The sequence below is a fragment of the Clytia hemisphaerica genome, unplaced genomic scaffold (genome assembly GCF_902728285.1).
Source record: "Clytia hemisphaerica strain Z4C2 unplaced genomic scaffold, Clytia hemisphaerica genome assembly, whole genome shotgun sequence".
Classification (NCBI taxonomy): Eukaryota; Metazoa; Cnidaria; class Hydrozoa; order Leptothecata; family Clytiidae; genus Clytia; species Clytia hemisphaerica.
The window spans coordinates 2,661,521-2,722,267 of record NW_027104297.1 but is presented as its reverse complement, the minus strand read 5'-3'; the positions used below and the strand labels follow the sequence as shown (position 1 = coordinate 2,722,267).

General features: G+C 35.7%; 6 protein-coding genes across 7 annotated transcripts; 4 read left to right on the top strand and 2 right to left on the bottom strand.

Annotated features, from left to right (window-relative positions):
• Positions 1–8,477: 8,477 nt before the first annotated feature.
• Positions 8,478–10,193, top strand: LOC136817207 (uncharacterized). The gene is made up of 4 exons (XM_067073548.1): positions 8,478–8,751; positions 9,105–9,167; positions 9,382–9,555; positions 9,861–10,193. Exons 1-4 carry the CDS (start codon positions 8,494–8,496, stop codon positions 10,101–10,103), a joined length of 738 nt encoding a protein of 245 aa, XP_066929649.1. The 5' UTR covers positions 8,478–8,493; the 3' UTR covers positions 10,104–10,193.
• Positions 10,194–14,060: 3,867 nt separating this feature from the next.
• On the top strand, positions 14,061–25,092 carry LOC136817206 (fibulin-1-like). The gene is made up of 12 exons (XM_067073547.1): positions 14,061–14,291; positions 17,663–17,858; positions 18,235–18,371; positions 19,415–19,471; positions 20,148–20,204; positions 20,580–20,630; positions 21,112–21,261; positions 21,856–21,951; positions 22,201–22,335; positions 23,040–23,166; positions 23,806–24,035; positions 24,415–25,092. The coding sequence occupies exons 1-12, from the start codon at positions 14,252–14,254 to the stop codon at positions 24,606–24,608; spliced, it is 1,470 nt and encodes a 489-aa protein (XP_066929648.1). The 5' UTR covers positions 14,061–14,251; the 3' UTR covers positions 24,609–25,092.
• Positions 25,093–28,529: 3,437 nt separating this feature from the next.
• Positions 28,530–34,783, top strand: LOC136817205 (uncharacterized). Of its 2 annotated transcripts, XM_067073545.1 has the most exons (7): positions 28,530–28,962; positions 29,285–29,983; positions 30,832–31,003; positions 31,324–31,427; positions 31,985–32,066; positions 32,438–32,583; positions 34,226–34,783. In XM_067073545.1, the coding sequence occupies exons 1-7, from the start codon at positions 28,747–28,749 to the stop codon at positions 34,514–34,516; spliced, it is 1,710 nt and encodes a 569-aa protein (XP_066929646.1). In that variant the 5' UTR covers positions 28,530–28,746; the 3' UTR covers positions 34,517–34,783. The 2 variants fall into 2 exon arrangements, with proteins under 2 accessions (XP_066929646.1, XP_066929647.1); XM_067073546.1 differs by lacking the exon at positions 29,285–29,983 and having other exon boundaries at positions 28,727–28,962.
• Positions 34,784–43,514: 8,731 nt separating this feature from the next.
• On the bottom strand, positions 43,515–46,022 carry LOC136817240 (uncharacterized). The gene is made up of 7 exons (XM_067073575.1): positions 46,003–46,022; positions 45,642–45,718; positions 45,221–45,417; positions 44,771–45,097; positions 44,416–44,580; positions 44,010–44,202; positions 43,515–43,837 (listed from the first exon to the last, which is right to left on the bottom strand). The coding sequence occupies exons 1-7, from the start codon at positions 46,020–46,022 to the stop codon at positions 43,515–43,517; spliced, it is 1,302 nt and encodes a 433-aa protein (XP_066929676.1).
• A 340-nt stretch (positions 46,023–46,362) lies between these two features.
• On the bottom strand, positions 46,363–48,069 carry LOC136817238 (V(D)J recombination-activating protein 1-like). The gene is made up of 3 exons (XM_067073574.1): positions 47,026–48,069; positions 46,617–46,900; positions 46,363–46,435 (listed from the first exon to the last, which is right to left on the bottom strand). The coding sequence occupies exons 1-3, from the start codon at positions 47,938–47,940 to the stop codon at positions 46,363–46,365; spliced, it is 1,272 nt and encodes a 423-aa protein (XP_066929675.1). The 5' UTR covers positions 47,941–48,069.
• Positions 48,070–49,583: 1,514 nt separating this feature from the next.
• Positions 49,584–54,356, top strand: LOC136817199 (uncharacterized). The gene is made up of 5 exons (XM_067073538.1): positions 49,584–50,263; positions 51,089–51,552; positions 52,419–52,520; positions 53,157–53,330; positions 53,801–54,356. The coding sequence occupies exons 1-5, from the start codon at positions 50,140–50,142 to the stop codon at positions 54,020–54,022; spliced, it is 1,086 nt and encodes a 361-aa protein (XP_066929639.1). The 5' UTR covers positions 49,584–50,139; the 3' UTR covers positions 54,023–54,356.
• Positions 54,357–60,747: the final 6,391 nt, after the last annotated feature.

Sequence of the window (60,747 nt, the reverse complement as noted above, 5' to 3'; positions counted from 1 at the left end):
AGGCTACAAATCGTAACGGTGAACACCTTTTAGATCTTCTACAAGAATTTGACCTTTTTTCCTCAAATAACTCCTTCATGAAATGTGCTAATCATCTCTGGACCTTCAAATATCCAAACGGCGATAAAGCACAGATCGACTATATCATTTTCCGGAAAAAATGGCGTAATAGCATACAGGACTCAAGAGCATATTCTTCCTTTGCTACTGTGAGTACTGATCATCGCATCGTATCTTCTAAGGTCAAACTTAGTCTTCGCTCTTCCAAACCTTCGAAACCTAATCCTTTAAAACAAATAGATTGGAAAAGAGCCTCTACAAATCCTGAAGTCTGTAGCATGTTTGGAATTGAGGTCTTTAACCGTTTCTCTACTCTTTTCAACGAAGAATTGACCAAAGATAATGTTGAGCTAGCGTATTCTTGTCTTAAAGATTCCACAGAAAAAGTTGCCCTAGAGCAACTTCCAAGAAAACAAAAAAGAGCTAAATCAGACCCAAAAGAATGTCCCTTAGTCAAGAAAGCAAGAGAAAATCTAACAAAAGCTTCCTCTTTGTATAATGCAGCACCAACGCGGAGACGCAAGGAGCAACTTACCTCTGCCAAGATTAAACTTGACGAGGCCTACCTAGAGGCTCAAGTTTCTTTTATTGATACTCAGCTGAAGGACATGTCTGAGCAATTTTCCAAAAATTCCCATCGCGATGCTTGGAAAGTAGTACAAAAACTAAGTGGCAAGAACTCAAAACCGTCCATCCAGCTGAAAGGTGGCTCGGATAAAAAACGCTTAGATAATTGGTTACAGCATTTTAAAAATCTTTTAGGTAAAAAACCGGTGTTAGCAACAAATAACTTTCTTCCACGAGAGCAAATTTCTCCCCCTCTAGATATATCTACTTTTCTTTTTCCATGGAAGAGTTGACAAAGGTCCTTTCCACAACAAAATCATGCAAGGCCCTCGGTCCAGATAACATACCACCTATTATCTGGAAGGACAGAAATTTTCATGATATCCTTTTAAAGCTTTGCAACCTCGCGTTTGAAGACAAAGTTTGTACACACACTGGTTAAAATCGACCATCGTTCCAGTACCAAAAAAGGGAGACCTTAGTCTTGCCACAAACTATCGTGGTATCTCTCTTCTCCCAATCGCAGCAAAAATCTATAATAAGCTTCTTCTTAATAGAATACGGCTTCATGTTGAACCCATTCTTCGTAAAAATCAAAACGGTTTTCGAAGTGGTCGTTCTACTTTAAGCCAAGTTCTTGCTCTTCGACGAATCTTAGAGGAAGCTAGAAACTTCAATCTTGAAGCAATTTTGATTTTTGTTGATTTCAAGAAAGCCTTTGATTCGGTTGATCGCGACTTAATGTTTGATATTCTCTCTCTTTACGGCATCCCTCAAAAGATCATTGATGCCATAAAACTTCTGTACACTAATACAAAATCTTCAGTACAAACACCTGATGGTGAGACTTCAACTTTTTCTATTTTAGCTGGTATTCTCCAGGGTGATACCCTTGCACCATTTCTCTTTATTCTAGTTGTCGATTACCTTATGCGCGTTTCTGTTGATAAAATATCTAGCTGCGGTTTTCTTCTTCAACGTAGGCTTGGTCCACGTAATCCTGCCGTTCATTTAACAGATACAGACTTTGCTGACGACATAGCACTTATCAGCTCTACCCTAGAGGATGCACAAAATCTTCTAATTGCTCTTGAATCTGCTGCAAACTGTACAGGCCTATACCTCAATGAGTCCAAAACCGAATATTTGACTCTTAATGTTAACGAATCATCAGACAATATTAAAACAATATCTTGTACAAACCTACGAAAGGTAGAACACTACAAATATCTTGGTTCTTACATCTCTTCTTCTGAAAAAGACTTTAAAATTCGCAAAGGTTTAGCTTGGAGTGCATGCAATAAGCTGCATAGTATTTGGTCATCTTCCTTCATCGACCCTAGTCTCAAAGTTAAAATTTTCAAGTCAACTATTGAGCCAATTCTTATGTATGGTTCAGAAACCTGGTCCCTTACCAAAAAGTTTGAAAAGCAACTAGACGGTACCTATACCAGACTTCTGAGAAGGGTTAAAAATCTCTCTTGGCGTGACCATCCAACAAAACGTACCATATACGGTTCCTTGAAACCAATCTCTCTCCTCCTTAAAGCCAAGCGCGTTCAATTTGCTGGTCATTGTTTCCGTGCCTCATCTGAGGTTATTTCCTCCCTATTGCTTTGGAAACCTAAACGTGTGGCTCAGAGATCGAGAAAACTTACCTTTCCGGATGTGGTGAGCAGGGATACAGGCCTTGATCTTAGCGACCTGGGCACTGCTATGCGCAACCGCGACTCCTGGCGCCAGCGAGTGGAATCCATTGTCTCGACTGCGGTCGAGCAATGATGATGATGATGATGATGGGTCGACTTAAATTCGGGCAAACTGCCTGGGAAAAATTGTGGGAAATTTTCTCTCTTTTTGGCCGAAAACTGACATATCTAAGGTGCAAAAGAGTAAAGGGGGCCGAAATTAATAATCAGAGACGTCTTTTTGCGCCTTTTGTATTTCGACGCCCCTCAAAAAAATCGTCCACTGGGGGGGAGGGGCTGCCATCATGCTACTGCAGCAGATATCATTTTGAAATCAAAAACGATGATGATGATAAATGAGGTCGAGAAGGGAACATTCTTAAAATTATTACATTTATTCCCTGTTCTATCTTTCGATTAAAATCGTCACAAAGGACTTAAACTTCGTTGTTGTAAAGGCTTGTGTCACTCTCAGCTACAATGCTGGACAAAAGGTTGTAGACAAATGAAATTTCAGTGAAAAATGATGAGAAATAGAGCAAAATGACTCTTCAATGTGTCTGAAAGGTAAGGGAAGTTAAGAAAAACACTTTTGAAGTCGTTGCCCACATTGCTTTTGAATTGCTTTTGGAACCACAAGCAAAAAGTCAGCGTTTTGATACAGGTGTAAGCCAGTTAAGCGTAGTACAGTGGTAGAGCATCCAGCTACGGTTCGCAAGGTTGTGGGTTCAACCCCCAGCCGGGTCATACCAAAGATTCCCAAAATGGTACTTGATGCCTCTCTGCTTGATGCTCGGCAACTAAGAGAAGGATCAAGGGTAAGTGGAGAAATCCAGGGAGAAAGAGTGGCGCCCTCCCCTACCTTCGGGTAGATAGCTATCGAAAGAGGAGCCTTCGGGTCGCCTCCGACTGCGGTCGCAAACTTACTAAGCCAGTTAATCAAGCCCTTGTAGTTTGCCCTTGTGGTTAGACTGCAGTGAGTGTCTTTGACAGGCTTTGGATGGGTTTGGAAAGCATCCAGAACCTCTTTGGAACTTGTTTTTGATCAATATTGAAGTTTTTGGCAATTGTATGATTGTATATTATACTCCAAATGCCCCTCCTTTGATATCAGCGCTTCATATACCATGTTAAATTCAACAACAAGATGATACACCACACTGTATTTATGGGATAATATCAAGAAGCATTTCATTTATTTATGTTGAACTTTTTTTTACCCAGCAGACATTCGAAACCTAACAAAGAAAAAATTGGTGGTCTTTTTATTTCACTGCTAAAACTTCCATAAAGTGCAATATGATGTAATGAGGTTTACGTATCTGACGTCAACGGAGTCTCCTTAACCTCAGACTGTAGACTTCCAATTAGAGACTTTAGTAGACCGCAAATTAAAATGAATGGAGCTACAGGTTGTTGAGTCTCGTTAATTATAAAAGGCACGGACAACACAGATTATTCGAGTTAAGGAAATTTCGAGATGGAATAAGGTTTAAAAGGCATTGTTAACTGCTACTAAACTCGTTCGGGTTACGGACACATTTGATTTATAGAGGTTCGGGTTAAAGAGACCCTACAATTCTATACGGATTGATCCGAAGAAAATTATCTTTAAAAAAACTATTACAGATGTAAGGGTACTTAGTCGAGAATGGGTGCTCAGCATGATCGGACGATAAGAATCTAAACAAATTTGGTCTCTCTGATAAGGGTCGGTCCACACATATCCAACATCTGCCAACCCTTGCCCTCTCGGAGATAAAACTAGGGATATTAAAATTGGTAATCGGTATCGAAGGGTAGAAAGAACTTAAGGAGCTATGAGTGTCTAGCTGGAAGGGAACCAATACTAAAACATTCAAATCAGTATCGAAGGGGACAAAGAACTTAAGGAGCTATGAGTGTCTAGCTGGAAGGGAACCAATTCTAAAACATTCAAATTACAGTTTCGAATTAGAGAAAGAAGCGACTGCATTTATAATCATTATCATAGAAATACTTGAGAATAATTTTTATGTAATATCCAAACTGCTGATTCAGAAAATTTATCCTCGCAAATCGAAGAAAAAAGGGAAATCACTTAGTCGTGATTGCGGAAACCGTTAACCTTTGAAGCTATGACCTCGGATAACTGTGGAAGGGTTAATGAATATAATTAACATATATAATGGCCGTTTTAAAGCAGTCATAAACACAATTAATGCCCACGTATTCCGCAAAAATGAATTATCATGTTTCGTGAAAAAAGTTCGCGGATGATATAACAAATTGACAATTGAGGTTCAACATAACAATGCATGGAGGTTGTTGAAGTCATAACTCTGCTTGAGTTTAGGGCACCGGGTACTAAGATAAAAAAAATGTGAAGATGTACCGCCAAACAACCCACTTTTCAACTCCAGCAGCTCAAGGGCTTTAGTTCCGCTCAGGATGTCTTTTTTCGCAAATTTTGAAAGTGCAAAACATTTAAAATGAGCTCGAGTCCATTTTTTTAAGCTCAGCCGCCCGACACTCTCTCAAGCAAAAATCGTAATCCTTTTCAAGACTTTTTACGACGGTTTTGACAACACCTACTCAATGAACCATTGGAAAGATTGGCCAAAATATCATCCCCGGTCGAAAATAACACTCCAATTTCTGTTACCAGTGAAAATAATCAAATAAACCAATCCTCACTGCAAAATATTATGCTTTTCTCCCATCCCCACTTAGTTTTCTGACTTGAAAAAAAAAATAAAAAAAATACGGGAATATCAATCCCCATCGAGTTTCAGTCTGTTATTTTTACCCCCTCCCCACCTGGTTGAAAAAATCCTGCCAGGTCTGTGAGAAGGGGGTGTGTTTTGTTTCGTCTCGTAGTCACCAAAAGGAGACAGCGCTGTTAGATCGATCGTCTCACATTCATCTCGTATTATTGCAGATGAGACAGACTTTGAAAAGAGTACCAATTTTAATTACCACGTATAGAAAATGCAATGAAAAAATAACGAGGCTTTTGATGAGAGTATCAGCCTACTTGTGGGGGGCTTGTGTGCTTTCGTTATGTAACGTCTTGGCATGAAGAACAATATTAACATTGATTGCCATATAGAAAAACTGCACGGTAAACAAAGTTTCTCGTTTCTCTAAACGATAAAAAGAATCAGTTAAAAAGTATTAAAGCTTGAATTGGCGCACCAGGGACTCCCAAAGTGATTTAAAGTACCTGAAGAAGGGACCGGTCTTTAGACAGTCTCTTAAGGGCCGGTAAATTACCGGTAAAAATTACCAAAAGGCCGCTACGAATTTAGTTAATGTAGCTGCCGCTGCGAAGCGTCCGGACCCAGACCGGCCTCCATCACCCGGTTGACATCCTTTTACAACAATTTTTTGATTCAATTGTTACTAAGAATCACTAACTAGCGGCCTGGACCGGTCTAACAAACGGCCTGGACCAGTCTAACGAGCGGCCACGAGCGCCTAGAAGCGGCCAGGACCGTTATAGGTCACATTTCTTGAAGGTCTGGAGGCCGATCTAAAACAAAAATTTGACCGCTACTAGACCACTCGTAATACCGGACCAAGACCGGTCTGATTTTCAGGTACTTTAAATCGCTTGGGAAGTCACGATACGTACGAATGCGTGTAATATATTAAGCGATTGATCCAAGAGGTGACAATGTGTGGGTATTTTGGTCAAACAATATGCAGCTTGTTCTCAAGTTTACAAGATCGGTTTTTATACCTCAAGAATAAGGTCTAGGACCAGCTTTCGCTAGCATAACGGCTCCTTTGTCGAAATCCTCATAACCCGAACCCAGCCGACTCTTCCTTGGTGTTTGGAATATGCAGATTCGACATCATTTTTCACTTCTTCTCGTTGAATCGAATGATCTCTCATCACACTGTTAGTTATTTCATATTTTTAACTACACCAGGTTAGCTTCCTCTTTCAACGGCTTCTTCAATTACATCTCTCTCTTTCTTTATAGTAATGGTAAACCTTTAACAGCTGAAAGAAAGCAATACTTGTCTCAGTTGCTTACCTCTTCAGATGTCTTAAATAGCCCGTCATATATATTCATATTTCTTTCTATTTTTACTCCTGAAGTCATCGGGAACGCAGTCAATTCCAGGAAAAAGGAAAAATATTTTACTTTTAAAAAGTGGTGAAATGATGACACAAAAAAAGAAAATATGTAATACAACCTTATGTAATGATTCCTCTATTGCAATAGTTTTTTTATATCAAAACGATGAAAAGGTTGTAATTTTATCAGATCAGAATACATCGAATATCCAAATGGCTATCACTAAATATCTGCTGAATATCTGACCCGTCCTGCTCAGCATCGTAGTTGATACGCTGCAACGCAAGTGTGTCGCGAGCAATAAGTTAACGATGTCTGAAAACCCCAAGATTGCCTTTGCCTTGCCTAGTGAGAGACCATTTCTCTTCTTACTCTACCGCCATTTATGGGCGGTAATTGGGAGAAGTAAATCGATCACACGCAAAACGCCTCTAAAAACGTCTTATTCCAACCCAGTTACCCTACCGTTTACAGTTTTACTTTCAAGCAAAAAGGTTAACATTTTTGAAATTGATTAGCTGAACAAGCAGGCAGATCATTTCCTTCAACACATGTCTTTAGCGCATGGTAGAGGTGTATAGAACTCAGACCCCTCACTTGTCCGCACTCATCTCTCCCAAGACATTACATTGTTCTCGCCTATTGCTTAAAAAACTTCTCATTAAACCTCCCATTAAAAAACTTGAGAAAGGTAAGTATAAAACGGAGAAAGTGTGTCGACAAGGATGACGAGTGTTTATGTTTGTTATGATAAAAGATCACTATACTCTAACATCACAACAATATCTGCTTGAAGCCTGAGAACGCACTGTTTTAAGTGTCAAGTAGAATTTTATAAACATGTCCTTTAGTTCCCTTTAAAAAATTGAGTCCATATATTTCAGACGATTCTTTGATAAATAATGCAATCTGAGTTAAACTAATTCTGAGTTAAGAATGATTTTTCAGCAAAGCTTGGCCCCTTTAAGTTGCACAAGCACGTTTGTTTCATTTCTAAAACTAACGTGAAATTATGAGGCTTAATGTGGGTCGACCAGAATTAGGGTAAACTTGCAAATTTGCAAAATAGCTAGGTATTTTGGCGCCCGTTACAAAGGGAAACATTTGTAAGTTGGGCGAGCACGAAAACCTTTGTATAGGTTTTTCTCCATTTGGGTAAGATCTGCTAATTTTAAGCTCCCCTATCCCCGCCGACTAAAAACATCCTACCGGGTTTGTGAGAAGGGGGTGTATTATCATAAGTATTAAAAAAGTCGATGTCAAAACTTAACAGAATCTTTTGATGAAAGTTGTTTCTATCTCGTAGCGAGCTGAAAGGTTATAAGAGAGTTATCATATAGCAAGGAGAGAATTTCCCAGTTGACTAAATAGTAGAAATAAAAAACTACTGCCAACAAAAGCGGACTGTACTTTACGTGTGGGTGAAGTTAAACACAATTTTGATTGGCTGACACACAGAAGGGCTAACAGCGCAAAAATTGACTATTTTATGATGTAATGAACTAAACGCGTAGAAAATAGGTTGCAACACATGTTAACAAAAAGGGGGTGTAAGAATCCGGAATTTTTGGTAATGTATCCTACAAAGTAGGAAAAGAAATTACATCATAGTTGCATTAATTAAACAATACAAACACCTTATCCAACCCAATACCCTTAAAAAATAAACATCAAAATTTGGGGACTTTTGATATCTTCCTATTTGTGTGTTCGGTAAATTCTTAAAGTCAATTATGACACATCTTTGTGCCTGTTATATTTATTCGGAAAGAAGAAAAAAATGCTTTTGATTACAATGCTTAATGCTAATAAACAAACAATCAATAATTTGGGTCAAGTTACACGAGCTCGTTCCTAGAATTTAGAAGCTCAAAGAAACTACAAGTTCGAAATAATATAGTTCCAGCTTGGAAAATACCCAGTGTTCTTTCGCGATGCTCGGCAATTTTTATGACTGTTCACTATCAAAAATTCCCCAAGATTTCACTGCCATATATAATGCACCCGGCTAAAAAGAGTCTCAAAATTAAACATATCATACACTGTGAAAGACCAAAGAGTGTCAGCAAATTCGAAATTTAAAAAGAATTTAACAAATTAAAGGCACGATGTTGAATATTTTAAAACTTTTGACTTTTTCAAGCTTACTGCTATTAACTTGTACAAATGCAGCACCTGTTAATCAACAGAGGACTAAACCGAGTTCTCGATTCAGGAAAGCAGTGATCAAAAAGAACAGTCAGGCATTGATGGCTACAGTTGGCAATGATTGTGAGCAAGGTAGAGTGCTGTATAAAAAATATGCTTCACAAACTCTAGCAACCGTTCAAGTCGAAGATAAAACATTTTTGAGTCAGCTATCTAAGGTATGTGTATTAATGTTTTTCAAAGTAGTTGCAATAAAGTTGTAAAGTTGAACATATTCCCTTATCTTTAGCAAAGGATTGGTGAATAATGATCTTAGAATATGTCATTAGGTTCATTCATTTACAATAACCTTGCATCCCTGTCTCAGAGCCATGATATTGGTCTTTCTGAAAGTGAGAAAGAGTTGAAAAATCGGGACTAAATTTATAAAGAATTTGAGGAAGTGTTTTTTTAGTCTTTCATTAGGAAAACAAACTTTCTTTTTCTCGTGTAGCATGATTTGTTCCAGATTTCAAAAGAAATATCTTTCATTTATCAAAATCAAGCTTTGTTTTGTTTTGTTTTCACACAGACCGACATTCAACAAACGAGGAAAGATTTGGCATTGATTTTCCCTACGAGAGTTTCAATGAAGGTGAATATATAACTTACCAATCACAAAATCGAATGTAGTTCATCTCTCTTTCGGGTAAATCGTAAAAAGAAGTCTTACATATATCTAAGCTTACCACAAGATAACAGAGGTCGTACCCTACGAACACAAGATAACAGAGGTCGTACCCTACGAACACAAGAAACAGAAGTTTGTGCTTTAAAGGAATAAACTTACATGTTTTGTATCTTTTCAGAAAGTGGAATCCATCAGTCTTTATCAGGCAATGATTGAGGAGCTGAAAGAAACGATGGGGAAATTATCAAACTACACACGCTTACATAATGATACTGCAACATCCGATCACTTGCAGCATTTATTCAGGACTAAATTAGATCATCTGGGTCAACTGGAAACCACGATTAAACAGGTACTAAAATATCCTTTTATTAACCTTGTCAATTACGAGGATCTCGAGCCACTTTGAGTCTGAAAAACATAAAATCCTAAGATTTCACCCCTTTCTACCCCTTCTACTGAAAGCTGTTTATAAAAGAAATTGTGAGCCAAGTTTACAATCGAATATTTTCAAATGTCATTTTATTTAACGCACTTAAAGCTAGTGATACCAACTTTTTGAATTCATTATTTAGCAAATTTCGTGAAAGAAAACTGAAGGGTAGGTTCATCTTCAAAGCTTATCATTTATGTAAATATCTTATTTTCTTCCCATAGAAATTATTAACATGCCCAGAATACCACAATATCACCACAAACAACCTTAGAATGATGGAAGAAACGTATAAATTGATGGCAAAAGAATATATTTACAATTACCAAGACCTTGATATGATGCTCCAGCCCACTACAGATATGATGTCACATTTACAGAAAATAACGTATGTAACATTATCAGCTTTATACAAAGTTCACGAATGGAAGAGGGTGGACTTTCATGCAAGAGCAAGTTGCATCTAGCATTTCGTATGAACATAGCATTTTTCTTTAATTATTAAGGTTAGGGAAACTTATGTCCTGCTTCTCTTGGTCATAATTTGACAAGAAAAAGCTAAAGGGTAGCACGTGAAATCTAAACCTTAACTAAACAATTTTTTCATCTTTAAAGTTTAAATTATCAAATTCACAGAAACATACTTTTGCACTTGTGTAAGGCCACGAGCTTCGTTTTCATTGAAATACACCCCCTTCTCACAGACCCATTGGGACCCCTTCCAACTGGGAAAATTAACCAAAATATCGTCCCTAATGGAAAATTAAACTCTAATTTTTGTCCCCACTGGCTGAAAATCCCACCGGGTCTGTGAGAAGGGGCTTCTTGGGGCACAGACCATAAAGGTTTCTAGAAAATATTCCTAGGGGTCTATGGGGGTTTTTAACACATTTATTGATAATTTGTCAACCTGCTGGTCGGGATTGACATTCTTATTGGGTATTTTTATAATGTACATAATATTTAAAGATTATTTTTTGTCAACATACAATAATTTATTATTTTTTACACTCTGTAAACAAAAAAAAATATTTTAGAAGATTTTAACACAAGTATGTTACATTTTGTAAGTTTATAAAACGCCAAACAGATTTGATGGCTTAGTACGCATGCGTCATTTGATATTTGAATTTAATTTATACGAGAGATAATATATTTTTATTTGTTATTATTGCGAAGGAGAAAATTTCAAGTTTTTAAACATGAATTTCATTTTAATTGTCATATTATAAAAACCCTCGCCTTGTATCCCCCGGACAATGACAAAATTAAGGAGATTTGGTTTTTCTTCTAGCAAGTTAGTCGATTTTCAAGATACCCTTTATTCTGCTGTTTTTCAAATGTTTAAGGGAGAACAAGGTCATAGTAACAATACAACCGATAGTAATCAGGCTTGGGTTACGGTGCATTGCAGTCTGTAAAATATACATGCGAATCTGTCTGATAAAATGCTATGATAATCAAATATAAACGAAAGTAAAATCCATAAAACCCCCTTAGGCACATTAAGCTGTGAAACAGAAACAATCCTCAAGCGAAAGTAAATTATTATAACTTGAAGGTGTAAATTCCATGGAGTTTTTTTCACCTATTTATCCTATTTCAGCTCATATTTCACGGGATGTTTTTCTACGTCATTTTTTCTACCCAAATGTAAGAAATAGTTAACATTGTTGACTGAAACCCTATAGGTCATTGTTTGACACCAATTCGCGTCATGTCTGGTATTACTGAGTGTCTAAAAAAATACATTTTCTTAAAAGAACAATCGTGTAAGAACCGTACGATAATAAGCAAAAAAAAATTACGTTCAATCTTAAGCATTGAAAGATCTGGAAAGATAGCTTTTCAAAAAATGTAGCTTAGTTATTTCCTCGATTATAGAAATTTGAAGTTCGGGCGAGAAAGTCACTTTTAAGCTATTTATCAAATGTAATCGAATATTTCAATTTGGGAGGCGTTTATATGTTTTATAGACTTCCAAGTTATATTCTGAGCCTTATTGGACCATTCTTGAACTTTTGGATCCTCATATCCAAAGGTCCTAGATCCTCAGATCCTAAGATTGTCTTAAGTCTAGTGTTAAAACTCTACCCTTTCAACCTAAATTACAGCGGTTCCAAATCGTTTGTGGCTATGAGATTTCGTGGGTAATCTTTTTCAAATATTATGACCTTGATTGTAAAATGAATTGACATAATGGCGCTTGAATGATTTTCATCATCTTGATGGACACAATCTCGTAACAAATTATTTTCTAATTCGTAAACTCAAACGAAAATAACTTTATTTATCATTTCACAATCTCGTAGCAAACTAATGTTCCTTTAATAAGTGAATAAAAATAACTTCAGTGTTATTTTAATACAGTGATGGAGATGTTTCTCCAACTTAAACACTTTTTTTTCTGAATTTGATTCTTATTGTATGAGGGAAAAAAACTTCGTCGGAATGAACATTTCATTATTTAGTGCGTACTTTGAAGATGGAACGCGTAGAAAATACTTTAACGTCGTACATGAGTGTCGTAAGGGTTTCATGTCTTTTTATATAAGAACAAACTATATAAGAACAAGGCTTTGATGGCCAAGATCAAGTTTAGAACATTTTAAGGCTTTGCAGACTCTAAAACACCCCTACTTGAGCCCCCCCCCCCCCCCAGCGGACCTCAATTCACGCAATCACGCAATTTTTTTTCGAAATTCACGCATTCATGCAAATTTTCCTCGAGTCTCACGCAATAATCCGATTTTTCAGAAAATCGGGAAATTTTCGGGAAAAATCGGGGAAACATTGGAAAATCGGGAAAACCCATAATTGGAAATTGGTGGAAAAAAGGGAAAATTCACGTAGTCACGCACAAAATGGCCCAGATTCACGCATTCACGCAATCAAAAAGTGGATTTTCACATTTACGCAAGTTTTTTCGATTCACGCATTCACGCATTTTTTTTTCAATTTTCACGCATTCACGCAACCGAAAATGCCCATTCACGCATTCATGCAAACCGCTGGGGGGGGGGCCCCTACTTCTTAGGAAAATTGACAAAAATAATTACAAAGTGTTTAAAATAAGAACATGTTAAGAACATTTTTAGGCTGAAAACTCAAAAAGTTAAGAATATCCGAAATTGGATTTTTTTCACAATACAATTTCATAAGACAAAGGGAAATAGCATTAACAAAACTGGTTGTCAAAGCCCTTTTAAATTTAAAAGAAAAAAAATTGAAACTTTTTTGAAAACTTTCAGCAATGTCAAAGATTATGCTGATCTTATCACATTGCGAAATTTGATTGATGGGAATATTTCAAATTTCCTTTCGCATAATTTCCTTTCTATACTGGAAAAAAAAACTAAAAAATAGTACGCGTGTACTTTAAAACGTCATAATTTTTCAATTCCATATAATTTTCGTCATGGGGACGTCACAGTCTGATTTCACAAGACAATTTCACAAAAAAAGGGGAATGGCATAAAAGAGAACTGTTTGTCAAAGCACTTTTAAATCTTAGAAAACTTTCAGCAATGTCATCGAGTTTTGCTGATCTTATCATATCGGAAAGTTTGACCCTTCTCAATTCAAATATGCTGCAAGAAATAAACCACAATAAATATTACGCGTGTTTTGTATGGTTCTCAGTTGATATTTCACCAGGCTATTTTCAAGAATTTGGGAAAGACACACGATGACCTAGCCCAGATTTCTAGCTTGACTCTGCTCTTACTAAGTGTATAAAGTTATAAGGAGACAAAAACATCCTTTGTTGTCAACGAGATTGCGAAAAAGTCCAACAACTTTGTTTCTTTTCTAAATAAGGGGATTTTGATATCAAAATTCGGTACTAAATCGTTTAGTACATAAGCTTCCGTGCTTTCCTTTGTAGACAAATTAGGGATGATTAGTGGCTTAGAAGGACTTCTGAATGAACGTAACGTTTAGAGAAGTTAAACTTTCTTCTTGTTTACTTTGCTACTGTTCTAATGTTTAACACAAACAATTTGGGATGCGTTTTATTTGTAAGAACTCCACACGGGTGAATAACTCAAATATCAATCACAAACCTAAAAAAACAGTTTTGAGATCGTCCGTTCCTTCAGCTAGTGTAATAACAGGTGACAGGGAGACCATTGGTTGCAACATTGGCGACTATCATATAGGATGCACTTTATTTGGTATCTACTTCCCGTTCATCTGGCGAAAGAAAGAGAATTTGCTACTGAAGAAATTTATGAAATGTTTAGGGATAATCTGGAAAAGAGGAATTTCCAAAAAGAACGATAAGGAAGCATGTTTTTATTCGCGCAAAGTTATGTAACATAGTCACTCAGTATTTTATCTTGTATCTTCCTAAAATAAATTCTTACAATTCGAGCACACAGAAAAATATTTACGCATGTTCATTTGTAGTCTTCTGTTCTTAAAAAAAGATGGAAAATAAATATTTAGTCACAACACAGAATGTTTTGATACGCTGATCCTTTGACAAATTGTGTCAAAAGATTGCTTTATCCAGTCATGTCCATGTGAAAATATTGTCACTTCCAACGGAGCTTCTTGGCTGGTAGGAGTTCAGAAATTTATGTTTTGATTGTTGGTTCATTTAGAGTACATAATGAGGATGTTAACAAGAATAGCATTTCTTTTAGCCTTTGGTAAGTCACTCATTATTTTTTTTAATTAATTAACTTAACGGCCCTTTTTACGCCGCCCCTTATTCAATTTCGATCATTTACGCCGGTGTCACAGTAAAATATTACTCCCCAAAATTTATACTCTCCAGTCATTATTTACTGGGAAAAAAATACTCCCCAGTAATCTTTTCCCAGGAAATTATTACTTCCGGGAGTATAAATTTACGCGAAAATAATGACTCCCTTCGGGAAATTTTTACTCCCCTGATAGTATACCAAAAAACTCGCATAGATTACGATCAACATTCGGTTTCCTAATCTTTTTTTCCTGTTTATCATGAATAAATAACGAAAACAATATGGAAACTTTTACTGTTATTTTGACATTTAAATTGAATTTAAACTTTTTTCTTGAGTGCGATTTGCTTGGGTTAGAAAATTGAGAGATATTTAAAAAACCTGGCTACATCTTGACGCTGCAACACTTTTTCTTTATTTTGAAATAATTCTTGAAATTTAATTCAAAAAATTCTTGTTCGTAGAGCTTTTCCTTGGCCCAATAAAAATTCTAATAAAAAGGCATCTTTCTTGACTATACTGATTTCGAACCCCCCCCGTTTATTCAAACCCCCCCCCCCGCCCGTCTATTATATTTTACAGAAATTTCGGACCCCCTCCCCCTTTTATATTTGGACCCCTCCGTTATTCGGGTCCATTAAAGTGGAATATTTCAACAGGAAAATGAAGATAAAAATCGCTACAGTAGGAATAGCATTCTTTGATTTTTCCCCGAACGGATGAAAATGTTCTTGGCGTCACCAGGTACCCTGAGTATCAGAGGTTAAGTTTTCAAAGAATATAGTAACCTCTGAAGACAAATAATAAAAATTTTATCGTGCATGTGTCAATCTAATCACTGTAGAAAAAATCAAAGATGAAGAGCAAATATTACCATATTAATGTCTAGCAGACTGTATCAGTATGCAGTTTACTATTTACGAATTCCCCAGAAACCTTCAAGTGTAATCGAAATTAGTTTATTCAAAGAAATCTTTTATATGATCCCCAAATGTATAACAGTAATTACTAACTTTTAATTATGGAAATGTCACTTTAATTGAATCGAAATAATAGACAGACTTCTATATTATAATACGCTTAAATCGGAACTCTCCCATTCTCGCATGAGGCTTTTTCGCTAGCGATTTTTAAATACACGGCAATTTTTTTCGCGCCTTTTTGATTGTATATTCAATTCTATTCGCCAAGTGCACTTCCATTCAAGAGAGCACATTTCTCCTTGATGGAGAAACACAACTGACTGTGCAATAGCACTATCAGCATAATTTATAGTTTTTTAAAAAAAAGTTTATGTCGGTTATGAAATAATTTTGATTCACATGGGAATACGTCGAAGATAAAATTTGAGTTTTCAAAAAGACATCATATTTATGATTATCCTTGAGATTAATAAAGCTCCGATGACATTTCCCTTCTATTTGATACTCTGATAAAAACATTTCAATTTAATGGACTTGACAATATGAGAAAAGTTGATGACTTATTCCCAATTCAATTATGAAATTTTTTAATCAATGTTTGCTATTTTTTGTTCTATTGAGATAGCAAAATGAAAACGCTTTTACTTACGCATTGAGTTTAATTGTTAAATAATTGTTGACTCTGTTAAGAGGTATTGAAAAAAGGCACTCTTTATATTCCACCGTAAAGCACTGTGGTCTTTGGAGTGATCGGTGTTGCCAAGTACCTCTAATACTGAATTTGAATTTCTATTTGTTTTTTATCTTCATCCTTGCGTGAGGAAAATAATAGTCTTTCCTCTCCCAAAAACCCAAAAAAAAGCACGTTTAAAGTATGACCGATTTCTCGCGAGAAATTTTTAACTCAATTTTCACCAATATTTGCATAAGCATTATTTTTAGCGAGTCAAGAACATTATTGTTTGAAGGTTTTCAACAAAAGAAATTATGACAAATTTATACAATTTAATAAGGAGAAGAAAAATCAAAATTCAACTAAAAATACTTTCACCATATTTTTTAATGTGCATTAATTTTAGTGTCCCCTTAAAAATTTTAAACATCAATTTTTACGAAAAAGGCCTAAATTTAAGAACATTTCTTCTCGCAAAATAAGTACATTTGTATACAAATCCCTAAAAGTTTCTGAAAAATAGAAAAGCGAGCGAAGCGAGCGAATTAAAAGGAGTAAGAAGTCGTCTCGGACGACGCCGGGACGGCTAGTTATGTTATGATTCTCTATCACTGACTCTTTTTACAAAGCATTGATGACTTTTTGTAAGTTGTGTTTTCAACGACGGGAATAAAAATATCGACTATGACGCTCATCCAAGATCTTGGATGGTCGCCATGGTTACTTTTGTCTTCGCTGATTGCGCGATGAATAGAATCTCGATTCGTCGGCACAGCGTAAATATATGATTTTGAGCTGTGCTTTTCACGGTAGTCACCAGGGGTACAGCTCAACGGGATGGGTGGGGGTAACAACGGGTCACTTTAACTTGTAGATGATTTTATGGCTAGGTTTTCTTTTACAGCAACCACAACAATAAAGTTTATGGATTACATTATGCATACATTTTTAAAACGTCTCTACTTAGCAAGTGACTTCATTGATTGGAATGTCCAAATCGAATGTTTAATTCGAATATGCAATAGTCGGAATTCACCAGGGAGTCATAATTTACTGGGAAAATAACACTCCCCCTAAATTAGAGCAAATAAATTTGCAACTTGAAGGGGAGTAATTTTTTCCACGGGGGAGTAATAATTTCTCAGGTAATTATTACTCCGGGAGTCATTTTTTCCCGGGAAATTATAACTGAGGGAGTGATTTTTTCCGGGGAGTAAAGATTTACGGTTACACCGGGTCTTTTTACGCAAGCGACAAAGAATAATTTCAATAATGGCCGGCGTAAAAAGAGTCAATAAAGGTGAAAGATCTTTGCAGTTCGCTAAGTACACCTTTTCGACCGTAATCGGGCGGTCAGGCGCGTGCCATTTTACTATTCAATTTACTACCCTAAACTCGATCCAATCCTTTTTTTACACTTATTTCTTTTGTCGTTAAGTGTGAAAAAAAGACTAGGACGGTTTTAGGGTGGGGAAACAGACAAAAAATGCCCGCACGACAATTGGCGGCTACGGTCGAAAAAGTGTATTGAGTTCTTACCGAAACTAGTAGTATGATGGATAGAGTAATAACAACAATAATAATAACAACATATATTTTAAGTGGCATGCTCCGAAAAATTCCAAAGCTTTTAGGCTGCTGAAGAATTGTTTACAAATAAATCGATATTTACATAGCCCAGAATTCTACAAATGAACCTTTGTTTTTTTTACATTTAGTTGGCTTTTCGATGTCTCAGCAAGAGTCATGCTGTCAATTAGGCATCAAATCCGCTAAGAGTTCTGGCAAATGTTCGGACATCCCAACAACGTGCACCACAGATATTCAGCAGGTGGCGATGTTCACATCTTGCTGTAGTTCTATTCGTCTGTATGTCGATGAAAATGAATGCAACACTGGAGTGACTTTTGCAAAGTAAGTAGGACAATCCAAAAATTTTCAAAGAAGGAAGATTTATCTTTTAACAATTTTCAGCCCATTTCGTACCCATAGTGGGTAGCACCATAATTTTCCATACTTTTTGATTCAAAATCTTGTTTGTAAACTTTGTACTGTTTTTTATTGAGTTGAGTGAAAACATTGCGAGATGGGTCACGGTGCCCTAGCCGATACATGAACAAAAAATATTTCAAGAGTCCAAGCTTTATTAGAAGGGCGGCAAATGCACATTTGAATTTAAGTAGCCTGTATTTCTTGATATGTTTGAGTACAAGACTTGTTGTAGTATACTTTTACGCGAATTATAAATTAGTGCACTTTTAAGATTTTCTTCATCCTTTTCTCATTGCAGATCAGGAATCCGATGCAGTACTGGATCGTCATTGATGTCGAAAAGATGTTGTGCTTTATGTAACACTGGATTACAACAACGAAAGCGGAGCCAGAAATGCGATGGAGATAAAGTGGCAAAAGCATGCTGCGGTGCTAGTACGATATTTTTTGATTGCGTTTTTCAGCTAGACTGTTTTCTAAGTCGTAACACCTACAAAAATTTAGAACTAAGGGAAATGCTGTTAGGTTTAGGGTTAGCTGATAGCTGATGATTGTCGTCTATACGGGCTGCATGAAACTTTAAGTTCTAAATAATAAGTCAAAGTTTCTTTCTTTTAATTTGAATAAGCTCTGACATCATCGAGTACTCTCGGCAGATAGAGGAAAATAGACTTGAACTAAGGGAAATAGAGATTCTAAAGGAAACGGAATTCCAAGCTTAAGCGTCACGACCGAATGATTATAAAAACATTTTAAATGAGTTCCCTTTCACAAGGATGGGTGAACCCTTTCAAAATGTTTGTATAATACTGAAACAGGGAAAAAGGGAAAAATTAGATTTTGTTTGTAAGATAGATAGGATTTGCATTGTTAAAAAGGTCTCAAAATAATACAATGTAATTGTGATAATATTGATGATAAGATAACATTTTTGCTAAACTAAAAATATTGGCAGGGGTAAGACCGGGGGGGGCAAAAAGGGTTACAGGGATGAGCCGCTGGTCAGGGTACCCTTTTTAACCTTCACGAGTCCCAGGTAGGGTCGCAAAAACACAAAAATAGAAAAATCTGTCCCTTGTAGGGACTTTTTTGGAAAATTTTGGGAAAAAGTAAAAAATTTGAGAAAATTTTGGAATTTCAGTCCCATTCAGGTTCACCAGGGTCACTTTTTTTGCAAATTTCGGCAAAATAATTGTAAAAAAGGAGTCCCACGTAGGGTCCATTTTTTTTAACCTCAGAGTGGAGCACCCCCGTCGGTCGGCAAGGGTAATACCCCCCCCCCCCCGGGGTAAGACAAAGATATTATTGCCTGTTGACCATTGTTAATTATAGCCGCATTTTTTTTCACCCTCCAACACACATAGCACAGAAAGTAAACATTTATTTTGAACTAAAAGCTTCACGACCAGCCATCTCTAGTGGACCAGTTTTCTTCTTGATCAGTTTCCACTTGCTACCATTTTCTTTCTTTTCCACAGAGATAGAAGTGAAATGTGCAGATGGTTATGAAATGGATTCCAACGGGAAGTGTGTCGGTACGTATATAATCGAAAAGATAATCGGCAATAATCGATAATACTCATTTCATGACAATGGGCTTTTGCAGAAATAGTCCGTACCTCGTATATCGGATACCCAGGGGGTTAATGATTTTTGTTCAATAGTGGATATCCAGGGGATTAAATATCTACAAGGGAGCGGATATCCAGGGGGTAAAGTGTCTTTTCAAGTAAAGAATACGATATCCAGGGGTAAGCATTTTTATAAGAGAGGATATCCAGTGGGTTGAGCATATTTTTAAGAGTGGATATCCAGGGGGTCTTTACTAATAAAGTAGGATATCCAGGGGGTTCGATACTTCGAAAATCAATATCCTTAACAGTGGGGGGCAAAATCTTTTTCTGGAAAAGCCCAATACCAATGACTTAGCTTTGGCAAGACCCTACTCTTTTTGGGTAAAACACCACAAAAATCATTCCCTCAGAGGAAATAGCGGAAATTGGGAACCCGTTTCCGTTAGAATGCAGATTAAATTTTCATTGCGAAAGTGGAATTCAATCCACTCGTACTATGGCTGGGTTTAATTCTCCTGGGTTTAATTCTCCCTTTCTCTCAAAAAGTATATGCAAGACCCAACGCAAAATGCTTAAGTAATCATTAAATAAACATGTTCAATATTTTTAATGATGCAATTATTTTCTTTTTCCATAGAAAAAGAGTTGAAATGTCAAGCAGGTTTCAAGAAGAATGCCAACGGACAATGTGTTGGTATGTTTTCAAAAATGTACTTCTAAGCCCCCTGAAAAGTCTCTGGTACTAACCCCAACTGTCTCGTGGGTGCCAGAGCCTTTTGAGCAATTATAATCCAACAAACAGCCACTGTTGCTAAAATGTATGGAACTTTTTTCTAATTTTTCACATTACTGGATTTAATCCAGATTAATTTGTTAAAATTGATTTGTCAAGTCAGTTTCAGAAAATTTGAATAGATAAAAAGTTATAGGGCGAACTGAATAACAGTGGCCACATTGTGCACCCCCGTAACAGAAAGGGTTAAGGTTTTGTAAATTTGGGCCAAAGTTCATACAACGAATTTGGTTCTTACGAAAAAATTAAGCTATTTACGTTCAACTTTCATTCAAGAAATTCGATGTCAAGCTGGATACAAAAAGAATGCTGAAGGAAACTGTGAAGGTACGTCCCTTATCCTCAGTATTTAACGGTTAACGGTTGCCAAGGTTACCTCCCCTTGCAAAATATACTCTATAAACGAGCGATCCTTTTCCATTTAAAGAATTTGAATTGAATTTTTCAAATTGAATTTTTTAATGGAAAGAAGTTTATTCGCCATCATTATTGCACGATCTCAGTCGAGACTAAAAGTGAATCGAATGTAAGTAATAGGGTTCTCCTCTCCAACGAAAAATAACATATCTACTCTTAGGTTCCAAATAAACGGGGGATGGGGTTGGAAATTGTACTTCTGAAAACCCAAAAATAAAGTAAATATAGGCTAAAATCAGACTATTTAGAGCAAAATAAGGGACCTTCTCCTTGACAGTTGAAAATATTCTTAAAAATTAATAAACGGAAGGGCAAGTTTATTTGGAACCTGAGAGTAGAGGTCTGCCATACAGACTAGAATGTAAACCAAGAGATTTCTTATTCCAATCAGACGTGAATGAATGTCGAACACCAGGATTAAATCGTTGTAACATTGGTCAGTTCTGTTGGAATAAGAAAGGCAACTACATTTGCGCATGGTCGTGTCCGACAACCAAGTATGATCAAGTTAAAAATGTCTTCGGAAAGACCATCTGTGAACGTAAGTTAAAGCACGATCTAAAGTAACCTGACATCCGATGTTTCTTCCCGACACGCTGAAGCTCTCTGAAGGACAGGAAAGCTTTCAAAATCTGCAAGGTTTGGATTACGGAGTTTCACCTGACTGCGTCAAAAGTTTTGCAGCGGGAGGTCTGAGCCTTAGTCTCGTTTAGGGGGATTATCGAGTCTAACTACAATTTCTCCATGGATTATCGAGTCTAGCTACATTTTCTCCATGGATTATCGAGTCTAGCTACTATTTTCTCCATGTTTTCTAATAAACTAATGACATTTGAGCCCGACTGAGATGAGGCACATTAGAGGCCGACTACCATTCCTCTCCGATTGAAAATAAGCCTGCTTCTGCAGAACTTGCAATCGCAATAGCAGATATGTTCTTTACTCACATAGTTTTATTTAATATTTTTCGCTTGAAAAAGAGATAACTAATATGGTTTAACAACGCGACTTCTTTTTACACCTGCTGGCAGAGTGCTGACCAGCACCAGTTATTTTCTCAAATTATTAGACAAGTTGTCAAAAGTCCAAAGCCCCTTGTTGTCGAAATGAGACTTCAATAATTCTTCCTTAACAGATAAAAAGAAGGACAAGGACGATAAAAAAGAAGATAAAAAGAAAGACGAAGTCAAATGCACAAAAGGCTTCCGAAAATCGAATGACGAATGCGTAGGTAGGTTGGTTTAGAGGTTTGAAGATTGTTGAGAGGCTTTAACTTCCCTCTACAAAAACAAAAGTAATAACTCTATAATAGTAATGACTCGTAGTAGAATTTTATTTCATTCCCTAAAAAAAATTCACCCCCTCCAACTTTCAATGCGAATTCACCGGTTTCACATGCAACATTGCACATCTCAGCACAAAAATTCCTCACCACAAATTATTATAATGGTAAATTATAAATCCCTGGTTACACTTTCAGATATCGATGAATGTTTGGAAGGTTCAGACAATTGTGATCGAAAAACACAAGATTGTGTCAACAACAAAGGTGGATTCACATGCAAATTGGTATGGTGTAAAGAGGGCTTTAAATTGGTCGGTGATAAATGCGTAGGTAAGCATTGTGTGACCCCCCCTCCCCCAATTTTCAATGTTTTTGGTTTTGAATGACTGGTGGACTGCTGCTGAAAATAGCGCAGATTCGAAAATTGTTTTAAATAAAAAAAGGATTGGATCGAGTTTAGGGGGTTGACTAAATATTAAAGTAACACGCGCCTGGCCGCGCAGCTACGTTCAAAAAGGTGTATTTATGCAGCACTCTAGCAGGGGTTTCGCATTGATATTCCTAAGCCAATGACTGAAAAATTGACACCGGTGAATCTCTGGATTCTAGTCTATAAATCACGAGGGTGTCCTTAGTTCGACGATTATTACCGAGTTTATGTATCGGATGATATCAAGGGCGATGGTAAGTGACATCGATACAAAACAAAGTCGATAGTTGATGTACGGCTCTATATCGCCTTTGCTCACTTAAACAGACGACGGTATTTTGGTGTTTTTACCGTCGTCAAGTAAAGTGAACGGTGATTTTGGAGACATGTCAGCTTTGCTTTATACCGTCCCCCTCGATTTATCTCGAATACATAAACTCGGTATTAGATCATAATTTTTTCATTTTCGGCCGGGTCAAAATAAAACCCCAAAGCTGAATTTTTAAAATGATCTGTTGCGCATTTGAACGATAATGAAGAAAGTTCTTTTTCATTATCATTCTTTTTGAAATATCTAATCACTAAACATTTTATCTCGGTATAGAGGACGATCCATGCTCAAGTGAAAACAGCCCATGCACCAAAGATCAATACTGTTACAACGTTTTCGGGAAAGCTCAATGTATTGATGAATCATGCCCAGACGATCGTTACTACGAACAACGTTTAGGGTGAGTAGACGAACACAGATCTGTAAAGCCCGAAGGGCTAGATCCGCGGCCTTTATCGGAAAGTGAAGCAAGTTTTGGTCCGCCTACTTTTTTTGATCTCGCGCTCCGAAAACAATTATTAAAATGCTAGATCCTATCCATCGGCACGAAATTTAAAAAGTCAAATTTTTGCTTCACTTTTTTTGCTGGAGAAAGCTTAAAGTTTCCTATCTAGCCCTTCGGGCTTTACAGATATCTGCGTGAACGAACTCTTTTCCTTGTCTCTTTCGATATCAATATAGGATGATTTTGCTCCTGGCGTCGAGGGGTGGGTGTTTTAACAGTATCAAGCTTCGCACTTATCAAAGTCGCAGAGCCCTCATAATTTTCAGAAATTGTGATAACTCTCTCTCTTAAGGCGCTCAGTGCTTTGTATGAATGCAAACATGAAGTTTTTTTCATTTTTTGTAAATGGGTGATATGCGTGAACATGATGGTGTGAAAACATGATTCTCATATATTTTTGCATGTTTGTTTGGATACCGCAATTCTCGGCAAGCCGCGAATTTTTAACTGTCAAAGAGTCCATATACTGAGAAATTTTATAAAAGATGTTGATAAAATCTTCCGATGTAAAGAAACTTCTACCAAAATTTATAGGCAAAACGATAAGGTCAAAGAATGTGCTAAAACCAAATGTAACCGCTTCCGTGGACGAGAAAACCAACGATGTTGGACTACCAAACAATTCCCTTCATCCATCAAAAGATATCTCTACAAATATGATTATAATTTGGACCACGATGCATTCCAATTCACCTATTGGTGGAATTTCGATCAACGAAAATACAATGTGGATATCAGACTTGTCGATGCTACTCATGATACAGGTTAGTCACCTATTAGCTATTTTTTAAACGGTCACATTTCATCCTTCTTGCTATAGAAAAGATAGGTTGAAATACCTTAAAGTAACTTATTTCCTCTATTCATAAAAAAAATTCTCGCAAATATTATTTCCAGGCCAAGCCCTTTTGCCGAAGTCCAAAACTGTCTCCTTCGAAATTTGAAACGCTATAACCCTGAGAAGGTATCAAAACCACGTTAGATAGCTTAGAAGCTTCTCTTTCTATTGGGCACCTTCAGTGCCGCCAGATTCAAAAAGTTGTCAGTTGTTGGGTAGCTGCTGAGAGGAGGGGACACAGGTAAAGGTGCAAGGACCAGATTAATTTGAAAGAACAACAGTCATTTTCGATCTTGTTTTTGCAGGAAACACAATTGATGCACGAAGCAAATTCACCATCGAATTCAAGTCAAATAACAGAGAATTGAAATTATACAATTATTACAAAATGAAAGGCCCTAGCAACAATCACGTTGTCATGCAGATGGACGTTACTAGTCGACGCGATGGTCGTTTAGTGTGGCGTTATTTGTATTATTTCTACATTTTTATTCAGTAAAGGATGCACATACGACCATAGTCCGTATAAAAAACCCCGGTCTGGAAGCCTTTTGTTTCTTTCCATTGTTGCTTACTTGAACTTGCGTTGAGAAATGAGTTTGTTTTGCTCGCTGTTTGATCATGTGATTAAATCTTAAACCAATCCTAAGAGGAATACTAGGTAACGTGATCAAAAACTGAGCAAATCTTTTTTTGACTTTTGATATTAGGTTCCAGACCAGGGTTTTTTACACGAACTATGATACGACACTATCCAGAAATGCCGGCGAGGATCACGTTAGAAAAAGAACTTTCTAAGTGGACGAGAATTTTCATGGCACCACCATATTTATCCTTTGTTTTTTATAATTTAAAGAATCATAAAATATCTTTTGCACTATATCATATCTCGATTGTAACTACGCGCTTTTTTTAAATAAGAATACACTTTATAAGAATGTCCATGATGAAAATGGCCAAAAAATTAAGAATAGTGCTAAGAATATCACCATCATGGAATTTTGCTACTCATGCTAAGAAAACCATTTTTAGAGCATTTTCAATTATAAATTGTCAATTACCCCCAAGTAAGACTCACTCCTTTTACAAAAATGCTATTTTATGCTTGAGACGTATGTACTAAATGTTAAATCTAGTCTGAATTAGGATCCTAACCTAAGAATGCTGTAAGAATATTTTAGGATGATTTTCCCAAGAAAGTTAAGAATATCCATGATGAAATGGACTTACACCATTCTTATAAAAAAAGCGTGTAGTATTCTTCGAAAATTCTGCACGTTCTAAAACTTTTTTTTTTCAAAATCGAATGAACAAAGTGAATAATCTAATACAAAATCCAAAATTCTCTTCTATTTTGAAAAGGGTAGAACATTCGCAATTCTTTTCTCTGGCCGGCAGGTCCTGTCAGTGGCTTAAAGAGTGATCCTTTATACTTCTGTAACAATTATTGAACAATTAATGAGGTGATAAAGATCAAGGGCTAAATGAAGATCAAAGGCTAAAGAGTGGCGCCCTTCCCTGGCTTTTGGTAAACATCAGTAGGGAGTAAAGACATTGAGCCCCCTCCAAATTTTTACCCCCCCCCCTCACGCGACAAACTTCCCGCCCGACTTTTTATTTCCCGAGCGGCTACTTTTTCTTTCTTTTGTACGAATTCGTCTTAGACTATAGGATCGTCTAGGTCATAATTAGGTCATTAACCGTGGTCATAAAACATACTACATATAAGTGCTTTCGGCTTCAAAAAATTTTCGGGCTTTACATTGAACAAGCCGGAACGCTGATTGGACCTACCTGATGATTAACGTTAGAGCAAGTAGGGAAGTGTAATATAACCGAGTGATGGAACGCCAAGGGGAAAATCAGTAATCATTCGAGTTATGGAAATTCGAGTTATAGAGGCAGAATAGCCTAAGAATCTTCTCAAGAGACCAGAAAAATCGTTTGAGTTTATGGAGATTAGGTTGAGGAGGTTCGAGCTATGGAAAGTCGTCTGTAGTTTAAAGCGATAATGGAAAAGATCATGAAAACAGAATGGGCGGACGACCACAGACCGGAAAAACATTATGAGATTGCAAAGTTACACGAATACATGAAAAACTAATGATGGAATCTTGAGAAAATTGTAAAAACTGGTTGTTCCAGCATATTTCTAACATTTTCGGTCGAACGGCCGGGAAGATACTTTTTCGAAAATCGGATTCCCTCAGATGTAAGAAATTGCCATTTCTGTACAAAATTTCATGAAAATATATAAATTACAGCTCGCGGAATTCAAGAGGAACCATTTTTCCGGCGATTCTCAGCCTTTCCGGTGATTTTTAGAAACTTACGGCTTCAAAAATCAGTTTTATTGACAATTTAATCATGTCTGATGATGGGTATTGTTATCAATAATGTTTTAGTGGGAGGGGCGTACGATCTGGCGGTACTCGGGATAAGGTCTAATTTAGGGCCGGGAAGCGGTAAAAACAATAAAAAGTGTTCGGGAAACGGTATTATGCAAGAGCCACGGTGACGGTAAAACACTTGATTTTTCGTCCGGGATGAAGTAATTCTTATAAAAAACAACGATATTTCGGTAAAAGTCATACGTAGACGGTACATAAAATTTTCGATCAGCTCGTCTTATACACCCCCGTCTCTCGATTTTTTAGTTTCGAGAGAGGTTTTTAATTCAATTTTAAATTAATCAAACTTTTCAATTTTTCTTGCTATTTGGTAGCAAGATAAAAATCTCTCGTCTTTTCAACTTTAAGAAAAGAACATGCACTAAGATTAAGGTCAGATTAAGGTTTTTGTATAAAAAACATTAAGAAATGAGGTATTTTTTGTATTTCTTTGTATTTCTGAAAAAAAGTTTGAAAACTTTTACTTGGAAGACGTGACTCGAAATTCCAGTCAATATTCCAAAATAGTATGTTATTGGGATATGTCTCTGAACCAAGATCGCCAAGAATCTTGGTGAACTCATCAGAAGACAAAATAGTTTTTTAAATAGGTAATTTGCCAAGAAAGATGGATCTGCAAAATGCCTGTCTAAGACTATTTTAATACTTTGAGTCTTTGTGACATCGCCAGAGGAATCCAGTAGCGAGTCTGAGTGGTTTCCAAATTCTTTATTAGAAAATCATCACTCTTCGTCAAAATTTTTGAACTCCTCTCATATCTGCCACTTGAACCTTTTGTCTTAAGGTTTTTAAGTAACGCACTTGATTTTGACTATGATCACTCCTCAATGATACGCTTATGCAAATCTCACCTTATCACTCCATCCATCAATAAAAGTATGGACACTGAAAATTAATTTTTCTATTACTTAATAAGATCCTGAAGATAAAATTTGATAATATTCTTATAGACCCAAAATTTTTGATTTTTATTTCTGATAACGGACAAAGGGTGTTGAGTCAGAGGTATTCTTAGCGACCGTTTCTGAAGAAATCAAATTGTATAAGAAGACATTTTAATCTTACAGTACCACCAAGGTATTTTCAATTTAATTTAAACTAACAGTACTCTGCTTCACATTGGAGCTTTTTACCAGTACTAAATATATTCTTAGCAAACTAGGCTAAGCTGATGACCTTTAAATTTGGTTCAGTAGTTCTCAAGTTAAGCTTTGGAAGTCAAAATTCACTTTTAAAAAGTCCAAAAACAAGTCAAATAATAAATTTAAAATTTACCGGTATTTTCGAAAATTTTGGACGAGATAACGGTAATTTTCAAAAAAATGGCCGGGATGGCGGTAATTCAAAACCTCGTACGCCCCCCCCCCCTTTAGTGTGATAAGCAAGGAAATATTAGGAAAAAGTCCAATGAGAATCTGCAAAAACAACGATTTCCGGCATATTTCCGTACAGATTTTCTGTCAACGTCATGATAATAATGCGGTGTAATTCGATATCAAAGGGGGATTTACACGAATGTTTAGTTATCTTGAAATAAAAAAATAAAGTACATCAACGTTTTGTTTATTCAAAGCCATACTTGCTTTAAAATGGGTTTTACATGGAAGATATTGCAGTGTTTGGGTTATGTTAGGGAAGAGATTTACCGTACACTTTTGAACTATGGGATTAAAGTAATTTGGACAAATAAATACGATATCTTTTAGTAGGTTTCTAATCGCCACCAACCTCAAATGTTCAGCTCCTTTATTAGGGGCTGTTTATATCGAGGCGGGCTGGACAGGCTAAGTGAGGTGGGGTGGATTTTCGAGCGTCATAGTTTTGACGAAACAAATGACTAAAAATAGATCACGTGACGTTCGAAAGTCTACCCCACCTCACCTAGCCGGGCCAGCCCGCCTCCATATGAACAGCCCCTTAGTCTTTTGTAAGTTTATCGACCACCGGAGGCGGGTTTCCCACATTGATTTTTTAATCTCGTTTTGGTTGGGCTCACTTCTTTGACGGCCATTATTCTTTGATTTCGCTTGACTCGATCAATTTAGTACTCACCGTATACATTTTTTCGTTTCAAAATGAATAATCGAGTCTTGTGTTATTTGAAATAATATTCGATTTTCTGCCGGCGGTCGTTTTAGTGTAATTTCAACACTGTGACCTAGTTTTACTAATTAAGGCAGAAGTTTTGAATTTACATTTTAGAATTTGGGAAATTTTGAATAAAGGATGTTGCATTTGCAAAGGCGATTTGTCACCTCAAGAACGACATGTATACCGAGCCTTAAAAAGACATTCACTAAGACCCTGTCTACACGTACAGAGTTTACGCATCGAACTGAAGAGAATGTGATTCGTGGAAATAAATCCTTGGAATATCCAGTCGAAGATTGCTTCACTTTTTTCAGCAAACGTTTTGAACAATTCGGCGAGCGCGTTGCTATGGTAAGAGACGTTTTTTTTTTATTTATTTGCAGACTCGGAATTTTTTCAGTGTATGTTTAGGGTAATTTGATGACCGTGTTGCGATGGTAAGAAACTTTTTCATTGATTAGTTTTTGGCAGACTCGAAAAAGTTATTGATTATACTGTATTAAGTATTGGTTAATTCGATAAAGCAAATTTTGTCATCGGTGCAAATCAAAAGTTTTCTTCGGGAGGAATGATATCACAGATGAACAACAAGTACACCCCTTTAAAAAGAGTTCCAAACAGCATGGTTGAGCCTCGTCTTGATGAAGAAAATTATATTTTTTGTCATTTTCAGGTTGATGGTGTAACAGGTACTGAATTAACATTTTCTCAACTAGTTCAGAATTCTCGAAAACTGGGTTCGTATTTTCATGAAAAGAATTTCAAATTGAGAGATCGGGTTTCAATTTTTCTTCCAACGTGTACCAAATACTCTTACTCTATGCTTGGGGCGTTTGCAAACGGCATGGCGGTTACAACTATACACCCCGCCTTCACAGCCCATGAGATGCATAATCAAATCAAAACATCAACGCCCAAAGTTGTGATCACAAATGCACATTTATTAGATACCGCCCGTCAAGCTTCAGAAAACAGTTCCATAGAAACAATGATATGTTTAGACGATACGTCAATCTCCGACAGCGGCGTCGTCAACATGTCGGATATCTTACAAAACGGCGACGAAAATTTCTCAACTGATCTCTCAGCCATCAATCCTGAAAAAGACATTGCTTTTATCTTATACTCAAGCGGCACAACAGGGCTCCCGAAGGGCGTCATAATCAGTCATTTTAGTATGATAAATTGTTTACTCCAGGTCCGGGAGTTTTTTGGAGAAAACATGCCGGATAACGTATTAGCGGCCATCCCGGTATATCACATGTACGGAATGGTACTTTTTCTCTTTGTTAACCCTTACCATGGCAACAGGGTATACACATTACCGAAGTTCGACCCAGTTCAGTTCTTGTCAAGCATACAGAATTATAAGGTATTGTTTTTGTCATAAAGTGTGCCTACAATCCTGTTGTTTTCTTCTGACGTTGATAAAGACTATTTTCAGACGTTACAGTTTTGTATCGTTCCGAAACGAAACGGTTTCGAAACTAGTGTGAACGTCAAAATTCGAAACATCAAAAAAGAAGACGTTACAAAGTAAAACAGATCGAAACGGCTTCGCTCCACTATTTTTATCGGAACGGAACTGCTCCGTTTTCTTGCTCCGAAACGTTCCGGAACTAATATGAACACTCTCGATCCGTAACAGAAACCATACCAGGAACGATACAAAACAGTAACGTGTGAACATGGATAAAATCTAATTCTGGTAATGTTCCAATCAGATCCAAAGATTTGCATTATCGATCACAAGATGATAGGGCGTACAAGGCGTCCATCTCCTCATTCTAAACTTACACAAATTGACATACTGGAATCATATAGGTCAGCACCGATCACCACTATTTTAAAGGGGACCTTTGAATCGAACATCACCTTTAAACTAACCCCAGACCGCCATAGACGACTTGTCACCAATATCATCTGCGTCTAGGCTAAAAATGTTTATAAAATCTAAAACATATCCCAGGTAAAAGATTTACGTAAATCTAAAATCGCTAGCGAAAATCAAAGCGCTGCATAGAAAGGCTTCGGACACATACGGCTATTAAGCAGTTATTGGACAAAGTCGAATCCAATATGCAAAAAATTTGGGCGTGCGAGAAAAGATATTGGACGAGGCTCGTAATATAGAAGTACATGTTTAAAAATATCAAGTGACCCCATATCACTGAATTCATAGTGAATTCATAACTTACCCACATTATCGATTTCCATTAGATCGGTCGTATATGTATCGCACCACCTATCCTGCTGTTTCTCACTAAAAGCCCGTTGGTTGATCAGTATGACATGTCCAGTCTCAAGTCTATTATCGTTGGAGCAGCGCCTGTTGATGAACAGCTTTCACATGCTTTTAATGAAAGGTTCCCTTGGATAACCTTGCAGCAATGTAAGTTTATGCTTCCTCCAATGGAAAATAAAAGCACACTGAAGTATTTGAATTCAACTCGAAAGGAAGCGTTCACTTTTTCTGAATTTTCCTGAGGGAAATTTCAAGCCAGATTATCATACCGATGGCCTAGCACAAAAAATTTAAAAATTTCCTTCTGACAGGCTAAAGCTCTGAAAGTTGCCAAAACTTCAGATTTATAAAGTTTTGCTACGGAAGAATTGTCCGCTAATTCAGAGCTTTGATGTGGACGGCCGCTACTCCGCTATCCAAATATTAGATCGGATACAAGTAGTTGATGAATTGTAATTCTCTTTCAGGTTATGGGATGACAGAAGCTGGTTTCGCCACGCTCCAGGCTAATGATGCTTCATTTAACAGTGCAGGATCAGTAGGTCAAATCTTGGCTGACGGTGAATGCAAGGTACGGGAAGAAACAAAGAAATTATAGTTTACTTTCTTCTTACTTAAAATCGCGCTACCTTACAATCGTGTCGAAATATATTGAGATTGTTTTGACATTTGAAAGTCTTCAAAATTCAAAGTTCTTTATTTCATCGGAATTTTCTTACGAGTCGTTTAATGGATTCCAGGAAATACTTTCAGCCTTTTTGGAACATTTTTGAGCTTCTCGATCCTGAAATCCTAAGGTCATCGTAGGTGGTGGTAAGTATTAATTCTAATGTTAAAACTTTCACTAGTGTACATTGAAATTTCATCCACCTTAGAAACTACATATTTTAAATTCTATCTCCCCTAGGAGAGAAACGATAGAATCTCTGCCGTAAATAGAAAAAAAACTTAATTCCAATCGATTGAAATCAAATGCATGGAAATGGGGTTTCCCAGTATCAACAGTCTCAAAACTACATCTATTTCAGGAGCATTGAAAACACCTCTTGCCCTATAGACATCTTTGTGATCTTCTTTCTAGATAATATCTCTAGGAACAGTCGATATATTCTTTAATTTTCCTTTTAGATAGTATCTCTAACGACAGGCGAATTTTTGGGTCCATATGAACAAGGTGAAGTCTACCTGAGAGGAGCACAGCAGATGTTAGGTGAGCAATCCGTAAAAATTCATTCAGAAGATCATCTTTTTCAGTGGGGAGTATATTTCTAGTTTGAATGTATTTTTAAAGAAGAATCAAACTTTGAATAATTTTACAGACGTGTAAGGTCCTTGGCCAAACTATGACCTTGGTGAGTGCTAAAAGCCAGTTGCTGTAAGTTTACAATAGGAATTAGAATTTTAGACAGGGTACCTGAAAGGAAAAAATTCTGACAAATTTAGCTGAAATCCGCCAAATTAAGTCCGCCGAATTAAAATTCTTTTTGTCCCATCACGTCAGTGACACAAAGAGTGTAAAAAATATTTCAACCAATTAACTGATTTCTCTCCCTTTCAAATTATTTTCTTTAAACTTATCAGGTTATTTAAACAACGAGAAGGCAACAACAGAAACCATTTTGGAAGACGGTTGGCTACGCTCTGGTGATTTAGGTTACTATGACGACGAGAATAATTTATTTGTCATCGACCGTTTGAAAGAGTTGATCAAATATAAAGGTTTCCAGGTATGAGACTGACGGACGAATAGGTCATTATTATTTCACCGGTCAATCATTAGAATCGATATTTTACGTTTACTCAAGAGAATATCATGGTCTGGCATAACAGACTTGACTATCTATCTATATGTACAAAAAGTTTAATTTTCGAGATGAGATGATTTTTGAGATAAGGGTATTTTTAGTTTTAGACCATTTAAAGTGGTAATTTTTCATTCTTTGGGCTTAAACCAGTCTATATTATCCCATTTACTATCCAAAGGGCTCTACTCGGCTACCGTGAAAAGCACAGGTCGAAATCATATATCGACGCTGTGCCGACCAATCCAGATTCTATTCAGCACGTAATCAACGCAGAGAAAAGTAACCATGACGACCATCCAAGATCTTGGATGAAGTTGATATTTTTATTCCCATCGTTGAAAACACAACTCAAAAATGTCACCATTGCTTTTTAAAAAGAGTCAGTGATAGAGAATCATAATGTAAAGTCTGTCTATTATTTCGATTCAATAGACCTTATCGGAGTTTTTGATTTTTCTAAAAAGGGGTTCATTGTGGGATTGTTTCGAGTGTATTACAATAGAATTCCCTCGAGGAGTTCCTAAAAGATTTCTATTGTAACACACTCGAAACAATCCCACAATGCATCGCTTTTTTAGAAAAATAAAAAGCTCCGATAAGGTCTATTAAAGTGACATTTCCATAATCAAAAGTTTAGTAATTACTATTATACATTTGGGAATCATGTACAAGATTTCTTATGAAATAAACTCATTTCAATTACATTTGGAGGTTTCTGGGGAATTTGTAAATAGTAAACTGCATGCTGATACAGTCTGCTAGACATTAATATGCTCTTCATCTTTGATTTTCTCTACAGTGATTAGATTGACACATGCGCGATAGAACTTCTATTATTGGTCTTCAGAGGTTGTCACCCTCTGATACTCAGGGTACTCCTCGGCGGATGCGATGCCGGGTGACGGCTAGTACTATTCTAATGTTTTAACCAAAATTTTGAGGGAACACTTAATACCTAGAAATCAAAACAATCAAACCCAGGTTCTTTAATTGATGACCAGGTATACATGTTTTTTTTTTTATAAGCAAGTGTATGCCCCTTGGTCAGGCTCGTGTATGCTTAAGTTCTCAAAGCATCCAGGCATAGTTTATGCTTATTATATGCTTAAGAATTATGCTTATATTCACCCCGAGCCAAGTTTTTTAATGAAATTTCAGAAATTTTGTAAAAAATTTGTTCAGATTTTTGGAGCAGTGGAATGTAGCTAGCCGTGGAATGTCTAATTTTTTACTTGACCTCTACCAAACCAGTAAAAAATGAAACAAAAAACAGATAAAAATTACCACTTGAAAAATATTTTAGGCTGACATATATGCTCATGTTATGCTTAGGAATTCCGCAAATCTGAGCCTTCATATGCTTATAAGCGTTATGCTTATAAAAAAAAAACATGTACGGGATACGGGATGGTGAGCATTATAGAGCCAAAGAATAGAACATGATACCTTTGTAACCATTGCGGTCGCCGGATGAGAAAGCGAAGTGATCCACAATATGTTGTACAATATGTTCTGGAAAATAAAAAAAAAATTCACAGTTTCAATGTTATTTCTGTTTATTTAGGTTGCACCTGCCGAGCTGGAAGATTTATTGATTTCTCACGAAAACATTGTGGATAGTTGCGTGATTGGCGTCCCATGCGAAAGAGCTGGAGAAGTACCACGCGCCTATATCGTCAAAAAGCCTGGTAGTGATTTAACAGAAGATGAAGTGAAAGATTTTGTAGGTGAACGATTTTCTGATCATAAACATCTCCGTGGTGGAGTGCAATTCGTAGAACAATTACCGAAATCGGCATCAGGAAAACTCCTTCGTAGAGTGCTCAGAGATCAATATTTGGAGGAGAGGGAGTGAATTAGATGATTATTTATGAAATATTTTTCAGGGAATTTTTGAATGCTGTGAAATTTTAAGGGAAAATTTCAAAAACGACATATCAAACCAACTTGGCGGTTGCTTAAGCGAAATGGAGTACGGGGACGTAAATTCCGGGTTTACCTTAGGACATCCTTACTAGTTTTCAGGGTGGGTTACGCCTTTCAGGGCCCAAATTTGGTTCCCATTTCGTTTAAATTTTGTCTGACATAGTCCATATTTTGAACATAAGCGGCACGCCCTCACCGACCGCAGTACCTCCCTCCCCAGTTGTGGTGACTAACGATATTTCCCCATGTATTAAACTTTTAAAATTCTCGTTGTTATATATATTTTTTGTTAATGTATATACGATAGAATATGTATTTTAAAGCATAGTGAGTACAAAGTATTGGTTAAACTGTTTTAAATTTTCTCATCTGACCAATGAGAATTCGTTATTATATACGTCCTGATGCATTACCCATGATTCATCTGGAACAAGTGATTGCCTATGGATAATGCAAGAAAACAAAATAACCCAATCATGTTGAAAAAGTAAACCCCGCGAGTTTATGAGAAAATTTTAGACCCCCTGAATTTGAATTCAATCACCTTGAAAATTCTAAAGTTATGATTTTCTTGCAGCTAGTTCACAATCTCATAACCGCGTTGATCAACTCACTTAAAAGCTTCGTTCAAGCATATCTAATGAACGGACAGGAGGTCGGTTTGAACATGATGTTTGTATCCATTTCTTTTGTTCATACGATTAAAACAAGGGATAATTTTATGGACCTACCTGGTTATCTAACACATATATAATTGATATCTACGTGAGCATGACCGTTAAAACAATCATTCAGAACACAAATAGTGATAATTTATTAAAATTCGTCGTTTATTAGGGTTATTAGGTTATTAGGGTTTTTAGGCCCATTTGGGTGGTATTAAGGGAGGAGGTTATATCTATTTTGTCTAAAATTTGAGTAATTTGCTTAGGATCATTGATCTAAGCTTATAAATAATGATTATTATGGATAAAGATTCAATTTTTGAGGTAAAAAGTTTGTCTCTGAAAATCGGCTTCAGTCATCTTTTACCAACTTTCAAGCAAAAAAATCCAAAAATTCTTATCAATTCTTAAGTCTAAAAAACCATAGTTTACCCGTTTTTTCACTAAAATTTGCCCAAAAAATTGTTTTTTTCAAAAATCATCCGTCACATTTGAGGATTTATAGTATTACATTTTTATGCAAAAAATCAGAAAAATTAAATCAGCCAATCTCGAAAAAAGTTGGTAACTAACGAACTAACTCAAGACAAGGCCCTCTCACTATTTTTGAAAACTGTGTTTTTATCTACAGAAATTGGAAAGCGTTTGTGGCGTTTACAATGTATAAGCGAAAAATTTATTCGTCCCTCAACTATGGCTCCCTCACTTCGAACGGCTCGTCGGGTTAAAAGTTCCATTCCTACTTAATCTGAATCGTAGGCCTCTATACAACCGCATATAGTTTCTTTAGGTGGTGAAGTTGTTAGATGATGCCAACAGTAGTCCCGACTCAGCACTGTATCATATTCACTACTCTTTATTACAGTGTATCTTACGTATAACGTGACATAGTACATTTTGTGCGCATTATCTGTGTTCTAGGGCAACGAATTTTGAAATTTTCGCAAATATCGGCGTTTTTTCACGTAGACAATACCAAGTTTATGTATCGGAGGATATCGAGGGCAACGGTAAGTGAAACGATACCAAACAAAGAAGATAGTTGATGTATCGCCTTTGCTCACCTAAACAGACGACGGTATTTTGGTGTTTTTACCGTCGTCGAGCAAAGTGGACGGTGATTTTGGAGATATGTCAACTTTGCTTTATACCATCCCCATCGATTTATCCCGAATACATAAACTCGCTAATGTATTCACTGACAGTATCATGAAATCTACTGTCAACTGCCGGGTATTATTTAAGAAGATATGAATAGATTTCCCAGACTTATATATCGACATGCTAGTTTAAGTTGTTATTGATGCAAAGGCTTATCATGAATGACAACAAGAAATGTTTCACCATCAAGTTTTCTATAGTATCAAAGTCTTTGAAATTCCCCTGAAGACGGGGAAATTGAAAAAAACGACTTTCAAGGTATCGAAAGGTTTCATTGAAACTTTTACATGTTTTGTAATTTTATAAAGTAGACCATGTCAGCGAAAATTTGCCGTGAAACTGAATTTAAAAAAGAAATGAAAGTTTCGAGCAGAAAATTTCTGATTTATTTAAGTTGATCATCACAAAGGGAATTTAGAACTTACCATATGAACCCTAGGGTCTTAATATTTAGATTTTTGTCAAAACTTTAAATAATTTGTAGGTAGGGTTTGTCATAGGGAATTTCGATTTTCCCTACACCCTGGTGTGCTAAAGTTTAGATACCCTGATGTTTCAACCTTTACACCGCAATTCAATTAATTGAAAAACAAAATAAACGATTTTCAAGGTATCGACACATTTCATCGAAACGCAATGTAAAATATTCATGCAATAGGGAATTCCCCGAGCGATGTCAACCTCATGCTATGCTTAGGGAATTTCTAGATACAAGTGTTATATTCCCCCTCCCAATGTGCGAAAACTTCTGATAGACTTACTATATCTTTTGATGAAATTTGGACAGTGTGGTCAATTTTTCCACATGCCCATACGTCTATTTTTCATTCCCTCTGTTACCCTGATTAATGACAAAATTTTCTTCTCAGGATTGAGAAGTTAGTCAATAAATAAGTATCAGTCCCACGAGATGCTCCGAATATGGGAAAATAGTTATACCTTAAACAAAAACATTAACTTTTTCTGGGTGTTTCTGTAAAAAACATTACATCATCAATATCAAATGATTTACTTTTATTGCAATACACGTTTTTTTTTTAAGAAACTATCTTCACCAAGCAGCCTCAGCATGTTTCTTATATGTTTCTTAGTTTTTATCTGAAAAAGCTAATTAAAATTCAGAAAACGCGTGTCAAACTAAAAATCAAAAACATTCAAACTGAGCGAGAAATCATTTTCACCAACTTAACGCAACAAGGACAAAAGTTGAAAACCAACAAAACAAAACAGCGACAAACCTTAAAACCAACAACAATAACAAAATAAAAACAAAACCAAAAAGTAACAACCCACAAAAAAAAACAATCTTACAATAGACAAACAATCAATATAAATCTACAAATTTAGCGGAGAGAAAACCGGTAAGTGAATTTAAAGAAAGTTGAGAAATAAATGGAAAGCGGATAGATGAAGACCAAAGTCTGGCATCAGGTGTGGCCATGAGTAAGCTTGCCCTGCTACTCTAGAGTCACCCGTCATCTAACGAAAGGTTAGAAAGTGTTGCAATCACAATCTAGAAGAGAAAAGATTTAGAAAGAAAGACGCATAATCGAAAAGTTTGAAAAGTTGGCCCAGAGCCCGGTTCGGCGTGCCGTATCCGAGTGGCCGTACGAAAGGAAAAGAAGAAGGAAATGAGGACTTCAAACAAAAAACACACAAATTTATATCAATACGCGTGAACTTCTTTAACCAAATTTTTTACTAATGTGAGTTGCTAATTCACATATCCTGCAAACAAGTGGAGCGCTACCAACCACTAGACTTTCTAATAAGTTCAAACGAGACATTCACAATTTTCAAACTAAAAATGTTAAAATAAAACGACAAATCCGATAAATGTTTTAGATGATGATGATAATTAAATAAAACTAGAGAAGACTTTCTAAGAATAGTGTTATATTGCTAGCAAGGGGATGGAATACCTGCTGGCGTCCATATATTTTTTTCAATGTCTTTTGTAAACGAAAGACTTTTCCGCCTTGTTTCAAAGCACGGTCCATTAAAACTCTACCCGCCAAGCTAAAATTTTCCAAAGATGAACTAACCCGTGCTATCCGGATGATTTCAGCACCAAAACAAGAGTAAAACATGGTTGAAGGCAAATTACTAGTGCAAAAAGGAAGACGTACAATCTCAAAGGAAAAACTGTCCCTTTTATCAAAAAGTCTAACATCTAGACGACCGTTGATGTTTCTCAATTCAATGTCTAAAAAAGTAATTCGATCACCAGAACTTTCAAGATTTAATTTTAATTCTGGAGGATAAATTGACTCAAAATTTTCCAAGAAGAGATTGTTATCGTTGATGGTAAGAAGGTCATCTATAAAACGAAATGTGTTGCTAAATCGTCTGGCTTTTTGAAGATTTTCTTTTTTCAAGCTCTTGATCCACTTCGACTCAAAATGATAAAGGAAAAGATTAGCCATAAATGGGGCTGGGTCCGACCCCATCGGTATCCCAATGATCTGACGAAAAATATTAACCCCAAAAGTGAAATAACAATTCCCCATAAGATATGAGAGGGCCTCCTTGAAAAGATCTTTTGAAAATTTTACACCGGCATTACTTTTCTTTGTCACCCATCTTGCACTAGTACCAGAAACAGAAATCACATCATTAGCACCTCCTTGAAAACAAAAATCAGAAAGAGTGTTCAACACATCAAGTAAACTTTCGTGTGGAATTTTGGTATAAAGGGTTGAAAAGTCAAACGTGGCCATAGATCTAAAAGAACCTCGCTTGTTCAATTTGTTAATGCATTTGATAACATCGGCATTGTTTTGAATAACCCAAAATGTTTTGACACTTGAATAGAAAAAAGATTTAGCATTATAGTTTTCTATCTGACGAAAGAATAATTTCAGAATTTTTGTAATTGCTTTAGAAAGCGGCTTGATGGAACAGCAAGGGGCAGCTATAATAAACCTAAACTTTATTGGATTTTTATGTAATTTAGGCATCCAATAGATGTGTGGTAATTTTTTATTTTCCTCTGGTACTTTAATGCAGAAATTTTCATTCAAAGTTTTAATATCCCTCTCTATAATGTCCGTAACTGGCTCAAAGATTTTCTCATAAGTGGCACAACCCTCAATCCCATCTAATCCGAGTTCTTTAACCAAAACTTGAGCATAAAATCTCTTACAAACAAAGGCTATATTACTTGCAGCTTTATCAATAGGGCAGATGACAAACCGTTTCTGAAGTTGAAGAAGAGCTTCGCGACCACCATTTGAATTTAAAACAGAAATGCAAGGTTTAGCTTTATTGTTGCTTTTCAAACTTTCAATTTTTTTCTTCACTTTCTCAGAAACTAGAGCAATCCATCCTTTAAGATACACAATATTTTTCTTGTGTTTGTTACACCAATCCTTTGCGCAATTCCTAATTGCTGTCAACAGTTTTTCTTCTACAACATTCCAGTTTATAAATTTCTTCTCCCTGTATTTTGGACCTTTCGTAAAAAGTTTTCTAAGCTTATTGTCCCTAACTATTCTCAAATCACCAGAAATGATATGACCATGATGCTCATCTTTGAATTCAGAGTTACCACAGTCACATGGGAGAGAGGAAGGATCAGCAAGAAAAGTTTCAACGTCTAAGTTTGACACAAATTGATTGAAATTGAAGATTTTTGATCCAATAGCTGGCTCTAAGGAATAAACAATGGTTGGTGGAGAAAAGGTGTCGATGATAGAAGGGATTGTCTCTAAAACAGATCTTTCATGTAAGATGGATGGCAAGTTGACTAATTCTATTCCCTTGTTGCAAAAATCTATATGTAAAACATTTTTAAGCGGGGGACGTTTCTTTTTGGGTGGAGGAGGTGAATAAACACGGCAATCTATAATGTCTAAGGCGATAGAGTACCACTGCGAAAATGGAAAATTTAGAGGATTAGATAAAAGTATGTCACTAATTTTGTCGGCTAGCTTCTTCAATTCTGATGTCTTCATATTGGTCAAAGACATTCGAATAAAATTAGATGCGTTCTTGATCTCAGTATTCAAAACATTATTTAGTTCCTCTAGAAAGGTCTTGTGATCAAACTTTCCTGTGCCCACCCTAGAAAAACGTCTGTGCGAACGGTTGAAATTGCGCTTTAATGTAAAAAATTTTTTCCCAATAAGACTACTGTTTTGATCTTTCATGTAGTCATCTACTAATTTATCATTTAGACCATAGGGATAAACCGTGCGTAGAGTCCTTATCCAGAAATCTTCTCTCTTTTTCCTAATCGATGTGAGTTTAGGGTCTAATGCCTTATGTTTAGTTCTTCCAGATCCTTCAAGCTTTTCTATGATTTGAACTGAATAATCCGAGCCCTTACAAATACCGTTGTTGAAATGTCCACTTAAATATTTACAAGTTCCATGTTTTTCAGGATTTTTAATGCTTTTACGGTGACCGTTAAACCGAGCTTTTAATGTTTGTGCTGTTTCTCCAACGTATTGGAGACCGCAAGTAGAACAAGTGATTAAGTAAACAACATTAGCAGAGTTACAATTTAAAGATGTAGTACCTGATGGAAAAATACAATCATAGGATCTTTTAGTACCAGAGCTCTGAAAAGTTAAAGACAAGGAAAGGGATGATTTCAAAAGACATTTTTTATTTCCACATTCTGTAATCTTCACTAAAGAACGGTTTATAGGTGACAAAGAAGAATTGTCATTCGATACAATATCACTATCTCTCTGTGGAACAGAGCATTAGGCATTCTGAGCCTCATGTTTCTTAAAAGTGTGTTTCTTAAAAAAAAAAAAAAACGTGTACATCCCTTTTTGAGGGAAAAGTACCAATTAATTTTCCTAACCTTTTACCGGTATGGTCTATAACGAATCTCGTGTTACCTCGTGGCTACCCAGACAGGGTACGAGAATGTGCCACCGAATATACTTTAAAGCCCCTGAAAGGTTTAGAAAAATAAGAAAAACCCATTCCCACGTGTATAAAGCTTCTTTAAATCAGCCGGAATAGAGTTTCTGGTTTTAGAATTTTGTCAATGGAGATTTCGTTAAGATGTAAAAAATTGTTAATGAACAAGTGTCACATCAGTCAAAAATGAAGTAAACTTGATACCTAACAACTTATCCCTATCTATTGAAAATGATCGACATTCAACTCCGTTCGGGATATGTCCTTAAATCTTTCTCCCAATGGACCTTTTTCGATCCCCTGTTTAGATCCTTCATTCTAGCCTCACTGGCAAAAGAAAATTCTGATTGGGTCAGGCTGTCAGGCTAAACGCGGTGATGGCATAGCAATAATGAGTGATTGGGAGGTGTTCTATAGGCCTCAATAGGGTTCAGAAGGCTCGAGAAGGAAATTTGAATCACCACATTTGGCGATTTCTCAAAAAACACAGCCTAGTAACAGAAAAAACTCGTTCCCATGAGTATTTGGTACTTTGCAGACTGGTCTGTAAATACACGTTGACCACCTGCTGGAACTCAGGAACTACTAAAGCTTTTGACTTGAAACTTTTACCAATGATAGATATCGAACATCTTAGACAGTGTGCGAAATTTCAATTTAATCACGTGATCGGTTGGTATTTTACAGACCGGTCTCTTTTTTACCCGAAATGCTCACTTTCAGCATAACCACTTGTCCGATTTTTCTGAGATTTCGGCTGCAAGCTCGTATCATCAATACCTAACACCTGTCAAAATTTCAAGTCAATAGCATTTTTTTATCATTAGATACAGTATCCTAGGGCTGAAAGGGGAAGCTTCGGACCGATCTGTAAAAAACGATACCAACATCACGGTCATTTAGAATGTGACATACAGTATTTTAGATGCGCGCGCAGAAACCGTTTGTTTACAAAAAAAACAAAATGGTAGATCTTTGCGGTGTCGGGCGCGTGGCTATTTTCCTGACTGTACTTATGCCACTTACTACCCCATTAACAGAGTGTTCTGTGAAATACACAAAACATGCTTTAGTTTTTTCGATTGTGAAATGACCTACGACCATTTTACAAACAATTTCACAGGGTGCAGAGGCTCAGCGAGTTCAAAATTGGTCTTGAAAGCTTATTTTTTCATGATTTTTCATGGTTTTTGCTGTGGAATTTTAATTGGTTGACAGAAATGGAGATTGTGGGCCATCCCAAATTTTTTGAGCCCTGCACTTTGGCAATTCTGACAGATTATACCCCTATCTTACCAAATCAGAAGAAATTTTGGTTGTGTAATTTTTTTAATTAGAGATTCAGCTGCTCAAAGTCAAGTGATTGGACTATCTTAATGTGACTTTACGCAGGGTTTACGGTTAGTATTTACTCAACATCTTCTTTATTTATTGAAGTAAAATCAACTAAATACATTCAAATCCTCTCACAAACCACCTGAGGAACTTTAAAAAAGCATAAAAATAGTTATATATTACAAAATACTTTGATACGTTCAGTGGAAAAATTACAGTCAATAAAAAATGTCTCCCAGCACCTGATAGGCTCTCTTTTTCTGGCTATCCTCCAATATCATAAGAGTGTTTTCTTTTTAAGGTAGTCCTAATTTGTTACATTTAAGCTATCCCATCCCATAGCTATGGAAAAATAAAAAATATCTAAGGAACAGTCTTATTAAAATATAAACCAGACGTCCGCGCTCGATAGGATTGATCATCGGAACGGCTCGATGACAGATCGATATGTGATCGATGGATTACTTAACAACGATTCGGATGATAGGATATCGATAGAGGAACGATACTCAAGATTTTTTTAAGCTTATGATTAGTTATCGATTATTTATCGATCTATCATCAATCTTTTATCGATCTTAACTACCCTATTGACTCATACTACATTTACGATCAATAACAAATCGATTAACGATCGATGACGAATCGATTAACGATCTATGACGAATCGGTATACTCGATTGAAATACTAGCTCAATAACTTTTTAATGGCTGAATCTTCCATCGATCTCCTATCCGGATCGTTAAGTAATCCATCGATCACATATCGATCCGTCATCGAGCCGTTCCGATGATCGATCCTATCGAGCGCGGACGTTTGGTATAAAACTATATGAAAACTATAAATAAAATGGAACAATCATTATTCTCTACTTCAAATTAAAATTTTTATTCCTCTCTCTTCCTTTTCAGATTTCTCTTCTTTGGTTTCAAATCAACTGCCTTTGCTAGAGGATTCACTCTGGCATAGTGCTCTCCCAGTAATGATTCCAACTGAGCATTTTTATCAGGCATTGAGATGAACGAGTCCAACATATCATTAATCGTGGAATGCAATGCCTCCATTCCTTGCTCACCATAGAGGCCGAAACCAATGGACCAACGTCGTAAAAATGGAACGACATGATCCTCTAGAAGGTGTAACTTTGGTGTGATGCTTTGATCTGGAAACGTTTCACGAAAGAATGATAGTAAGTCATCAATTGCTGTCTCTATAAAAAGGAACAAATTTTAAATCTTTAGAAGTTTAATTCTAAAAATCCTACAGTCCTATGGGACTGGCATACAAAAATTTGGACGTATCGTCTTAGTGGTGGTAATGTCAATTTTCTTTATATAAATTTGTGTGATTGAAATGAATAAAAAATAAAAACAAAAATATACCTAGTTGATCAATGTCTGAAGTTGAAAAAGTTTTGCTTGAATTGATCATCTTATGGCAAATTGCATATTTCTTGAACAGATCTTTGAAGTTCGAACACAAAATATCACCCCAATTTGTAATGTTTGTGTCATTCAATTCAAACTCAGCAATTTTCTCTGGAATTGAGTCACACAAGAGCTCTAGGTTCTTTGTCTGAAAGGAAAAAATATTTTATTGGATTGTGCGATACTACTGGAAGATATAAGTTTTTCCACTATTTTTGCAACAACAAAATATGTTTTTTGTAATAAATTACTAAGAGATACTAATTTTAAGACGCGTGTTTGCATGTTGTAACCACTGTTCAAAATTTCCTTTCAGGTTAGATCAACTCAAAGATATTTGAAGTTTCAAGAATAAGCTAACCTTGAGCATTCTGTCAACATGGTTGCCAACAAATGATTTACCATGGTAAGCTTGCCTATGCACATGACACTTTTTAAGAACATCGTCCAAACCTCTAACACAAGGGCCACCACCTTTTAATTCTTTGAAGGGATTATCCTTGAACAGTACATCAACTTTTTTCTCCTGAAAGTAGAGAATGAATTCATATGTCCATTTGAGGTTCCCATGTCAACTATAAAGTAGGATCTGACAATAACTAAGGCTAATATAATTGGCTCAAAGACTTAGGATACATGACAACTTATTGTATTATTAAGTTTATCATGTTGCATCATCTCAAAAGCACTAAAATATGTATAACAAATGTGCTTACTTTCTTATCAACCAAGTCAGACAAGTGTAACAGACGGGGTTCATAAACAGCTCTTATTTCTTTCTCGTGTGCAGGATCTTTGGCAATGTTTTGAGCAATGGCATCATGAACCAAATTGATGGTGCGATCAAGATCCCGAATCTGTTGCCGTAAAAGAGTGATTTCCTGCCACGTTTCACCAAGTTTGTCAATTTTGGACCGTTCTAATCCATCTGCTTGACTTGTCGAACCTGCGATCATAAAGTCCAGCTGGTAACAGTATTCTTCCAAAAGGTCGAAAAATTTCTTGTATGTGCCCAACGAAATGTGTAAAGCAGGGATTGAAACCTGAAAGATTAGAAAAGTTGTTTCATTAAGTTCCACTATTGTTCATGTGAATTTTGATTGGACCAAATAAGTGGAATATTATTGGTGAATATAATGAATCAAAGTGTTTTTTCAATTCAATACCTGTGTCAGAGGTATGTTAAAGAGTCTTTCTTCGATGACATTGAAATGCTCCTTAGCTTTCGACAGGTTTCCGTGTTTTTGAAAATTCCTGAGGTTCTCATCAAGTGTCTTTAGAGTTCTTGTTTTACAATTTCGACTTTTTCTTGGCTTTTGAATCTCTTCCTTGGTTGCTTGACAAAGTAAACAGCAGTGGCGCCCTGAAAAGAGTAAATTTTAAATGTGAAACTTCTTTGGCCAAAACAAATCCCAACTTTATTTTCCCAAGATAAGGTACAATCTTAGCTAAGCTAAGCAGTTGATAATAATACTGGAAGATTTACTAGGTATTATATTACTTTGCTGTATGTATATTTCATTTTTCATTATCTATCAAGTATCATATTATATAAATATATTTATAATACGTATTTCATATATTTACCACTTGCTCCACTAATGCCATATGCATTACACAGGAACTCGTAGTCCCCCATCAAAAACATACGAATCTTTTTGTCACTGAAAAAGAAAAGACAACTTCACAATTAATTAAACAAAAACAATTACAAGCCCACAGTAATCTAGATTAGTTTTAGCTATTTCATTGCTTGCAAAAGAATTTTCAGATCAATATTGTAAACACTCACTTCCAACTGGACTTTTTGAAGGTCGTCGATTTGTTCTTTAAATCGTGATAAGGCTATTTTCAAGTTGAGTGGATGGTCTTTTTCTTCAAAATAATTGAATATGACTGTATTTTCTTTACTGTTTGGTGAATCTCGGTTACAAATCTCATAACAGGCCTTTCCTGTGTTACCACCATGGTTCTTCCCCGATTTTCACATGCACTTCATCTTTCATAAACTCTTCAAACTTCAATTCTTTTGCCCTGAACAGTAAAGAAAATATTTTAATTTTTTTTGTGAATAGTAATTTATTATTGGATTTATCAAGGAGAAGGAGTGAATTAGCCGAATAGAATTTTGTTAAAACAAACCATCATATCTTAATAAAGTGGTAGTAGTATTTTACTCGTCAATTAAGTCGATTCTTTCGAGGACGTGTGATTTCAAATCCTCTATGTAGCCCCAGGCACTTCATTTAAAACAAATTTGCTTTTGCTGATTTTCTTCATAAATGAACCGGTTTTAACACACCAGCCACTACCACGCAGTTCTTTGTGCAAATTTCGCATTTGGTGGCCCACCAGTTTTGATATTGTGTTGGCTAAGAAACCTTAAACAAAATGAAATATTTAACTTAATATATAGAATATTTTCTTTTTAATTTTGAAAATATTTATTGCTTCACAATTTAGAAATTTCTTTTTAGCACCAATTCGTAGCTCAACCTTTTGAGAAGCACCTCAGTTGCGTTTTTTATTTGTTAAAAAGATAAAGATATCCAGGTACTGTACCTTCCTATCTTTTTCAACTTTTCCCAAGGCATTCCAAGACTGATTTTAAGGGAGAGCATTTTTTTCTCGTCAATCTCAATCCGACCAAAACCAATTTCCTCCAGGAAATCTTTTCGTTGATTTTTAGGAAGGAATTTAGATAGTGATGCCATCTGTTTGGAAATAGTCGTCTTCGACGCAAACTCAATAGACTTTCTAATGCCTTTATTTCGGCGGCGTTGGTGACGAGAAGAACATTCCGCTGTTGGCTTCACAGGTTTCGGTGTTGACATGAATACTCGAGGCTGAAAAAAAGGATTTTTTTTTTCATATTTTAAATGACTTCGAAAATTAGCAAAACCTCTTTCCTTAGACAATGCACAAAAGGCTAGGTACATATTTTTACGAAATAAAAATTTTTTTAGCTTACCCTTGGCCCGCCAGATGGGAACTCAGCAGTACCATTTTCTGAGCTATCGATTTTATGTTTCAAAATCTTCAAGGTAGCTTGTTCGACCGTAGCAGGTATCGGACATTCATCGAGATCAAGTTCTAGCAACTCATGAACAGTTAATAAGCTACCTTCCTTTTCTCCGACGCAGTCCTTTTTGTGTTCGTCTAAAAGCTTACTGTTTTTGAATTGTAATCCGCATCTGCATTTCAAAACCAATGTTTGAATGAGTCGGGTTCTAACGGTGCACGGCTTTATCAGTGTAGGAGAAAATTTGGTACTACAAGAGGGACATTCAATATCGTCTCTACCTTCAAATTTCTTTGCCAAACAACTCAAACAAAATGCGTGCTGACACTCGTTTAATACCACGGGTCTTTGTAGAATACCCTCACACATTGCACATTGACACAACGGCAAAGAGATATTTACTGCTAAGTCGTAGTCAGAATAGTTCATTACATCATTTTCAAATGCTGTTGATTCCCTAAGATTAACAGTAACTTCCCTAGTCCATATCTTTGAGCGATCAAGAATATCCGATGCGCGTGGCCGGCCTTTACTTTTTCTTTTAGTTGGTCTGCGTCCCGCTGCTTGTTTGATTGTGTATCTATAGCAGATCATACAGCCATTATGGTGGGGATACCAATCAAATGGGGTGATCTTTGATACTGATTTCCCATTATTAATGTTTTTCATGGTGTAGTAACACGAGTCACATATTTCTGGAGGGTGAACCTCGGGTTTGTCATTCTCGACATTTTCCAACCAAAACGCTGTCTCGATATTCTTTACATTATTGCAAACTAAATTATGCCTTCCTTTTTTATCGCGAGGAAAGGCTTCAGCGCATATGCGACAAACATTACTAAGATCGATTTTGTGGCTGTCCATTCTTCTTATCGACGAGAAGTTTCTTCTTTTTCTTCCTCCCCCTTCTTTTGTTTATCTAATTGCCCGTAGTAGCGCGTATATCGTATAACAAAGCCAGCGAAATGAGGGAGGCAAGCAAGCAAAAGGGATTTTAGTATTTTTTGTATCAAGTTGATATGAACTTAGGGAGATGATCCAGATATTCAATGAGACTAAAACAAGCATAGTTAAAAATTCTTAATTTGATGCACCATTGCAGTCAAGTCAGTAAAGAAAATTAAGAAATATTTTTTTCAAACTGACGATTTACTTTCGATTTCAAATGTAAACAAACCAGTCTGTCATTTCAGGGGGTCTTTTCAGACAAATTAATCCTTTTAATACATAACTTAACAAAAAAGAATTTTATAATTAAAAATTATTACATATTTTAGAATCTTTTATTTCCTACAGTGCACCAAAATATCAATAAAATGGGTAACTAAAGCACTGTTTAAGTTTGTGTAATAAGCAAACCCCCGTGATTTTATAGCACACTGACTAGGGTTGGAAAAAGTCTCATTTCTCCCTGTAGAAAAATTACCCAAAAAAGATTTTTTGGGAAAAGATTGCCAAAAGGTACCTTATTCAGAAACCATCAACAGTTTTTTGGTAAAAATTTGGATAAATCCTTTTTTATTCATCTTTTGACCTCTTTCTTAGTGGTTGTCAGTGGGATTTTAAGCTGGAGTCGATTTTTGGTTCTAACTTTTTTTTTCGAAAAGGAAGGGAGTAGAATTTTGGAACATACATAAATAAATAGTTTATAAAAGTATTTGTCAAATTTCATAACATGGGGTTTTGTCAAAGGAAAGTTATGAGCCATTTTCTCTTTTATTTTTGGGGAACTTGTCAGGGACGGCGGCCATCTTGGATTGGGAAATTCACTTTCGATATCAGTTGTAAACACGCGCATGCGCTTTTCCGTATGTCACATTTTTGGCTTGCGTAAATGACCGTGAACAGGTGGCAAAAAATTGACCACCGTTAAAAGCGGTATCATGATTCTTTTCCAAATGACAGTTGTGATCGGATTAACCCAGGGGTGATTTAATATTAGATTGAAATTCCATATGATAAAACTCATGCACGGGTGTAGGGGTTGTAAGCAACCAAATGACATCAAGATTAGACGATGCTATCGTCCATTTAGAGGTCAGTAACAGTGGGAAAGAGTTAGGGCGTCAGGGCGGTTTACGGGAAAAAAGTGGCGGTAGAGTTTTAGAACAACACTGTAAATCTTACTCCACCCGAATTTATCACACATCTCAAAACTATTCCCATTTTTAGTGATCTTGTTCTTGTGGAATAACTGCTGTTTTCATCATCATTTTAATTCAAGTCTAAAAAACTGTCATAAGACAGTGAGTCTGTAGTATTTCAGACTTTTGTAATTTACTAGTTCTTGATAAGAGGTCGTTGCTATGTAACCCCTTATTTATAAAAAACGATTTGAAATCTCCTTTCTATTATGATTTGAAAGATTACGTAATGTTTTCACAAGCTAATGAAAACGTTTTTCCGAGAACTCTTTTATTTCTTAATGTGATTTCGAGATGTTGTAGAAAATAACATAGTCTTCGATAAGAATTATATCAGAGAGGAGATGAGAAAATAAGGGTTTGTGTAAAGTTTTGGACCACAGTCAAAATCTTGTTACTACTACTGTTGCGTTTCTTTGTTTTGTTTTCGTCTTAAACAAAAAGAAACAATAAAACCTTACTTAAAGATGTTAAAGATGTTATTGAGAAGAAAATTTATTCATGCATAAATTAACGAATGGAAAAATGAAAGAGCCAATCGATCGAGAGTATTTTGTAGTTCACCTCGGCTAGACAATCAAAACAAAGAAGCAGGGAAAATTTATGCGAACCGAAAATAATTTATTTAGATTCTACAGATAATTTATGCAGAGTTTGAAAAATAATTTATGCAAATGACGTAATCTTTCTTCGTATGGTGGGACTTTTCAAAAAGCAGTTATGTACAAAAAATTACACCACCTATTTCAAGATGGGGTGTACCGAAAAATCAAGTCTTAAGCGAAAATGACTTTGAAACTTGACTTGGGATTTACATTTTTGGGAGGTCATCCGAGTTTTCCCAGTTTAGGTATGGGCCATATAAATAAGCGCAAGAAACAAGAATGGGCAAGAAAAATCAAATTAAAAAATTATCAAAATGGAAGGAACAGCGCAAGCTTATTATCAAGACCACCAAAAAAATCAAGTCGAAGTCGTGGTGGTGACTTCAAATCAAAATGACGGCGAAAAATCGTTGAAGAAAACGTTAAAGACATTTAAAGGTTGGTGAGAAGTTTCTTATTTTTTTTTTAATTTGGCAAATATATTGAAGCTTCCCAGAGCGACCAGTCTTCCTACTTCTTTATTGAATTTTCGAACTGAAGTTTGATTTCAATGTTTGAAATAATTGATAAAAACTGCAAAAGAATATAAAATTTCTTGGAAAAACAAATTGTGCTGAAGGTCTGGAGGATTTGCTGTTTAATTTTTTCAGAGATGGTAAAATTCCAGGCTAGTTCGAAATTTTTTTCATTTCTTTGCTATTTATGTTGAAATTTCTCATAAAACAGTTAATATCTTTCAACTCGGATGTCTCAATAACTTATTATAACTTAGGGTTTCCATAGCTCAAACGATTACTGCTTCACTTGTCAGGGTCGATTTCACATCAAAATTATGTTTATTTAGTCTTTGTCAGATACTTCTACATATTTGAACCTATTCTAAGCAGTTAGCATTAGTCAGAGACAGGGGTGTATAGAATAAAAAAACAAGAGCCGCCTCCAATGAATATCTCTTAATTTTACCGCTAAATGTAAAAGAAAACCCAATATTTTGCAACCCGTCAAAACATACTTGATAATCTAGATGTGAGGTCTTACACCTTGTCCATGAACTGCGGAGATAACAGGTGATTATTAAGGAGATAAATGCAAGGACGCGAGCCAAAATATACATAATCCGCGCTTTTTTCTCAAAATTCTAAGAAAATCTTTTGTTCGAGGATTCAGTGAGTCAAAAAACACACGGCTAACCTTTCCAACAAAGTTTCAAGCTGTTATTATGAAAGTTTCATACAAATTTTATGGTCATATTTCATTTTATAGTTATATCATTGGTACTACTGCTTATCACAATATCTCTGATCTCGCTGACAACGTTTATTTTCCTGAGATCTGGACAGCCTGGGTGTGAACGACAAAAATTACTGTCTTTCTCACCTACAACTTCAACGACAGATCTTTATTCTGAAAATGGCTCATTTGGAAGCTACGATGAGGAGGTTTTATCAAAAATACGAGCAAATGTACACTCAAAATTGCAATACAGAGCGCAGAAAATGTCTGGCACTCTTCTAAAAGCTCAATCCAAAACAACTGCTGTCCCATCTTCTACACCTACAAGTATCAATAGAAGAGTACGTAGAAATCCGAGTACGAAAATGCTGTGCAATACAAAATCACCCAGTTGTTTGACTCAACGAAAGGAGATTATAGCTTTTTCCGAAGCATTTGATGTGGAACTTCATTATAATGGTATTCACTCAAAGATCATTATGCTGATATGTCGAGTAAGTTTCGCCTCTGTTTCGGTTGAGAAAAAGGCTCTGAAATTTCAAAAATTCAACTTCTTAAATTTGCTGAAAACTTAAATCCCACTGCAATAACTTTTTGTCACACAAATTAATATACTAGAAATTTTAATAAGGCCTATTCATCCCGATTATCTTATGTTTTTATTTTTATGGTATTTTTATATCTAATCCTTTTATTCTTTTATCGAAGGGACACATATAAAAATAATTTCCCTAAAATGTCACAAAAGAATTTTTGATTTTAATATTTCACTATTATTATTCCCCTTTTTAAATGGGTTAAATTCAAAATACCTTAAACATGCATATCATTATATTATTAATCCTTTTATCGAAGGGACACATACAAATGTAACAAAATAAGTTTTGATTTTAATATATCATTACTATTGTTCCCTAAATGAAATTCCCCTCTTTAAATGGTTAAATTCAAAATACCTTAAGGATACATATCATGATCCCTAATCATCCTCGATCAACCATGGTTTTACTTTTTCCCAATGTAGTAAATTATTTTTCATTTCCCCCTTCTGTTCTGAATAAGGGAATTAATGACATGATGTCTTATTTTATCATATATCTTATTACATTCAAATCTTTTATTGAAACTTTCCCTAAAACCATTTAAAAAATCCTTATTCCCTACTTTGATAAAAAATAAAGAGGTTCTTCTGAAATCAAATGATTTATTTAGACAAGGTAGTGAACTTCAAATGTTCCAATTAAATTTTCGTCTAACGATACACCATGGTGGTGGACCTGAACGTAAGCTGGTTGTTATTTTAACGCATTGTTTTGTACAGGTGAACGTGAAATTAAATATAATAATGTTTTCTTTATAGTTCGATAACAGACCAGCAAGTTGTGAGTCGGCATCTCGAGCACCAGACACTTACCGAGGAAATTCTGATCTTCCTTTGAAAATTGATATCAATAATGAAGAAGTAAGAAAATTATATCTTTCTTTTTATAAACCTTTGCATCAATAGATTAGTACATCCCTGTCTCGCAGCCCCGGTGGAGCTTTTTCCCTCAATGGGAATAAAACTTCCTATTGAAATCCCAATGGAGATCGAGATTTTATTGTTCCAAGGTTACAAAATCCAATGGGGATGGTTTTGGAGTGCAAAAACATTGAATTCCGAGTGGGGATGAAATCAAAGTCCCAGTTGGGTATTATCCCACCATGGGCGAAATCTTTACCAAATTTTCCAGTGGGGCTGGGGTCCCAGCTGGTCTCTGACACAGGAATGCATTAGTATAAAAGATGCATGGTTGGTTGAACCTTTGAACACCCCTGTGTCAGAAATCCACTGGGAAATCGACTTTGTTTTTATCCCGATTTAAAAAGCATGTTGGGAAGGAAGAACAGGTTCGTGAGACAGGGGTATCTTTGAAATTATTCTTCAACCTTGGTTACTAGTTGTATTATTTTCGAGCTGTTTTTTTAGCCAGAGGTAAAAATTATGTTCCGGTAGATGCTTTTGTGAAATAGAAGTTCAACCTGACTTAGAAAGAATACATTTTAATTCAAAGAAATATTGCACTTTTTTCTGATTATCACTTTTTCTCCTTTATAGCATATAGTGGTGCTACATGACTACTTGAATATGACTCGTCAATTTTCGAAAAGCCTCAAATTAATGGAACAACATTTCAAATCACAAGCTGGTCAAACAGAAATAGCAGATGGTTTAGATGTACTTTTACAACGTCTATCCTACCTGGCAGACAAAATGGCCAACCTGGAAAAGGTATTGTCCAAATTTCATTTAATTTTCACCCCCGTCTCTTGTCCAAATTCTTTTTATTTTCACCCCTGTCTCTAGCTGGGTTGGTTAGGTCTAATAGATGCTTAGTAGGTTTCAGGAAAACATTACGATTATTGAACATACTAAACAACAATACTTAAGTCTGAAAATTAGAGGATAAGAGGAACCGTGTAGTGTTAGGGTTAGGGTTAAGTTTTTTTTTCCTAACCCTGGGTTTAAGCTTTAGAGAATCGGGACAGTCAATTCGTCAATGTAAATTTACCTATCTGGCTTAATATAGTTTGAAATCCAAAAAAAAAACATTTTAGGAATTATTCCATACCACCTTTTGACTGGAAAAGACTCGTGGCCAATCAGAGCTTTAAAATCCCAAAATGATCACCGAAAAAATAACAGCAAAAACAGTTAAACTAGTTATAATTATAACATTGTCTTTTCTACATCTTTTTCAGTCGTTTATATCATGTGGTAAATGTACAAACATCCAATACAAACCCACGCCACAAATTATGCAATTCAACAGCACTCAATTACGAAACCAAGCCAAATTAATTCCCACACCCAAAAGTGTGTCGTTGGAAACAGTGCAATCTCAATACATCGTACAGGTGTTGTCTAAATTTGTTGAACAAATGTCACAAGTCTTTAGAAGACAACAACGTTGTTTGATCTGAGAACTTGCTTTGGCCCTGGACTAGACTAAACACACTGGAATGGAAAAAGCAGAGACCTGGGATTGAGCAACAAATTTATCAACAGTAACGAGTTCAAAAAGTAAAAAACGGAAAAAAAGACTCGGAAAATAGTGACGTTGAAAATCATATATTCACACATACTTAAAACATAAAAAATAAATAATAGCTTTCGAATTTTTTATTCGTATTAAATGTGATTTGAAATATCATAATTTAGGAACTTTGTTCACAACAGCATATATATGTATCGTCCTGAATATTCTGTCATGTCTTAGGTCTTCTGTCAGAGTCTTATAACAAACTCAAGAAAAGGAAAAAAAGCAATCATTACCTTTAACCTCTGTTTTTAATCTAAAATTTGAGAGAGCGGGTTTCTTCTTTGTTATTACGCCATGTTCCAAAAATTTATGTTCACTTTTTAAATTATTTAAACGAATTTTTTGATATTAAAATTATAATAGATATTGATACTATGTATAATTTAATAATAATATATTTAGATAATGTGTTTTCAAGAAGTAAAAGCTGTAAAAGTATTTATTATTTTTTCATACCTAATTTCCCAAGATATTGTTTAAAAGTTAGAGACCAAATAACATTTGGGTTTTTACTTTTTAAAACTCTTGTTTATTGTACAGTATTTATTTTTTTTAAGTATTTCAATTTTATTTTTTGTCAATAGATATATCCAAAGCTTATTACTTCGACAATTCTATTTCACTGTACTTATACATTTTATGCAACCTCTTGATAAATTGATTGAAATTGAAAAACAACAAAGTGTATTCTATCATTCAAACTCATCCAAATTAAAAGTGTGCATATTTCTTTTTTTACATAGGATCAAGCCTGTCTTGCTAACATTTTTGCGTAGACTTTGTCACAAAGTCAAAATTTTCTTAAATTAGACACCTTGACCTTATAGGTGAATGTTTTTCGAAAGTTTCAGTATATAATATTTTTCAGTTTAATTTTGAAGAAAACAAGTTGTGTCAAAAGCTCCAACGGGGGATAAAAAACTTCTGAACTTTTCTACTGGTATCTTTAGAACACCCACCCCTGTGTAACGTTGGACCCCACTGGAAGATTTGGCAAATAATTCGTTCACGGCAGGAAAATACCCTGGAATTTCAGCCCCACTGGGAAATTAACTTCGTTTTCATCTCCACAGGATTTTTTAACCTTGGAACGATAGATCTCTGCATTGACATTTCAATAGGAATTTTTATCCCTATTGCGAAAAAAAGTCCCACCGGGGCTGTGAGAAAGGGGTGTTTTAGAATTATTGAGTACCAAGAGGTATTAGTTTATGAACTCCCGAATGACAAAATGGTCTGTAAAACATACGAATCTGCAAACAACTAATAGATAATAAAAACCTTGAGTAAGAATGATCCATCTCTCAAGTTCTCACTGATTTTAACAAACTAACAAGCCTCGCGAACAGGTGTCTGCTGATTTTCCTTAAAGGTTATTTTAGATTTCTAGATGAAACACAGCCCAAATGTAGCATTGTATATTTAACAAAACTTACCCAAATTTTCAATGCTAATCTTAAATTTTTCTAAGTTTTGCAACTTTTGAGCCTCGTTTTTCTTTTAGAATTTATCTTATGAAACCAAAAATATAATATTTTTTTGGTTTTTGGCTTTAATACGACTCTTATAACTTACAATGTTTTTTTTTCCATCCTTTTTTTCAATAAATATTATCATTCATAAGAGGGTTGTTTTGGTATATATAAAGATTCTCAGAATTTTGAGCAGTCATTTTCTTCTTAAATTATTTCTACATCAACTCAAAGAAGTCGAACTCGACTAAGATTTCAACTTTGTAGGAAGTTTTTCTACCTTCAAATATATACCCTTCTTAAAGACTGAGTAGGATTTTTCAGTCAGTGGGGGTAAAAATAACTACCTGAATCTCGATGGGGACTATTTTTTAATGATTGGGATTTCAATTCTTTTGTTTTCAGACAGAATTTAGTAAGAATGGAAAAATAGCACAATGTTCTGCAGTGAGGATTTGTTTATTTGATCATTTTCGGTAGGAACAAAAATTGGATTTAATTGGTATATAATTTTCCACTAAAGACCATATTTTGACAATTTTTTCTAGTGTGAGGAAGCCCTCCGGGTGTGCAAGAAGTGGGTGGGTGTTCTTATAGAGTAAGGCGTAAAGTATACAAATGAAAGCCTTCAAAATACAAATCTACATACATATAAGACATTTTCCAACCTGAATATTTCAGATAGAAATTCACTAATTTTCAACAAAAGGCTACAAATTTTCTGATCTTCGCATGAACAAAACTAATTTCTGCTACAGTTTTAAGATTTAGCTTTTGACGCGTTTACTATCAAAAATTAGCTAGAAGAAAATCTGACCGTCTCCAAAAAAAATAACAAAATCCATTATCATAACAAATCAACCTCGTCTTATCTACTCATCAAAAGATCTCTACTTCGAAACGAAAATTGTAAATCATTTCTTTTCTGACAAGCTTATTTTTATTGGCTGCGCGAGAAATTATGACAATATACGAGTCATTTAGTTATCGCATTTTTAATTTAAGCTAAATTAGGATCCTTCAGAATGATACAGCTTTGTTTGCAAACATGAACTCCGATAAATCTTTAAATTTTATTTGAAGTTACTTATGGAACCAACTATAAGTTTCATTTTCAACATTCTGCTCAAAATATTTCAACAACAGAACAAATCTTGAAAGAGAAACCAGTTCAAATATGTTGCTAGGAAGTGGAGAGAAACGTTCCTGTCTTCTGCCTCCCTGATTTCCATCAAAGCTATATCGCATCATCATTCCCATGCATAAATGGAGTGACCTTTAGTTTCTACGTTGTAGAAAAATTTTTACCAATCTAAAACAAATATTTAAGGATGGCATGGAAAAAACAGATTGACCACTTTGGTTGGGAGGTTGGTACCGAAAATAAGGTCCAAATATGGTGATGGACTCTTCGATGTCTCGTCCAAGTCCTCTATAATCCTACGTGAATGTTTAAATGTTAAAAAAAGAAATACCGCCACCTGAAAATTTTGAAATCTTTCTATGTGAGATTAACTAATTTTATATATCGCACGCAATCAAAATGAACGTGCCACGTTTTGCTGCTCAAAACAACATTGTTGGCCCTCTTACTAAAAATAATTTTAAGCGCACATTCGTAAACTCAACTACGTCCATCTACAGGGTGTCCCTAATTAAAGTATCGAGTCGAAACACAACTATGAGTAGAAAGTTTTATGTGCGTGTTCACAAAATTGTATTTTAAGCTCTCCCTCTTTTTTCTTTTACGATTAATTTATACGTTGTAACTACCTTTTGTAATAAGCCTGTGTGATGGAGAACGTTCTTATATCTTAGCGATAACACACACAAACTTTTCTACTCAATCGCATGTTCAAACTCGATACTTTAATTAGGGACACCCTGTAGAACAATCTCCCTATCGCGATGAAACAAATGAAATCACTCGTAAATTTAAATCAGCATTAAAAAATCATACTTTCAGTTAGAATATCTTGTTGCTAGTTCTTGTTTTTATCTAATCATGATCTTATTTAAATGTTTCTTACACTGGTCCCTGGGGAGACAATGACTGGGTTGTCTAAACGAACGAACGGACACAGGTTAACTATACTAAACTGTGGAAATGGCACATGCTAATGTCTTCGACATCGACACGGAAAGGGTTATCAAAGTTATTTTTACACGAACCAAATTTAGCAAATTAGCCCCCCTACAAACCTAAAAATAAAAATTCCCCGAAAAAATGAGGAAAATAACGTTGATTATATGTAAGTATTTAACATAGTGGTTGAAATTCAGAGAAAAGTTTCAGTTGAAAGCTGGTAATGAGGATGTGTACCAAATAAAGGATTGATTTTCCAACTAGATATATGCAAAGAAAGTATACCCCGCCCCTTAAAAAATCAAAATTCCTCTAGTCGACGTTGTCACTCAATGAAAAATTCAGATTCTTTTCACAGAATTTGATATAAAATGTTTAAATTGAGTAGGCAAGACTAATTGATTTTTTGCTTGTTTTCTTTCGCCCTCGGACCTTATTAGGACCTCACAAGCTTTGTTTAGCCCACAAAAGGCCTAAGGCGGACCCAAAATCTTTCCAATCGCGCGAAAAGATTTAGCGCAAGATTTACGCATTTACGTAATTAGAAATTGGATTTTAACATTTGTGCAATTTTTATATTTTTACTCATTCACGCAACGAAGAAATCCAATTCGCCGATCCACACAAGCAGATGGAGGGCGCACCAGAAGCTGTTTTACCAGCTCTCAGCAAACGTAAAATTTATATTTTTTATCTAAAAATGTTTTCGTTTAATTCATTGGCCTCGCAAACGACGAATTTCTTCCTACACTGTTGGTTTGCAATTACGGTAAAAAGGGTTGGGAAACCAATTTATTCCTCAGAAATAATTTTTTTGTTTATACACTACAAACGCTCAGACATAACTTTAATTCTGACTGAAGTCAAACTCATTCCACAACCCACGATGTCCTACCGTTTCCCTATACCAGTGGATATCCTCTAAAACCACATACCTTATCGGGGAAAAAATGTAGGGGGCAAAAAAGTGACGAAGATTTTTGAAGGGGTGACGAAATTTTTTCCACGATATTTTATCACCCGACCAAAACTTTTACCCAATAATTTTTTAAATCCCAACCAAAATCAAAATCTAAATTTTTCACACCTTTATTAACCGAAATCAGTGCTTTAAACGTCGAATTACAAGATCTTTTTTCGAGCTAGTGAAGGAAACCATTTCATTTGGACAATTTAGTTGGATGAAACTGACTAAATAGTATTTGGTCGGGGAAAAGTGACGAATTTAAAATTTTGGTCGGGGGAAAGTGACGAAAATGCCTCTAGGTGACGAAATTTTTTCCCTAAGAAAAAAAAGGCGACATTTTTTCCCCGATAAGGTACCTCTTAAAACTTACAAAGATGGATTCCGGGTTCTCATAACCACCAAACTTAATTGGATATTGTATAATTCACTTTTTCACAAACCTCTTATAAAATATACTTTCATAAGATACCTAGTTTCGAGCATTTCAATCATCGCAAAGTGTCCTAAAAGTCGAAGTTATGACAATTGAATATAAGGTCATAAAACCTATACTTTTTAGGTATCTATAAAAAGTTTCAGCCTCAAATTCCACCTACATTTTCAGATAGAGGGTACCTCAATTTCTTGTAGGTTTTAAGGGGTACCCACTGCTACAACTATCGACGTAAAGTCTTTTAAGAATGGATTAATTTTGGTTGAAGATTGGCTTTTAAATATCCTCAAAAAGTTCTTTGATATAGGGTCGAAAAGGGTCTTAAAATCAGTTATTTTCAAAATATTTTATAAATATCTTCTAAATCATCAAAATCTGAGGTTTAGATGTTCTTATTGGACTAAATTTCAGTACACCTTTTAAATATCGTTAAACCGAGTTTCCGATGAAATGAAAAGAGTGAGTATTCGAGAAGTACTTTATTCTAAAGGGATAAATTTTCGCAGGAACTTAATTTCGCGGATGGCACTATTGGGAGACAATATTTTCACTGTTGAGTGCCGTTTACTACCAAATCATGTTCGTTTTTGACATACGCATTATTAGCGCTCCTTTGACGCCAGTAAACATTTAAAAAGTAGTTTATTTGACAAGTTTGGTTTAAAAATATTTCGCAGATAAGGTCTTTTCAAATTTCCATTGGGACTTGATTTCGTGGATGAGGCGGGTGACATCCAAATCAGCGAAACTTAACCCCCGCGAAAAGTATTTGTTGCTAGTGGACTAAATTTGTCTACCAGCCAACGACAAAATTGGCCACGCGGAAACGAAATGCGGAAAAACCATTTTGAACAAATGTGATGGCGTTACCCACCTTGGAGTATTTTTGCCCAGAGAAACCATGCGGAAACATATAACAAAAGCTTCTGTGGCTCCAGCACTGACGGACTCAAATTATTTTGGGATTACTAAATTAGATCACAACGTCGTTGTATAACGTCATCTCAGCAAATAAAGCGGCCTGAACATTAAAAAGACTAGAACGATACCGTTATCTTCCTGCAAGTTAGGTACATACGCAAATCATTATTTAAGATAGGCTTACGATAAAATATTTTAAAAGCATGCGAAATTAACCAGTTAGACTAAACACAATCTAAAAATAATTTTTCCAGAAAAATGATTTTGATATTCTAAAGACAAAGTCTAAATGCATTTAGCATTTAGTAGAAATTCTTGGTAACCCATGCTTTTCGAGGAGAGAATGACTACTTTTAGGTTATAAGCCGAAAAAAGGTTTCCACGACAAAGAGAAATATATACTAATTTTCCCTTTAATTTTTCTATACTAATTTATAAAGCCGGAAGGGCTAGATGTCGTGCTTTGTCTGATAAGCATGCCGAGGTTAGGTAGAAAATCCTACCTAGGTCACCTGACATTTCAGCGTTTGACCAATAAGAAGCTTCGCAGAGGTTTTCGAAAACAATAGCAGCAATATTTTTTGCGATATTCACTTTTTGTTTTGCTTGGAAGAGCTTAAAGCATAAATACTTTATTACTCGAAGTGGTCTGTAAAATACACACCCGGAACGCAGTAGCACCTAGAGCTTTTGCATTTGAAACTTGAAACAGTATAAAATACCTTTG

Coding starts and splice junctions, on each gene's coding strand:
- LOC136817207 (XM_067073548.1), top strand. CDS start 8,494: ATGTTGAATATTTTAAAACTTTTGACTTTTTCAAGCTTACTGCTATTA. Junction 9,168..9,381: donor CTACGAGAGTTTCAATGAAG/GTGAATATATAA, acceptor GTATCTTTTCAG/AAAGTGGAATCCATCAGTCT. Junction 9,556..9,860: donor TGGAAACCACGATTAAACAG/GTACTAAAATAT, acceptor TTCTTCCCATAG/AAATTATTAACATGCCCAGA.
- LOC136817206 (XM_067073547.1), top strand. CDS start 14,252: ATGAGGATGTTAACAAGAATAGCATTTCTTTTAGCCTTTG. Junction 20,631..21,111: donor TGCTGAAGGAAACTGTGAAG/GTACGTCCCTTA, acceptor TATTCCAATCAG/ACGTGAATGAATGTCGAACA. Junction 22,336..23,039: donor GGTCGGTGATAAATGCGTAG/GTAAGCATTGTG, acceptor ATCTCGGTATAG/AGGACGATCCATGCTCAAGT.
- LOC136817205 (XM_067073545.1), top strand. CDS start 28,747: ATGTTGCATTTGCAAAGGCGATTTGTCACCTCAAGAACGACATGTATA. Junction 28,963..29,284: donor TCGGCGAGCGCGTTGCTATG/GTAAGAGACGTT, acceptor TGTCATTTTCAG/GTTGATGGTGTAACAGGTAC. Junction 32,584..34,225: donor TCAAATATAAAGGTTTCCAG/GTATGAGACTGA, acceptor CTGTTTATTTAG/GTTGCACCTGCCGAGCTGGA.
- LOC136817240 (XM_067073575.1), bottom strand. CDS start 46,022: ATGGTGGTAACACAGGAAAG. Junction 45,098..45,220: donor TTAACATACCTCTGACACAG/GTATTGAATTGA, acceptor CTAATCTTTCAG/GTTTCAATCCCTGCTTTACA. Junction 44,581..44,770: donor CTGACTTGGTTGATAAGAAA/GTAAGCACATTT, acceptor CTCTACTTTCAG/GAGAAAAAAGTTGATGTACT.
- LOC136817238 (XM_067073574.1), bottom strand. CDS start 47,940: ATGGACAGCCACAAAATCGATCTTAGTAATGTTTGTCGCATATGCGCT. Junction 46,901..47,025: donor TCCCATCTGGCGGGCCAAGG/GTAAGCTAAAAA, acceptor CCTTTTTTTCAG/CCTCGAGTATTCATGTCAAC. Junction 46,436..46,616: donor AAGTTGAAAAAGATAGGAAG/GTACAGTACCTG, acceptor ATTTTGTTTAAG/GTTTCTTAGCCAACACAATA.
- LOC136817199 (XM_067073538.1), top strand. CDS start 50,140: ATGGAAGGAACAGCGCAAGCTTATTATCAAGACCACCAAAAAAATCAA. Junction 51,553..52,418: donor TCATTATGCTGATATGTCGA/GTAAGTTTCGCC, acceptor TTTTCTTTATAG/TTCGATAACAGACCAGCAAG. Junction 52,521..53,156: donor TTGATATCAATAATGAAGAA/GTAAGAAAATTA, acceptor TCTCCTTTATAG/CATATAGTGGTGCTACATGA.